The 72089-nt window shown below is 37.8% G+C and overlaps 1 pseudogene across 1 annotated transcript; it reads right to left on the bottom strand.

The window, feature by feature from the left end:
- Positions 1–19594: 19594 nt before the first annotated feature.
- On the bottom strand, positions 19595–28031 carry LOC309976288 (small nuclear ribonucleoprotein Sm D2-like; annotated as a pseudogene). Its single transcript has 2 exons — positions 27885–28031; positions 19595–20106 (listed from the first exon to the last, which is right to left on the bottom strand). The product of its transcript is annotated as a small nuclear ribonucleoprotein Sm D2-like (transcript).
- Between the last annotated feature and the right edge of the window lie 44058 nt (positions 28032–72089).

Genomic DNA, 72089 nt, shown 5'->3' with positions numbered 1-72089 from the left:
AGTATTATTCTTGATTTGCCTGTTAAGTCTGAATTGCCCAATATTTTAGGCAAGATAGATACCCAGCCTGACAGTGGTTTTCGAAAAATAATTTAATAGCTGTCTTAGATGAGGGATGCCCAAATTATGAATGTACAAAAATAATTTACAGAAAAACCTATTTATGAACTTTAGAAAAAATCTTCTCATTATTCCTAGGCCCCACAAGAATGGGCACACAGCCAGCATTTAGAAAAATTCTCATTTCTTTATAGTAGACTTGTACTTGTCTTCCCAGCCTAACCCAACCAACAAAATCAATTAATCTTCAGTCTAATCCAGAGGTTTGTGGCCTCTTTATCTTCTCCTCTTTTGCCTCTTAACATATATCCAGGGTGTTGTAAAGATAAATTTTGTTGGTATATGGAGTTATAGACAATAAGAGCTGGAAGGAACCATAAAAACTACCTATGTCACTCCAAAACTGGCAGAAATGACATATTCTGAAACCTGCTCCACTCTGGAAAATGTTAAATCAAATGTAAAATCAATTAAACTTGAGCCTTCCTGTCCCCCCTTTCCATTCCTAACCAGGTCCCAGATGCCTGTGTAAATAATCCCAATTAGAAATACATTCATCACATAAAAACTCACCAAATGAATGCCTACAGGAAATAACATGCCAATAAATCTTGCAAAATGTCTGCTATTCACCATCTTCAAAGTTATGAGCATATAGAAATGAACATAATGTTTGCAATTAAAAGACTTACTTTACTTCAGGTACAGTAAAAACATGCCTGAACCTTTAAAACGTATTCCAAAACTATGAATAAGGTTCTGTAAAAGTTGTAGTATGCTTTATGATACAGAGATTTATCATTTACTTATCAAAAATTGTATTCTTTCAGTGACTTGCTTCAATATGCTTTGTATACATTACAGAGATGAAATCTCAAATTCTTCCATGTATTTCAAAAAGAACAAGGTAATAATATTTTGTTGATGATCATGACTTTGCAGTAGCTATTATGAACTGTTAAACTTGGAATATTAATGCCTCCCACTCATGATTATTTTAATGAGGTAATCCATAAATTCTCCATCAGGCTATAATTCCCTTTACAGTACTTATTTATAAGGGTGTGTTTCTACAAAATATTTTTGGAAATTAAATCATTTTCTTCTCCATTGCTTCCAAATAGAGATTTCTTTCTTTTAAAAAGTCAGCAAGACAAAGTCAGAAAATTTAACCTCTCAGGGTCTCAGTTCATACACTTGAATTTCTTCCCTGGTGGGGTCAGCAAATTTTTTTCTTTAAAGAGCCAGATAGTAAATATTTTAGATTGTTTGGGCCATACAGTCTCTATTACAGCCATTCAACTCTGCTTTGTAGAGGTAAAGCAGGAATAAAAAAATCAGTAACTAAATGAATGAGCTGACTCCCAATAAAAATAGAGCAGGCTGCACTTGGCCCAGGGCCCTTAATTCACTGAGTTCCTTTTTTACAACATCCTATTCAAATAATTTTCCAAGACCTCCTTGGACCCTCTATTGACCCACTATGTCCTATAAAGTTTTTTTTTTTTTTTTTAGTTTCTATTGATACTTTTTTTTTTTTTTTAATACATCTTTACTGGAGTATAATTGCTTCCCAATACCATGTTAGTTTCTGTTGCACAACAAAGTGAATCAGCCACATGCATACACATGTCCCCATATCCCCTCTCTCTTGAGCCTCCCTACCATCATCCCTATCCCACCCCTCTAGGTCATCGCAAAGCACCCAGCCGATCTCCCTGTTCTATGCTGCTACTTCCCACCAGCCAGCAATTTTACATTTGGTAGTGTATATACGTCGATGCTACTCTCACTTTGCCCAGCTTCACCCTCCCACTGCATGTCATCAAGTCTATTCTCTATGTCTACCTCTTTATTCCTGCCCTGAAGCTAGGTTCATCAGTACCATTTTTTTTTTTTTTTTAGATTCCATATATATGCGTTAGCATACAGTATTTGTTTTTCTCTTTCTGACTTAGTTCACTCTGTATGACAGACTCCACATCCATACTCCTCACTACAAATAACTCAATATTGTTTCTTTTTATGGCTGAGTAATATTCCATTGTATATATGGGCCACATCTTCTTTATCCATTCATCTGTCAATGGACATTTAGGTTGGTTCCATGTCCTGGCTATTGTAAGTAGTGCTTCAGTGAATATTGTGGTGCATGTCTCTTTTTGAATTATGGTTTTCTCAGGGTATATGCCCAGTAGTGAGATTGCTGGGTCATATGGTAGTTTTAGTTTTAGATTTTTAGGGAACTTCATACTGTTTTCCATAGTGGTTGTATCAATTTACATTCCCACCAACAGTGTAGGAGGGTTCCCTTTTCACCACACCCTCTCCAGCATTTATTGTTTCTAGATTTTTTGATAATGGCCATTCTGACCAGTGTGAGGTGATACCTCATTGTAGTTCTGATTTGCATTTCTCTAATAATAGCATCTTTTCATGTGCCTCTTGACCATCTGTATGTCTTCCTTGGTGAAATATCTATTTAGATCTTCTGCCCATTTTTTAACTGCATTGTTTGTTTTTTTGATATTGAGCTCCATAAGCTGTTTGTATATTTTGGAGATTAATCTTTTGTCTCTTGTTTCATTTGCAAATATTTTCTCCCATTCTGAGGGTTGTCTTTTTGTCCTGTTTATGGTTTCTTTGCTGTGCAAAAGCTTTTAGGTTTAATTAGGTCCCATTTGTTTATTTTTGTTTTTATTTCTGTTACTGTAGGAGGTGGGTCAAAAAAGATCTTGCCATGGTTTATGTCAAAGAGAGTTTTTCCTATGTTTTCCTCTAAAAGTTTTATAGTGTCTGATCTTACATTTAAGTCTTTAATCCATTTGGAGTTTATTTTTGTGTATGGTGTTAGGTAGTGTTCTAATTTCATTCTTTTACATGTAGTTGTCCAGTTTTCCCAGCACCACTTATTGAAGAGGCTGTCTTTTCTCCATTGTATATCCTTGCCTCCGTTGTCGTAAATTAGGTGCCTATAAGTGTGTGGGTTTATGTCTGGGCTTCCTCTCCTGTTCCACTGATCTATATTTCTGTTTTTGTGCCAGTATAATACTGTCTTGATTACTGTAGCTTTGTGGTATAGTTTGAAGTCAGGGAGCCCGATTCCTCCAACTCCTTTTTTTTTTTTTTTTCTCAAGATTGCTTTGGCTATTCGGGGTCTTTTGTGTTTCCATACATATTGTAAGATTTTTTTGTTCTAATTCTGTGAAGAATGCTGTTGGTAGTTTGATAGGGATTGCATTGAATCTGTAGATTGCTTTGGGCAGTATAGTCATTTTCACAATACTGATTCTTCCAATCCAAGCACATGGTATATTTCTCCATCTTTTAATGTCATCTTTGATTTCTTTCATCAGTGTTTTATAGTTTTATGAGTACAAATCCTTAGGCAGGTTTATTCCCAGGTACTTTATTCTTTGTGTTGCAGTGCTAAATGGGAGCATTTCCTTAATTTCTCATTCTGATTTTTCGTTGTTGGTGTATAGGAATGCCAGAGATTTCTTTGCATTAATTTTGTATTGTGCAACCTTACCAAATTCATTGATGAGTTCTAGTAGTTTTCTGGTGGCATCTTTAGGATTTTCTATGTATAGTATCATGTCATCGGCAAATAGTGACAGTTTTACTTCTTTTCCAATTTCTATTCCTTTTATTTCTTTTTGTTCTCTGATTGCTGTGGTTAGGACTTCCAAAACTATGTTGAATAAGAGTTGCAAGAGTGGACATCCTTGTCTTGTTCCTGATCCTAGTGGAAATGCTTTCAGTTTTTCACCATTGAGTATGATGCTCGCTGTGAGTTTGTCATATATGGCCTTTATTATGTTGAGGTAGGTTCCCTCTATGCCCATTTTCTGCAGAGTGTTTATCATAAATAGGTGTTGAATTTTGTCAAAAGCTTTTTCTGCATCTATTGAGATGATCATATGGTTTTTATTCCTTAATTTGTTAATGTGGTATATCACATTGATTGATTTGCATATATTGAAGAATCCTTGCATCCCTGGGATAAATCCCACTTGATCATGATGTATGATCCTTTCAATGTGCTGTTGGATTCTATAAACTTCCCTCTTAGGACTACTTTTGCTGCATCCCATAGGTTTGGGTCATCATGTTTTCGCTGTCATTTGTTTCTATGTATTTTTTTATTTCTTCTTTGATTTTTTTCCATGATCTCTTGGTTATTTAGTAGTGCACTGTTTAGCCTCCATGTATCTGTATTTTTTACAGTTTTTTTCCTGTAATTGATTTCCAACCTCATAGCGTTGTGGTCAGAAAAGATGTTTGATATGATTTTAATTTTCTTAAATTATCCGAGCCTTGATTTTTGACTCAAGATGTGATCTATCCTGGAGAATGTTTCATGTGCACTTGAGAAGAAAGTATATTCTGCCACTTCTGGGTGCAATGTTCTATAAATATCAATTAGATATATCTGGTCTATTGTGTCTTTTAAAGCTTATGTTTCCTTATTTATTTTCTGTTTGGATGATCTGTCCATTGGTGTAAGTGGGGTGTTAAAGTCCCCTACTATTATTGTGTTACTGTTGATTTCTCCTTTCATGGTTGTTAGCGTTTGCCTTATATATTGAGGTGCTCCTATGTTGGGTACATAAACATTTATAATTGTTAAATCTTCTTCTTGGATTGATCCTTTGATCATTCTATAATGTCCTCATCTCTTGTAACAGTCTTTATTTTAAAGTCAATTTTATCTGATACGAGTATTGCTACTCCAGCTTTCTTTTGATTTCCATTTACGTGGAATATCTTTTTCCATCTTTCACTTTCAGTCTTTATGTGTCCCTAGGTCTGAAGTGGGTTTCTTGTAGACAGCATATATATAGGTCTTGTTTTTGTATCCATTCAGCCAGTCTGTGTCTTTTGGTTGGGGCATTTAATCCAGTTACATTCAAGGTTATTATCTATATGTATATTACCATGTTCTTAATTGTTTGGGGCTATTTTTGTGGGTCTTTTTCTTCTCTTGTGTTTCCTACTTAGAGAAGTTTCTTTAGAATTTGTTGTAAAGCTGGTTTGGTGGTGGTGAATTCTCTTAGCTTTTGTTTGTCTGAAAAGCTTTTGACTTCTCTGTCGAATCTGAATGAGATCCTTGCTGGGTAGAGTAATCTTGCTTGTAGGTTTTTCTCTTTCATCACTTTAAGTATATCCTGCCACTCCCTTCTGGCCTGCAGAGTTTCCACTGAAAAATCAGCTGATAACCTTAGGGGGATTCCTTTGTCTGTGTTTTTTTTTTTTTTCTTCCCTTGCTGCTTTTAATATTTTTTCTTTGTATTTAATTTTTGTTAGTTTGATTAATATGTGTCTTGGTGTGTTTTTCCTAGGGTTTATCCTGTATGGACTCTCTGTGCTTCCTGGATTTCGGTGACTATTTCCCTTCCCATGTTAGGGAAGTTTTCCACTATAATCTCTTCAAATATTTTCTCAGACCCTTTATTTTTCTTTTTTATTCTGGGACCCCTATAATTCGGATGTTGGTGCATTTGGTGTTGTCCCAGAAGTCTCTGAGATTGTCTTCAATTCTTTCATTCATTTTTCTTTATTCTGCTCCTCGGCACTTATTTCAACCATTTTGTCTTCCAGCTCACTTATTCATTCTTCTGCATCCGTTATTCTGTTATTGATTCCTTCTAGTGTATTTTTCGTTTCAGTTATTGTGTTGTTCATCTCTGTTTGTTTGTTCTTTAGTTCTTCTAGATATTTGTTAAGCATTTCTTGTATTTTCTCAATCCATGCTTCCATTCTATTTCCGAGATTCTGGATCATCTTTACTATCGTTACTCTGAATTCTTTTTCAGGTAAATTGCCTATTTCCTCTTCATTTATTTGCTCTTGTAGGCTTTTTACCTTGCTCCTTCATCTGTGACATATTTTTTTGCTGTCTCTTTTTTTTTTTTTTTTTTTTTTTTAATTATTGGGATTGTGTTCCTGTCTTACTGGTTGTTTGGCCTGAGGCTTCCAACACTGGAGTTTGTATGCTATTGGGTAGAGCTGGGTCTTGGTGCTGAGATGAGGAACTCTGTGAGACCTCACTCCGATGAATATTCCTTGGGGTCTGAGGTTCTCTGTTAGTCCAGTGGTTCGGATTTGGAGCTCCCACTGCAGGAGCTTCCGCCTGACCCCGGGCTCGTGAATCAAGATCTCATAAACCACGTGGGGTGGTTCACTCTGGGGTTCCTCCCGTCTCCTTGGGAGTCAGAGTTCCCCACCAGTGGAGGGCAAGCACCCTAGTTGTGGGGAGATACTAACTCTGCATCTTCCCACACCACCATCTTGACTCCTCCCTAAAGCATATTTTTAAATTTGAGGATGAATCTGATCTTTACAAAGTAATCTTAATTTATTGAACTAAATACGCATTCAAATTTTTGGAATTACTAAAATGTTAAAAGCTTCTAGTTTCAGAGGATCCTTCCTCAGGTACCTAAATCCTATGCTTATGTTCTCTTATTCCTTTCCTTCTCTGTGCTCCAGTTCCTCAATTTTTCCATAAATAGTATATGTTTAGCCCCTTTCTCCTTCCTGCCAGTTCCCTCTGAGCACCATCCACTTGTCAAAGTTCATTTAGTGTAGTACCCAGAATGAAAGCTAACATTCCAAGTGTGGGGTGGCCACTGCAGAGTAGAAACATTGTCTCCCCACTTCAAACATTATTTTTCTCTTAGCACCATTCGCAAAGCTATTGTCTGACCAACCATGAGCTGGCCATCCATTATGCTTTTAGGGAATTATTAAAAATGAGAGATTTGGCAGGTGAAAAGAGAAATGCCATGTGAAATGAATAGCACAACAGAAAGACATGTGTTTTTTGCAGTGCAGTCTTGAGAAAGAGGATTAAATTAAACCCTAATGCAAAGAGGCCAAAAAGCATCTCTTGGAGTTTCACTGTGGAGGGAGCTGAGACTAAGAGGAGCTGATGCACTCTTGTCTGTACACTAGCATGATATTTTTATGAGCAAACTAAGGCCATATCTTGTCCATTGGGGTAATAGGTTTTGTATTGCCCATGAGAAGAATGGAGCAAAATAAATAAATGAATAAGGTTCTGAAGAACCTAGGGGCAGGATAGGAATAAAGACACAGACATAGAGAATGGACTTAAGGACACGGGGAGGGGGAAGGGTAAGCTGGGACGAAGTAAGAGAGTAGCATTGACATATATACAATACCAAATGTAAAATAGATAGCTAGTGGGAAGCAGCCGCATAACACAGGGAGATCAGCTCGGTGCTTTGTGTCCACCTAGAGGGGTGGGATAGGGAGGGTGGGAGGGAGGGAGACGCAAGAGGGAAGAGATATGGGAATATATGTATTTGTATAGCTGATTCACTTTGTTATAAAGCAGAAACTAATACATCATTGTAAAGCAATTATACTCCAATAAAGATGTTAAAAAAAAAAAAAAAGAATGGAGCAATAGCTTGGATGCACATAAGATTTCTCCTCCAGCTATAGTTGGCTGAAGGTAATATTCCTCTGTCTCTAGGGCTAAGATGGGACTATTAGGTTGGAGTTAACAAATACTTGGAATCTTTTTTTTTTCCCTGAAATTGCGTGCTTCTCCATCCTGACTTGATGCTCTCCATCTTCTGCTCTCTTTGAGAACTTCACTCTCAAATGTAGATGCACTGTTCATGGCTGCTGCCTGGCTTCCTTGGCACCAGGCAAGTGGAATAGAAACTCGGTGACTTGCCCCACTGGAGTCCTGAGAATGAGATTGCAGGGTTAACTGAGGTTTTGGCACAGCAAGAAGACAAGAGCAATGAACAGAGCAGAGGCTAAATGTAGAGTCTCCTCCTACCTTCAGATAAACTCTGCAAGGTCAGAGACTATACGAAAAGATTGCATGATGTTACTTGGGAGTCTTTCTCTTTCTGACACCTTCTGTGCAGTTCAGACCACTATGCTGGCTTAGTACTACAACAGTGGTACTTAATTTCACTGCAGCCTTCCCCAGACCCCTGCCGTTTGTTCTGAACATCTGTCCTTATGCTTCTTATGAAAAACCATGAGAGGTTAGTTATTAAAATTTTACATATATCATGAGCAAGCAATGAAAGGCTTATCATTATATTTTACTTTTATTTTCAAAAGAATCCTAAGAGTACATAAAACAGTGTCAAACTTACTACTTCTTGTTTATTCTTTTATTACTTTTTTTTTTTTTTTTTTGCTAGGTCAATCACTCCTCTGTTAGAACTTTTGTCTATGACTTTGGAAAACATGAGGAACCTTGCTGAAATAGACATGTGCACGTCATCACTCACATTTTAGTGGTTCTAGGTCTTTGCTTGGATGTGCAAAGTTATGATAACACTGTCTGGTGCCCAGGTCTGCAGCACTGTAGTTGCAAGTTGTGGGAAAAGATGACACTTGAGCACATCAGACAGTCTCAGACTTCGATATCATTCCCTTCATTTGCAACAACTGGCTCTTCCTTTATCCACTTTTTTTTTTTGCAAAATATTTTTGAGCTCCTACTACATGCCAGGCACTCTTCCAGATGTTAACACTTGGGACACAACAGTGTTAAACTTACACTTACTTCCATCATATCAATATTGGGAAGGGGTCCAGCACTTATTTTTTCCCACACTAATGTCTCCAGAGTGAAAATATCTACGGAAAGGAGACTTCCAGTGTGGCAAATGCATTGTCACTTCACACATGGGGGTCATTCCTTCTTTTTCCATAACAACTCTTTCTTTAAAAAAAAAAAATGGTAGTGAAGTAATTATGCTATCCAAGTCCTTTGAACCACACAGCATTTCCTAATAAAAGGATGTAACTTCACTCTAGCCATTATTGTGTTTAACTTGGTTTTGACTAATGTGTATTTAGTACATTTAAGTATTTGAGTGTATCTGCTACATACTTCTTTATTTCTAAGTCAACTAAACTATTGTTTCAGTTGTAAAGAAACATTTTTATTTTGCACATTTGAAAAAAATACAAATAATTATCTAGCTACCAAAAAAGTCACCTCACTTCTTCAAGGAAAAGAAAGGCTGTGCTCTTTATCAATTTATTAACAAAAGAAATAGAATCAATGATAATTGAGAAAACATCCTCCCTTGAAGTTGACTATGTTCGCTGCAGTAAGCAAAGCATCCTTTGATTATGATGAATGGGTTTCGCAGCCTTTTCATGATTGTGCAACATACAATCTGTAATGAAGCAGTGAGGTACTCTTTTCTTAGGGAACCATTCTGGAATTTACCCAAGCTTAGCAGGGGCGTCATAGTGTAGATCAATCCACATGTGGCTGTGTGTTTTTATACTTCTAACAGAAGTCTTTGATAAGCTTGAACACATCATTGTCTTTTCTTTTTAAATGCAATGGTTCATAACACAAGCTGTGTTTGTCTGTGACCGCTTTCTCTTACGGACTCCGCAAACACGGATGGATGAATATAGTTAGAGCTGTCATTCACTCATTGGGTTGAATACCCACCTACAAGGGACAAATCTTGGCACTTCTGAAACCTGTTACAAGAGATACTATCTCCTTTTATTAATTCTAAAACATTTCACTTGACAGTGGAACAAAGTGAAGGGTTTTTTATTTGTTTCTGATGTAGTTACAGTACCATTTTTGCCATTTACCAGTTTAATTTTTCAACTATAATAAATCACATCTATCTATCTATCTATCTATCTATCTATCTATCTATCTATATCCAGGATGAAAACATCTATGAAAAGTTTTCATGAAACTTCAAATGTGACAATTTTTATATACATAAAACTTGGTACTAATGTAGCTTCTTATATTTGCATGAAAGGAACCCAGCTCAAACTGGAATAAAGAAAAAAGTGACTTTATCAACTGACATAATTAAGTAATCCAAATATAAGTATGATTTCAGACTTGGCTGAATCCAGGGGCTCACTCCATGTATTTTGAATAGGTTTTTCTTCATTATTCTACTCTCTCTTTTTGCTTCTATGTTATTTTCATCATAAGAAAGATTATCTTTATGTATTGTCTACCTCTCTGCCCCCCAGCAGCTGAAGACTGATCTTTAAGTTCAACAGAAAATGTTATCTTCTCTTAAAATTAAAAAAAAAAAGAAAGGTTGTCAGGTAGTATTGACTCAGATGGGCTTGGTCCAGGCCATCTCACTATCTCTGAATCAAGCTTTAAGGCTGAGAGATGTGAGACTCTGGTTAACCAAACTCAGTTACATACTCAACTCCTGGCCCTAAAAACAGAGTCAGCTTCACTATACCCAGAAAGACTAAAGATGATGTCTCCAGAACCTGAGAGATCTTACTAAAAGGAAGAGGGTTGACAGCTGAGCAGGTAGAAACATCAATATTCTATATAATATTAACCATATGCTACACTCTAAGGACTTCCCTACTGCTCAAGTCCCAGTGTCCTCAACGTTCTGCTGCCATCACATCATGATCTGGTAGATGTCAGTGTGTCAGTGTCATATGCAACTTTACTTCCACATCCCATTTCATTTCAGGTAGCATCTATAGTTTGAGATTGACATTTAAAAACAATGCGTTGCACAGGATCCATTGCAGTCATGGAGTTCTGTCCATTTTATGTCATCTAAGTATATCCACTATAAGCAAACATAGTCTTTACACTTGTATTTCTTCAATGTCTTGTGGACAAGAACCCATAGGTAGTAGCAGAAATGGCATGGGGTTTTGTTGTAGGAGTACTCTCTTTTCAACACATACAGTTCAGGTCAAACTGAATTCAGAGGAAGAATTTGCACACCAAATCATCATATTGGTGCATATCAAAAAAAGTCACAGAAAATGTGGAAGACAGGATTTGACTCTATAATTTAACTCAGGCAACTTCCTTCACTTAGCTCATTACAAACCCCTCACTAGAGTCACCACGGTACTAGAAATGCCAGCACAAATTTGTCTTGATACACCCAGTGCTGGTGAGTTGCATGTCTCATATTGCTGCCTTACCTTAATTTATATCTTTAATGATTTCACTTTTAAACAAATCACATGTGTCTCCCATTCCCAGAAAAAGCAGCTTCCACTCTTGTTCCATAGGTTGACATGCAAATATATTCATGTCTCTTGCTTGTGTGAATAGAAAGCTATGGACTGGGAAGTTAAGTATATAACAGTCTCCATCAGAAATAGCCAACACCTACCATGGCAATGCAGCAATTTAATCAGAAAGACCAAAATGCCACTTCCTGTTTCTCATGTCTTTCATCCTGCTCTCCTCCATTTCAGTCTACCCAAACCGGGCATTCCTTACCTACTTGCACATCAGTTTTCTGCTGGGCACTCACAAGCCCAAGACATGCATCCCACTCTTTCATGGAATTAAAGAATCTCTCCATTGGATGGGACCTTTAAGGATCACCTGGTTCTGTACTTAAGTTACCAATATAATATTCCCAACAAATAATTCATCTCTAAATCTCTGCTTTGTAGAAGGAGAGGTATTTAGAGTGGTTCAAATCATGGATGTTGTGGGGCTAACACCTAGGGTTCCAATCCTAGCTTTCTAACAGGCATCAGTAATCTTGGTAACTTACTTCCCCCTCTAAGATCCAATTTTATCATATAGAAGTAATGATGGAAATAATTGCACCTACTCCCTGGTGTTCTAGCAGGAAATTTATGAGGTAATGCCTATATAATGAGTGTAACACAAGGTCAGGTATGAGCTCAATAAATGATAATATCTACAATAAATAACGTCTATAAACCCATATTTATCTATATGTCTATATTGATAACTCTATATTCAATGTAGTTTCATTTAAATACATAGTTAATACATGCTCAAAAAGAAAATCTGGATAATATGGAATTAAAGAACAAAAAATAATAATATTGCACAGAATCTCTCTGATGAGAGCCAAAGTTTGTTAAATTTGTTGCTTTTCCCTCCAAGCTTTTTTCCTCTGAATATTTTTCTTTTACATAGTTGATATCATACTATGTATATACTTTGGAACATATTTTTAATATTGTAACATAAGTCATTCTCCATGTTATTAAAATGCTATACAGACATCATTTTTAATGGTTGATTAACTTTCCGTCATTCAGTCTTTCCCCAATTTACTTAACCATGCCCCTGTTTTTGAAGACTGAGGACAAATATTTTTTAAGCTGTATTTGCATTTTGACAGAGGGCTTGTTGGAAAGGAAATAGGGTAATATATGTCCAACATGACCAGAAGAAAAAGGATGTGAGAAAAGATGCCAAGAATAGTTTTTGTTCTTCTAATTCTTCATTATTCTGACATTAATATTAATACTAATACCACTAATAACATTTATTGAGTGCCCACTATGTGCCAGAAATGCTGCATTATTTAATTCAGTCATCTCAAAAGACTTGTGAGGTAGCTGTTAATATCTGGTTTTATAGAGAGGAAATGAAGCGTAAGAGATGTAAGCATCTTTCAAAATTCAAGTCACTAGTGGTTGAGTCAGGATTTTAATCTAAATCTGACTGCCTACAATGCCCTTTTTCTTTCACAAGGCCAGGTGGCCAGCCCAATCTTGGTCTATCTGAGATTTTCACCTTGGTGTCAAGTAGGATCCCTTGACAACTATAGCAGAGCTAGGATTCTTTGTTAGATTCTAAGAGAACACAATGCAGTTGCTATCAGAAAAAGGAAACCTTTCTTCAAGAAGGAAATACTGCTCTAGGAGTTGAACACAAAGTAAGCCTAGATATTCTGTTTGATTCCTTAACATCCTAAATTTGATGCAACCTGATCAATCCAATTATGGCAATTCTATTTCATTTGCCAACTATTAATTTAGGGATAGGCAGGGAAATTTCTGCTAGGAAGGAATGGAGGGAAAGGTCAAATTTATGTAAATGTTTCTTCAGGCTGAAGAAAGAGAACAAATGAATAATGATCCTTCTTGCTTTTAACTGTTTTGTCTGGGTATGACACCTGGAGCTGCCACAGTCTCCTTGTTAGTCCACTGAGGATGAAGGTAGCATGAAGGATATTAATGTGGAGACATGACACAAACTTGAGTCACTAAAGATCTGCCATATTGACCTCTTCCTGGACTTGCCATTGTGGAGGATAATGAGTGTCCTTATTGTTCAATCCTATTTTAGGTCAGGTCATCTGTTACTTGCTACTGAAAGCATTCTATCTGACTTCAAGAAGGTCTACAGGGACCTAAGACCCTCAACTCAATCGATCTATCAGTATGTTACCCTTATTAAGTATATAATGTTTTGACCACGCTTCCACACCTATCATCTAAAAAGACTCATAACTCACCTCTGATAGTTTTAGGGCAAATATCATTCCATTTAAATAATGGGAAATCAGAAACAAAAAAATTGAGTAACTTGACAAAAAGTAGTTTAAATAAGTGTCTGATTCAGAACTTGAACAAAGATACAATAGCACCAGGACCCATAATCTTCATGGCACACAATAACTCATCTTTGGATGCTTCTTTATGGCAGGCTCAACACTTTCTTGGTCATCATTCCACTTGATCTTTGACACAACCCTCCCACTTGAAAAAAGATTTTTATGTGTTCACTTTTGAGTATACTGTAGTCCAAGAGGGGATGCAAGTTCTTTTCAAGGCCATGCATCAAGGTAAGAGACGTAGGCAAGATTCACCCTTGTGGATAAAAGAGATCTGCTATATAGCAAAATAATATTGTTCACAATGCAGCCTTCCTATTTCAGTCTCTCTCATGTAAAGTTAGGGCCATGCGGCTTGTTCTGGGCAATGGGCTGTGAGCAGAACTAGCAAGTGTTATTCTTAGTACAAGGTAAATAGGAAAGGATGTGAGTCTTTTATGCTTCCTTATCTCTTTCCCTCATTTGCGCGGCTGGACGTAAAGAGCACCAAGATTTTGAGGTCACTAGAGGGAAGCAGCCAAGATCCAGCCTGGATCTTTGAGTTGATGTGGATTAGAGTTACAAACGTCAAATCCTCATAGGACTTTAACACGAGTGTGAAATTACATTTGATGGGTTAAGTCACTGAAACTTTGAAAGTGTGCCTTACTGCAGCACACACATCCTATTCTATTTCAGCTGCTATAAAATTGTCAACGGCTAACTGGCTTACCCACTACCTAAAAAGAGGGTCGGTTTAACTTTTAAGTACCTAGTAGACCATTTCCGCATATAATACCTTTCTGGTTCTGCTTTAAAGTCCTCAGATACAAAATGCTGGTGCTTTTTAAAGCTCCTTCATTCCTTTGGTTTACGTAGGTGAATAGTTGCTTTATTTATTATACAGTTGGTGGTGGTTATGGAGAATTTTTCTTCACTATGCTTGAGATTTATAGAGCTGGGCTGTCCTTTTATTAGGTAATATATTCAGTTTGGCATTCTTAGGTGCCTAGAGAATTTGGCATAGATGTACTTTTATCATAAAAAATCCTCATAATGATTATTATTAGCATACACTGTTGTTTATCAAGTCTCAGTGCAAAAAAAAAAAAATCACACGTAGTTTTGAGAAGCTAAGTATTTTGATCTTTGAGTAGAACAAAGAATGGCATAAATATTTCTGAGTCTTGGTGAACGTACTGATCAAGAAATGCACGAGCTACTAAAATTACAAACACGGCATTGCTGCCGGCATCCTTTAAGGTTTCCCCACTGTACAATGGATTTAACACACCTGAAGTTCCTCCATTGTACCTCCAGGGCACAGCTACAATTTATATGAATTTTGAAACCATCAAATCCCTGCCAACTATTCCTGGGAAGAGAAAAGCTCAGTCTCTCACCCCTAACATTGGTAAGCCTGAAGAAACATTGACAATACCTAACTGACACTGCTTGAATGACAGACAAGAAAAAGAGAGGCCGAGAAATAGGAAATGGTTTTCAAAAGGTCACAAAGCAGTTCAGGCCCAGCCAAAGGTGTTTCTGTGTTTATTGTATGTCTTCTTCCAGACCTCAGAATAAGGAACTCCTGGGCCACACCATGTGTCCTTCAACATGAGTCCTGTGGCCATAGTCATCTTGCTCTGCATCTACGACTTAATAAAACTATAGACCACTAGGCTGGGTGTCATCTCAAGGAATTAACTACTACTACCATCTGTTGAATATCCAGTAAGTGCCAGAAACTAAGCTACAGTCCTTTAATTCTCACAAAAATCCCATGAGGTAGGAATCATCATCTTAAGGAGGTTCAGAAAAGTTAAGGGATTTATCACTATACCTAATAAGGGACAAGTCAGGACCATCCCATTTAGTGCTTCTATGTAACAGTGTTCTCAGGAACAAAGCAAAGAATCCTTAGCTTCATTTCACACAAAGGTAGATGTGGCAAAGGAATATTCAACAAATTATTTAAAATATCACATTAAATCAGTGATGGAGCTGGAACCAACTATAACCAAAGTCCCAAGGATCAGAGATTGTTTTTCTCCTACCTAAACCTTCGTTTTCTGTATTGAAGTTAATGTCATATGAAGTTAAGAATGGAATGAATATAGACTGAAAAACTTTTTTTTTCTCTTTTCAAACCTTTGTTTTCCCTAGAAAGCTAAGTGTCTATGTAGCATGTGCATTTCGTGCCTTAAAATGTATCTGAAAGTGTAGTTTCAGTTTTTGGAAGGAAAGAGAATAGGTAATTTGACACATAACAGCACTCAGCTGTTGTCATGTTGTCATCATGGAAAGAGGACTATAGCCAAGAGCCAGGCAAGATCCAGACACAAGGACAGATTTAGGAAGATGCTCTGCATCCTCATGCCTCGTGACAAACCTCATGAGCAGGCAAGATCGAGACACAAGGACAGATTCATGAAGATGCTCTGCGTCCTCATGCCTTGTGATAAACCTCATGAGCATCTATGAGCATCTCCAGTTCACACAAAAACTTTCCATTTGAAATTTTATTTCAGAGCTTCATTTCTTCAGGAATGAGGGTGGCTGCCAAAGGCATGGAATTTAGACAATTAAGGGTCTTAGAAATCAGTGAGCCTGCTACCTCATTTTGCAGATGAGAAAGCTGTGGTCCAGAGAGGGGTCGTGGCTCGTCAAAGGCCATGCAGCTAGATTTGTCACAAAGTCTAAACCAAAAGGAAGGTTATTATGAATCTCACATCATAGCCAGTCAAATGCCTGGAAACCTGGATATATAATCTGTAAACAAAGTCATGATGACCTGGAGGTAAAGAAAGCTGAGAAGCAGAAAAAAGGAAGTGTTTGTGGTGGTGACTCTAAGCCAAAGGCAAAGGAGGGAAAAGAAATTGCTCTATGTGCAGTTAGCGTTTATTATTCCCTCCACCATAGAAAAGCATAATCCTGGAGCTAAGGGCAGTGAGGGGGGAAAATGATTACATTGACCCTGTCTTAAAGGGACTCATATTCTATTATGTGAGAGTAGACCTTAGTCACAAAGATTGGAAGAGATGCATTTTGAAAGAGCAGTGCAGATAAATTGGTTTTGACAGTCAGAGAAGGAACAGATTTCAGAGATGATCAATCATCTTCAGCTTACTTAACTTGAAGGAAATTTGCTCTTAATTTGGAGAATCTCACATTGTTAGAGCTCATACAATGCCTCCAGCTTAAGAATCCTTATGAAAATGTATAGAAAGGCTGGTTAAAATTAAAAAGAAGTAAAGGTGTTATGCCTTCTCTCCTCCACCTCCCTCCAGCCACATCTACTCAGACTGCCCTCGCATGCTCTCTTTCCTTTTAAGCCTGCCTTGTGTGTTCACCATGACTTAATTTCTCATTTATTGATGTTTACTGTCTGCTGACCACTGAGGATACCACTAGATGTACATTCCATCAACTACCAGCCTACATGATAAACACATCATACAATTAACTTTTTTTTTAGGTGGGAAATACAGTGCAGAGACATTAAGATTCTTTGCCAAAAAAGTCACACAGCTAGAAAGCACTGGAGCCTGGATTCTAATCCTGAAACCAAAGCTCTAACCGTAATGGAAAAAAATTAACTGGGCTATAATAAAATTAAAAATATATATTCATAAAAGACATCATTAAATCTATGTATAGATCTATCCAAACAATAAATATAGATATATCTAAAATAATCATCTATCATCTCTACATCTGTTTACCTGGATGAGATAGAGAAAGAGAGAGAGAAAGAATTTGTGTCTTAATTTATATTTTTTCCTCCCCATACTGGATACTGGTGATATAAGGACACTATTCTCACAAAGTTCTGCCATAGTAGGCAAGTCAATTACCCTTCCTTGGGCTTCAGGAAAAGCAAAAGCTGATTAAACTGAAGAGGCATGTAATGAATGAAATGAAGTATGCAGATGTCAGCTTCAGAACTTTCTGGTTGCAAATTCCAGGTTCAGTATATCACTAGTTTGTAGACCAGCTATATCATCTTTCTGTAACTTAGTTTTATCATCTGTAAAATACTTACCTGATTGTGCAGACATTAAAGGAGATTATGTATTTTAAATGCTCAATACAGTGCCTAGCACCAGACAGTCAAAATAGACAATGGTGAGGTTTTCGATGCTTTGCAAACATGAAAATTTCCAGTTATAAAGAATAAGAATATTATTAGGGCTTGCCTGGTGGCGCAGTGGTTGAGAGTCCGCCTGCCGATGCAGGGGACACGAGTTCGTGCCCCGGTCTGGGAAGATCCCACATGCCGTGGAGCGGCTGTGCCCGTGAGCCATGGCCGCTGAGCAAAAAAAAAAAAAAAAAAAAAAGAATGTTATTAGCTTCCACTTGGCTGTGAATTTAAGAAAGAAGAGAGCGTCTAAGAGTTTTATAGAAGTAAAAGCCTCAACTACCACCAGTGAAAGAAGAAAACGGGATTTAAAATGTATCAGGAATAATATCCAGTTGCATATGTGCTGGCTGTGCAAATAAACACACATAGGTGAATGAGAAAAAGAAACATAAAAAGCAACTGGTTTAAATTTTGTCTTTGATTCTGACTAGCTTGGAAACCTGAAACTAACTTCTTCTTAGAGTGGCTCTCCCTTTCAATGTTGCTTCTTCAGAGAAGGCTTCCTGAACTCCTTAAATAGATTGCAGGCAGACCTCAGAGATATTGTGGGTACAGTTCCAGACCACTGCAATTAAAGCAGATATCACAGTAAAGCAAGTCACAAGAATTTTTTTGGTTTCCCGTTGAATATAAAAGTTACGTTTACACTGTACACTATATTGTATATTATAAGTATGCAATAGTATTATGTCTAAAAAAAGCAATGTACATATCTTAATTAAAAATACTTCATTGCTAAAAAATGCTAACCATCATTTTGAGCTTTTGCTAGTGGATGTTTAGAATATAGCAAGAATCACCAAAATGTGACGCAGAGACACAAAGTTTGCAAATGCTGTTGAAAAAATGGTGCTGGTAGACTTGCTTGACGCAGGGTTGCCACAAACCTTCAATTTGTAAAAAACGCAGTATCTGAGAAGTACAATAAAGCGAGGTATGCCTGCAGTCCTCTTGTTATATGGATTTCTAAAACCCCATACTTCTCCTTCATATCATTGGTTTTTTAAGACTCCATGCTTCTGTCTCAGATCATCTGTCATCTTGGTTATCATGTGATCATTTCTATGGGCCTCATTACTTCCTGTCTCCACAGCTAAAAGATAAATCCTATGGAAGCAGGAACACATCACTCTTGTTTCCCACCTGCCCTCACTTTGCCTGCGGCAGGACCTGGCACAAGTAACAGATAAAATAATAGGAGAATAAACATGAGTGTGCAAGTGAAGGAAGTGAAAGGGGAGAGGAGACAGAAATGTGGTAGAAAGAAGTGATGCTGGGATTTGATGCACATCTTCTATAACCAAGTTCAGAGCTTTTCCCTTTATTGCACCAGACTCCTTCCTGCCCTCCTCTTTCCTTCCATCTTTTTCACTTTGTTTAGAATATAATTTTAAAGTATAATTATAAATAATTATAAAATATAATTTAAAAATATAATTCAAATCATTATGTGGTTGGATGTTGGACTTGCTTTCAGAAGGTCTAGGGGAAGCTTTTCTTATCTGTGGACTTGACACTTTCACCAACACTATTAAACACAGACAGTGGAGACGCTGACCTTGGGCACTGCAATCATCAGCTCACTTTTAGTGGAGCCCAAATTAGGCACAACTGGGGAATGAAGGTGATCAGTTTGCCAACAGCTGATGTCAGCCAGCTTGATGAGATTAGCACATCTACAACACTGCAACATGTGTGGGTACAGGTGCCTTTAACCAATAGCACTCTTTGCATCTAAATCTCCTTCAGTCATGAGTCATCTTGACCCTCCCCTAGGTTCAGGTGCCAGTCTTTTAATTTTTGGTTTCTGGACCAAGCACTCTTTATAGACTATTGAAAATAAAATTACCTTCATCAGTGAGTCTTGCTCAAGGGACATCCTTTTATACCAGCATTTTCTCTGTGTCTTGTTATTGACATGGACCAGTCTGGATGGTAGACACCATCCTGGTTCAGCCATTACCGTTGTTATCAGGGGCCCAGATTCTTCTGGAGGCTTATATTATTACCTGGGACATGGTTGGAAGGAACCTCAGAGACAAAAGTCATCATCCTTCCTCTCTACTTTTTTTTTTTTTTTAAGAAAAACACATGACTTTATTATTCCCAGCACAAAGGGCAGGTCTTTGCAAAATGAGGGGGCAAGTTCTGATGGCAGGGAGGAGGCCCCTACTTGCCGGCAATGAGCAGGCTCCACAGGACCACAGTGGCTGAGTCCCCGTGCAGGAACATTTTTGAGATGTAGTGGTCCTTGTTGACTGGCTTGGACTTCTTCTTGCCCTTGCCGCTCTTGGGTCCACATCTTCTTCACGTTCTCCAGCACCATGTTGCAATGCTTGTCGAAGGCTTTCACACGGCCCAGGAGCTTTTTGTTGTTGCGGCAGTTGATGAGCACTTGGGTGTTGTTCTTGACCGACTGGGTGAGCACGGAGAGTGGCCCTGTGTTAAACTCCTCCTCCTCCCACTTCTGCAGCTCCTGTGGTGTCACATCTCACTCTGGGGCTTGTCGAGGAGGCTCGTGGTGGTGGTGGTGGTGGCCACGCTCTCAAGTCACTACCGTCTCCTCTGCGTTGCTTTGGCCTTCCACAGAGAGCCCTCCCCACTTTTTAATAAATGATTGAACTAAGGCCCAGAGAGCAGAAATAATTTGACTAAGGCTTCACATTGTGATACATTGTGACAGTTAGATTTAGATCCAGGTATCCTTGACCTGAGTGCTAAGTACAACTCTGGGGAGATACCAACATTTTTTCTTTCTTTTTTCCTTCCGTCCTTTCTCTCTCTCTCTGTTGCTTTTATTTTTGTTTTGTTTCGTTTTAATACATTGTAGGAACTGGGACAAACCCAAGTAGCAAGGCAGTTTCCATGAAATATCCAGGCCCTCATTATGCATTCCACTGAGTCTCCTCCTACCTCTCACTCTTCCATTAAGTCAACAAGAAAGGGAAGAGGCTGCTTCTTCCCTCTTCCTATTTTTACCACCAGATTTAAGCTCGGAGTCTGTAAAATACCCATCCCACCATACCCCCACCACATAAACACATATGTCTTGATTTAGACTAAGTCTTGATATCAACTGAATAGCCCACTAAATACATGCACACACAGAATGGAGCCTGTTTAAATCTTATTACCATTCATTTTAATGTAAATTTAGTGATCACTAAAGGGCTGCCGCAAAGGCAATGACTCTGCTCCCCTGGTGCAACTCCCCTCCCCAAACATCTTGGAAAAATAAACAGAAAGAAACAAGATCCACATCTTTCATGTCTGTTAACTTTGCAACATGTGCTAACCAAGTAGGTTACTGTAATAGGAGACTGTTATAATTAAGCCCTTTTCTCCCCATACCATGCTGGAGTTGAGAGTCTACTGGGAGCAATAAGAAAGTTCTGTTCTACTGAACGTTTTGACATTGTCTTTTGAAATTTGCAGCTATAGGGTATAAAACCTTTTTTATTTGGGTTGTGGGAGACTGTAAACCATACAAACAATCACACGTGAACTGGAAATACAATATTAAATGTTAAACAAAGGGTATATTTTCTCCTAATTCCAATGAAGCTGTATTTTTCTAATGGAGTCCCATGATTCAAACATATTTAAATTGGGGAAAAAAAAAAAAAAACCTTCAATCTTCCAGTCAGTTATAAAACCATTGTGTGCACAGAAACTTTATAACAGCATGGGAGTTTATAATCCCCCAGCAAGAGGATTAGAAATTTGCAATGAGAGCAGTCCTTAATCTTGCACTTACATAACTGCACGTTTCTTAGATTTAAATTGTACAAATCAAAAAAAATGAAGATCATTTTGTTCTTTTCTAAAGGGTACTCATAGATAAATGATGACTGGTTAGAGCCTATTGAACGTTTGAACCATTTGTAGAATATAATTTATTCATACCAAATACATCGGAAAAGTAACTCTAGTGTTAAATTACAACGTGAAGAAATTAAAAGGCAGAAATGAGCCATTGAGTTTAAATGGATGCTCTGAGGTTTGTAGAAAATGTCAAAAGAGTTCAAATGTTCATAATGTGAAAGTAAATATTTGGGCATACTGTAGGAAGGCTTTATCCTGATGTAAGATAATACAGTTCTTCATGAAATATGTTATAAAGAGAAGACTGTTTAGTCTAGCTCATTTAATTTCCATGTGTTTTATTAATAAACAATTATACCAAAAAGGTACATTCTTGCTCCCCATCTTCCTCATTCAAGTCTGTCTAGTTCTCCCATAAAGTTCATTCCTGAGTGAGTCAAACCAACTATAATTTTCCTTTTTCTTACTGATTTTTCTTCATTTATCAGAAAATTTGCTGGATCAGTAAAACCTCTGTGAGGACTTGAGGGTAGGAGACTGATAATGGTACTTGGTCCATAGGATGTAGAAATAGCTAAGTCCTGTAGTCATCTGGCCATAATGCCTCCGCAACATGTGAGGGGAGATACAGATACAAAGAAGTCAAAGGCAGGTAAAATATTGCTTTACACATGGCTGGCTTTCGCCTTAAACTTGGGAGGCTGAGCTGGGTTACATGGAGAATTCTCTTGCTATGGTTTGATATTTTAAATGGTACTTTTCTTTAAACTTAACTTGCATCTTGGAACTTACCACTTTAGTAAATCTAAAATAACAATATTAAACTACAAAAAGAACCAAAAAATACTAAAACAAAATGAATGCATAGAGCCAAAGAATAGAATAAAAGACGAGTGTTTAACCCTGAAGGGAATAATGAATATGCCCATAATTCTATCCGTGTATTTACCTAATATCCACATTGCCACCTATTAAATGTCCAGGAATCTAAACAGCAGGGTCAGTACACTTCTTCCTTAACTGATGCAGAATAAAGATAAGCAGGCTATATCCAGGGCCTTGAGGGCAATGTTTTCTTAAACAGGACACCAGATGCTCTAACCATATAGGCCAAAAACAAAAGAAAACCTTGTTATCCACCTAGATGGGTGGGTGGAGGCTGAGGGAAGACAAGTATATGTAGTAAAGCATTAATATTTGAGGAATCTGGGTAGCATGTAACCAGTAAGATTTTTTTCTTCAGTAGTTTGAAATGCATATATCTAATCTAACAAATGACTTATTTACAGTATATAAAGAATGCCTACAAGTCAATAAGAAAAAAGCAAAGAATATTTTTAAATGTCAAAACATATGAACAGATACTCAAATTCACTAGTAATCAAAGAAGCAAAGTTAAAACAACAGTGAATAACACAACACACCCAAAACAATAGGAAAGAAAAAGAGAGAGGGAGAGTGGGAGAGAGGTGAAGGGAGGGAGAGAAAGAAGCAAGGAAGGAAGAAAAGGAGGAAAGAGGAAGAAAAATGAATAGATAATAGCAAGTATTGACACAGATTTGGATTAACCAGGAATGTAATATGGTACGATCACTTTGAAAAACTGCATGGCTGAACGTCTCATACCTTATTACCCTGAAGTTCTACCATAAGCAACTTGACCCTTATGTACTATAAGAATATCCACGTGTTTACCAAAATACATGTACAAAATATATATTTTCAAAAATGTTCACAGAAACACTACTTTTAATAGTAAAAAGCTGAAAATAATCTAAATGTCCATCTTCAATACAGTAGATAAATAAATTATGCTGTATCCACATAATGGTTAAAAATATGTATTTTTTAAAATACTTATTTGGCTGCACCAGGTCTTTAGTTGTGGCACGCAGAATCTTTAGTTGTGGTATGCAGGATCTTTTCTTTTTCTTTCTTTCTTTTTTTTTTAGTTGCGGCATGCAGGCTCTTAGTTGTGTCATGAGGGGTCTAGTTCCCTGACCAAGGATCGAACCCAGGCCCCCTGCATTGGGAGCATGGAGTCTTAACCACTGCACCACCAGGGAAGTCCCTGTATTACACTATATTTAACTTCAGCTACACAACACAAGATGAATGAATCTTACAAAGATTGAGCAAAAGTGGTTCAAGCACCAAAGAGTAGATACAATATGGTGCCATTCATATAAAGTTCAAAAATAAGCAAAACTAATCTATTTGATGCCCCAGTAGGGGCTAATATTGATCTTGGACAGGGAGGATATCAATTGAAAGGGGGTAAAAAAGAGGCATTTGTGGAGAGAGGATGCTGAAGATTTTGTTTCTTGATCTTGATAATGAGCCAGTGGTGCATATTTTATAAAAATTCACTGACCTTTATGATTAGTGCAATTTTCTGCATTATATACTTATATTTCATTGAAATAGACCTTAAAAATAGAATTAAAGATTGTTACAAAGGCCCTTTTCACCCAGGAGAGTATTTCTTGAATTTAGGTGTTTGGTGGATTATTTTAGAAAAGGAAAGGAAAAATATTTCCTTTAGGAAAAATATTTCTATTTAAAATAAAGATCCAAGGACTCACTCTGTCCAGAAAACCAGTGTGAATAATATTTAGTCCAAGAATATAATATTCTAAGTGTATTAAACCCACTTTCAGGAAATTCCCTTGTGGTCCAGTGGTTAGGATTTGGCACTTTTATTGCCATGGGCCTGAATTCGATCCCTGGTCGGGGAACTAAGACCCCACAAGCCACACGTCACAGCCAAAAAACAAACAACCAACCACCTGTTTTCAACTACTGTAACCACAGCAAATGAGAAATTTTATCATCCTAAATTGTAAAATGAATTCTTTAGATTACTAATTTTTTTTTTTTTCTTAATCTTATGAATCTCATGGTCCCCAGTTTGAGAAGCACTAAATGTTGCAGTCAGGACAGACTAGGATCTTTCCTTGCTTTCCTGTGGAAACTAAAAAACCTCAAGATGTTAAAATAACAAGTTTTATTTCTCATTCAGAACTCATGTTCATCACAGGTCACCTGACTCTGCTCTATATCCTATTCTAAGACCTGGGTCATTAGAGGAGCCACCAGTGCTGCTGGTTGCTTTGGCAGAAGAAAAGAGAGTGTGTGGTGGATCACATACCACTTTTTAATGTTTTCCTCTGAAGAAGTGATACCCATCAGTACTGCTTACATTTCACTCTCCAAAACAAGTCAAACAGCCATACCTACCACCAGCGAGGGGGGAACCTACAATCCTAACCTTTGCCTGGAAGAAAACTGCAGTTGTTGGGGAACCGCACTGAGTTTTCAATTAGTTCTCACATCTATAAATGTAATCTGAGTACTTTAACAGTGATGTGATCAAATGACACCAGGAACACATCCCAGACACATGTAGGTCAACTGCAATCACTTACTACTAAGGTCCCAGTGCTTGGCAGAGTGCCTGACTTATGGCTTTGCTCCCTGAATATTTGTTGAGTGAATGAAGACAACTGAGTGTATAATCAATTCTGTGCAAAGGCTATAAGTACCAGAAAAAGATACAAAAGAAAAAAAAGAGGTAACCTTTGGAAAAAAGAGGTAACCTGAGAAAGCATTCATCATAGAGGAAAACAGCAGAAAAGCAGGAAGGAGGGTCAAAGACAAGGAAGTGGAGAAGTACCTGATGGGCAGATTCAAATGTCTATAATGACCAAGTATATATTGTAAATGAGCAAAAAAGCCAGAAATAGGGCAATAGGGAGGAATAGGGACTGGGGCAAACAAGAAAATTCCTTCCTCATGTACACATTTCAGCCATTTACTTAGTTCTAACTAATTATTGCCATGCAGAAATATGAACCCACTGTTTCCAGACCTTTCCAGTTTTCTTAGAGTATTTCCAAAGTTTTAGCTTTTTCAGCAAAATATCCCAATTTGCAAACACCAAATAGGTCAAACAAAACACTTCTACTCATCAGATTTAGACTGTGGGCTGTTGATGTGTAACTATCTCACTCTTGTTACAAATGAAATTTAGGGAATGGTGATTGTGGAAAACAGTGATTACAGTGGAGCTGAAGGTTGAAATCTGGTTGTGGAGGACTTCATATGAAAAGCCTTAACTATTTTCTTCTGCAGTTTACAGAGAGGTTAATAAAATATTTACGTGGCTTGAAAACTTATGTAAAAATTGATTTTAATTATTCTAAAATTTACCCTGGTTTCAAAAGTTTCCAAGCAGTCATTGTTGCTTCTCTATTGGACAAAGAAAAAGATTGTTTTCTTGGTATTGCTGATTTTGTGGGATAATATTTCAAGGGTATAGACAATAAAAACTGGACTGTGCACAAGTGTTTTGTTGGTGGTGGTTGTTGCTGTTGTTAAAATACTCAAAACTATTTGGCTTTCATCATGATCCAACATTTATTGAGCAAATGTATAGCAAGAAGTTTCAGCCTAAGTTAAGCAGATACAGTTAGGTCAAAATGTTCCCATAACCTAAACATTTCAGAACCAACACTCCCCCCCAAAAAAAACAGAATGACTCTCATTAAGTATTTAATTTAATTATTTTCCAGTGCTTGGGGCTACTAGTGCCTGAGCACATAGTTCTTCTTAATTTCATCAGCAGGCATTTATGAGTCCCTGCTGAGGGTGGATATGGAAGAAATATAAACTTTAAGGTATTTTTCTTTCTTATTAAGATAAAATGCAAAACAATTCATTGTAATGTTCAGAGTCAAAATAGAGCAATCTTTTGTAGCTGCTTCTGGGGTGCATTTGTCACCTTCCCCCATTCAACAGAAGAAGGCATTAGTCCAAATTTCTAAAACTAAAATTCATTTAGGACACATACTTTAATTTGAACACACAGTCAAACATTTCTAGGATATTAACTCCTCGGTTCTAATGAGAGCTCAAATTGACCACTTAAGCCTAAATTCAGAATTCATTTCTGTTGGTTCCGTATTTTCCATCATCTCCACTAAGAGTCGAAGATGTTGAAAATGCTAGAAAGAAGTCAGCAAGGAGAGAAATCTAATTTTCTGTGCAGGACTCATATAGTCTGAACAGAATAGTGCATTCCTGTCCAATTGCACACATCTGGAGTTTCATTTGACTGGAAAAGCACATCCTGACTAGGAATGGAGGGTCCAACCCTAATGTCTCCTTCTCAACTTTTAAGACTCTCAACAGCCTGCAAGGCACTTAGCCAGGCAAGGGCAAATCCCTTTTCCAGCACAGAATCTGTGGAAATTACACCTGCAGAAAAATTCAGAAAAACCTTACTCTGAGAAACAAGGAGGGAGGAGGGATACTAATCACAAATGGCGTGATAGTACCCTGGAGTGATCAGCATTTACTTAATTCAACAGTCTACTCACATCCAGATGTTCCACACACATGTTCAGTGTGGTTTAATGAGCATGGATAGATGTGCCCCATGGATAAGAAGATGAGACAGAATAAACCACTGAAGGGCAGTATTTTCCTCAAAAAATCCTACCTATCCTGTCCTTGCAGAGAGTAGAAAAATCAGAAGAATGCTCCTGATATGTGCTTCATTATGTTCCCAGTTCATCTGGGTTCTGAGATCAGACTGAAGCGGATGGAAACCCAGCTTCATCATGCATTATTTTAAGTGACATTGTGTGAATCACTTAACTGTACCTTAATTTCCCCATCAGTAAAAAGGGATTGTAATAGTGCCTGCTCCGTGTGATAGTGTTTATTAAGTGCATCACATAATACTTGATACAAAATAAGAACTCAATAACTGCTGTCATTATCATTGTTTTAATAGTTGTTGGTGGTATTGTTAACATTATTTTTTTTTCTATTTCCAGAATAGGGACCGATTCACCATAACTGTGAATTAAATTAAACTTGGGGATTTCCCTAAATGTTTATACTTTCCCTCTTTTTGTTCAAATAATAGAGCCTTGTTTATTCCAACTTTCAGATATTCACACAACTAAAGGAGGCCATTCCAGGTCCTTCTGGTTTCTATAGGTTTTAGGACATTGCTTCTGTAAGGTATAAATGTTCATGCACGTGTGCACGCGCGCGCACACACACACACACACACACACACACACACACAGAGCTGTAGACCATGGCTCTTTTTGTACCCAGTCGTTCGTGCATTCATTCCACAAATGTATATTTGTATACAATAGCTCTGTACTATATCTCAAGATTGCCTTGGCCGCAATCTATAGCATCTATAAGAATTAAAATTTTTATATATCTTAGATGCAGGTTGTGTGTGGGGGGGGGGGTCAAGGGACATTAAGGGGACATAATTTTTTATAAGATTGTTTATTTTTCAGCTGGGGAACTGTGACAAAGCAAAATTAAGTGAGTGGTGTGAAGGCGTTTGAAAGTTTGCCTTCAGGGCAGAACCTCAGGCTTTTCAGCAGGAGCTTTCTGCAAACAGCCACCTTCCCCAAACATCACTCCCTCTGATCATCCCAACACCCTGGCTGTCAGTTCACTACTTTTGCTTTGTGCCAGTGGTCTGGTCCAGGTTTAGCCATGAATCGCCATGTAGCTTGATGATGGGCCACTAGTCTTTCCTCAGGCTTTACTCCTGCCACACTGATTGGCATCTGGTCTCCTTCCTGAGATTTTGACCGACAACCCATTCCTGAGTGAAGCTTCAAACGTTTCTCTCAAGCAGCATAAGAGCTCACCTCAGCCCCACTTACCTTCATGGGCTGTTTTCTCTTCACACAAGTAATTGCAAATCAGGGACCACTTTGCCGTTATGGGTCTTCAGATCTGTGTATATGAAAATCCTCTATTGGACAGCAAGAAGCTCTGATTCCTCCTACTTTGTTGCTCCTCCTCCCCTCTGTAAATCACCCTAGAACAATTTGGATCTCTAATTAAAGGAATTATATTATTCCACAGTTACTGGCCTACTGGATGCACTAGCCTCCTCTGGAGCTTACGTCCAGAATGCTGTTAGCTAATTTAGTGTCTCAACAGTTAATTGATCAAATTCCACGAATTTTCATTTTCCATAACTCACTTTTATTCAGGGGTGATGCCTTTTTTAAAATGTGATGTGATTATCATTTAACATTTGTTATTCAAACCATTTACAAAGAATTGTTTTCAGTTTTCTTTATCAAACCATGACCCTCCCATATGATCCCCTCCTATCAACTCTCTGAACCTTGATATATCAGGAAGCCTTCTTATTGACTACACTCCCCCCAACGCATGCATACAACAAGGAGGCAGGGCAGTGCAAAAAACATGGGGCATATGGGCAAACATATCTGGGTTCAAATTCTAGTTCAGCTCCTTGTATTTAATAGAAACTGAGGCAAGTCTCATAGCTTCTGGGAGTCTCACATCACTCATCTACAAATCCAGGAGATTGCCAACATTGCAGAGTTTCACTGAATATTAAATTTATATATAAATATGCACACACATACATATATATGCCATTAGATTGTAGTATGTATGTGTGGAATCTGATCCCCAGTAAATACCTGATGAAAAGAATAGCTATTGTCATTATTCTTCATTGTGGAAAAGGAAAAGGTGAAATTTCCTTGAGCCAGAGGTAATGTGACCTTAGGTGTAAGGCAGCTCTTCCAGCTGATGTTTAAAAAATTTAAAAAAAAAAGGTAGATAAGTAAGTAGATAAAATTAATTTTAAAAATTCTTGAGACTGATATATACAAGCTAAACACATGAAATGCCCACCAACTCCAAGATTTCCTGGGTCTACCATCTGGGATCTTTTGTGCCTACAAAATTGACTTAAATTCCATGCTGTCCCTTGAACCTGAGCATCCAAATCAGAAAGGAATCCGACCTAGAGCCTGGTTATCTCCCTCTTCTCCCTTCCTTCTATTTATATAGAGTCTTCTAGCTGCAGCACTTGAAATTACAGTCCCTGAGGATTTTGGTCGGATCTTGTTCGTCGCCTGTAATGCTGCTGCCAATCTCCTGACCCGGCCAGCTCTGTGGGGCTATACCATCAAGGCTCTCACTTAAGTTTACCTCCAGCCCCACCAATGCACTAATGTACTCTATCACTCACCCTCAGCCAGGGGACTAAAAATAGCCTCTGGCTTCAATTGCTTGTTTTAAAAGGAAAAACAAAATTGAGAGAGTGAGAACAGAAATGATGACAGCTTTCCATTTCATCCTGCTGTACCAAAGACCTTCTCCAAGGGAAATGCAGTTCTTTCAATTAGCTCACCTGATCTATATCACCTAGGCTCCGCTGAGAGTTTCCACATGCTGGTGGGTAACCTGGCTTCTGCCAAGCTTCTCCTCTCTCCTACTTGATGTCCTTCTATGCCCCAGAATCTTTTCCTGTCAGATGTGAGAGTCTAATTCACTGCCTTTCAGGGAAGTGGCAAGAGAAGCTTTCTGACAAGAGCTTATTAGAGGGAGCTCTGGTGAGACCATGCAGTTCAGAGAAACACAGTGAATGACGGATTGGGTTTCAAGTTACTTTCTACACATGTTCTGGGGCATCTGTATACTTCAGATTGTGTAACATTGTGTAACATTCATGGGGACTATCATGTAAAAATCTCATTCAAGGACCTAAGTAACTGCCCAAATCCACATTGTACCTTTTTGCTCCACCCCTACTTCAGCCCTCCATTCCTTGTAAAATACTGTGTTCTGGCTGTACCAAATTTTCTTGCCTACCTCCCCCAAGTGTTTTTTTAACAATTCTTGAAGTGCCCAGATGTCTTTCCTGCCTTCATTTTTCCACTTGTGTAATACATGAAAATCACTCTAAAATAGCATCTACTTCAAAAGTTTTCCCCTGAATTTTGTGCCCCACACAATACTAAAATTAAAAACACAAACAAAAACCCAAAGCCCTGAATCTGTTCATTTCTTGTGACCAACACCCAATAACATATATTAATACTGTGGTAATGATGATGATGAAGATGGTGATATTGATGATAATGATAATTTAGGTGAATGGTCTTGTTTCAATATTAAAAAGTGAAATTGTTAGAGAATGAACTGAATATATCTTAATGTTCCTGCCTCTTCAGCATGCTGAATGGCACATAATGGGAACTCAACAATTTTGGTTGAATTGGATTGAGTAATGCGTAGAGAAAACTCAAACAAAGCAATCTATGTTCTTGATTTGGTGTTTGAAACTTCAGAGTTGTTTTCATTGCAGTGACTTTTCTTTAGACCTTTTCTCCATCTTTCAAAAATAGATTATATCTTTGGAAAGTACCAGGGTAAGGGTAATTGAAGGCTTGCAAATGCAAAAGATATAGGCCTTATATTTTGAACAGTTTCTTTACATCAATTTTCTTGTACTATTTTATGGCCGGGATTTCTTATCTAAGCCAAAGCTAAGAGCATATTAAGCTGAGATTATTCATAGGTATTTTGAATCCCATTTGGCATTCAGGATTCTGATTATTTCTATTCTATCTGTCACATTATTTCTTTCTTTTAAAAAAGTAAAAATGTAGCAAGATGTACTCTTATAAGAAAAAAGAAAGACAGTGGAAGTCTACTGATAATAACTGTGGTCGTTAAGATGAGCTTTGTGCTACATCATTTGGAACTTCCTTGAATTTTGACCCCTAGAAAATTAAAGTACAAGGAAGCAAGGAAAGTGGTTTATTATTCCTCTGTACATGAGAGCATCCCATTTCCAATCGTGGGTGGGATAAAGAAGCCAGCTATGATGTCACAGGGAAATAAAGAAGGAAGAGTGGCTTTGGAAACAGTCATGATATGATCCATAAAGTGTACAGTTTCAATGATAGGAGAGATGTGCATGTGTAAGCCTGCAAAACAAAGCAGTGATTTGTTTTGTTTTGTTTTTTAATATATAGGACTTTACTAAATATACTAAGAAATGCTTTCTGGGGTCTTAGCTCTGATAACTTTTAAACTGATTATGTGTCATTTTGTATTATTGGAATAGACATTTCAGAGGTTTTGGTGGGGGGAGGTAGATGTTGTTTGCTTGTTTTGAAGCCTTTGTAAAGGAATGGTTATCCTCACCCTTATCTCTCTTCCTCCACCATACTCCTTAAGGGTACCTACTACTGCTGGGGCCCAAATGGATAAGAACCCACAGACCAGGTGCCATGTTTTGTCATCGTAAAGGAAATAAACTAATACTTAAGCACCTCAAGCAATCCACATGTGGCACACTCACTTTGGCTTTTTGAACCAAGATTGTGATACAGTCATAACAATGAAATATTATTTTGTATAATATTTGATCTAATCTACTATTTAGTAATGTGACCTGAGATCCACCATGGCACCTTCTGGGTTTCTCAGCCATTTGGAGCTGTGTCTAAAAGATTTAGACAAATAATTCTCAACCAAGATTGATTTCCCCATCAAGTGACTTTTGGCAATGCCTGGGAACATTTTTGTCACATCTTGGGGGATGCAATTAGCATCTAGTGGGTATTGCCAGGAATGCTGGTTAACATCTTACAATGCATAGGACAGTCCCTTAAAACAAAGAATTATCTGATCCAAAATGTCAGCAATGCCCAGGTGGAGAAATCTGATCTAGAGCCCTTCTACTCAAATTCTGGTCCATGGACCAGCAGCATCAGCATCACCAGGAAGCTGAATAGAAGTGTAGTATGTCGCCTTGTCCCCAAGATTGAATCAAAACCTTAACATAGACAAGACTCCAAAGGATTCATATGCTCATAGTTTAAGAAGCATTAGGCTAGAGTGGTCATTCTTCACACTTAAGGGTCACAGAGTCAACTGGGTAGCTCTTATATAAAAACAAAAATTACCCATACTTGCCACACCCTTGGAAATCATGATTCACTGGTCTGAGGTGGTACTCCTGGCAGCAGTAGCTTTTCAAAGCTTCTTAGAAAATTTTAATGTTCCCCTAGGTCTAGGTCCCTGGTCTAGTACAGCTCAGAGTGGGGAGAACATGCTTAGAATGTACAGATATCTCGGAATTCTTGGGACAATCTGGTTTGTGTCATTTGTCCTAAAATATTATAGCACCCCTTTTCACTCTCAAATGTGTCCTGAGCTTGGAGTAAGCAACAATTTCTTAAAAACAAACAAAAATGTACTAATCGTAAAGGATCAAACAAGATAAATTAGATCTTATTAAAATCAAGAACTTCTGTTTATCAAAAGATACCATTAAGATTGTGAAAAGTCTATCTACAGAGTGGGAAAAAGATATTTTCAATGTATATATCCAACAAATAATTTGCGTACACTGCATATATAAAGAACCCCAACAAATCAATAAGAAAGAGACAAGACAACACACTAGGGCAAAAGACTTGAATGTGTGCTTCATAAAGGAAGCTGTGCAAATGGATAATCGGCATAAGAAGACCTGCTCAACTTCATCCACCTTCATGGAAATGAAAATTTAGACCACGATAAGCTATCAATACAAACAAGTTACAATGACTAAAATGATAAAGACTGATGATTCCAAGCATTGCTAGGATGTGGAGCAAGAAGAACCTTCAGCCTTGCTAATGGAAGAATAAATTGATAAAACCACTTCAAAATGTGTTTTTCCAGTTACCTACCAAAGTTCAGCATATATATATATATATATATATATATATATATATATATACCCATGATGAATACTCCTACTCTTAGATATATACCCAAAAGAAATAGATACATATGCTCATCAAAATACATGTATTAAATTTCCCATAGTAATACTATTAGTAATAGTCCAATATTGGAAACTACCCAAATGCCCAGCAGTGGAATGAATAAATAAGTTGTAATATGTTCACAACAATGAAATATACAGCAACAAGCATGGATGATGTTCAACTAAACACAGTGATATGGGTGACTCTCTCAAACATAATACTGAGTGAAAGCAACTAGACAAAAGAGCACATACTCTATGAGTTCATTTATAAAAATAGGCAAAAATAATCCATCCACTTACAAGTCCAAGCAGCAGTTACCCTTATATACATTCAATGAATGGTATATTGTGTGCATTCTTGAAAGTGTATACAACAATTGAATTATTTTTTAAAGTGTCCTCTATTGGATGATAACATTCACAGCCAACTTAGTGTGATGGAATAGCCTCAGGTCAGCAACGTTGGGCCTGAAGAGCAGTCATTCAAAGTCTACCCAAGGTGGTAGCACTCCCTCTATTAGCTTCTGTAGGTGCCCAGGGAGAACTGAGATGATTTCACACCGATCCTCTTTAGAATAGCCATTCTCTACTGAAGCTGAACATAAGAATCATCTGGTGAGTTTCTAAAACTCCTGGCAATTCAATCAGTAACTTTTTTACCTCCCCTGGTAATGACAGTGTGCCCAGGGCTGGGAACCACTGTCTTAGCCTCACATCTCTGCAGTCATCCATATGGCTGCTTCAGCACAGTTATTGTGATGGTGCTGATGGGAATTAGATGGATGCCCTCAGTTCCCTTACGACATTCATTCATTTGTTCGCTATCTCAATAAGCATGCAATATTTACTAGGTCCTGTGTTAAGCGCTAGGTGCCAGGCCAGGGTCATAAAATTAGATTGTAAGCCTCTGGGAGCAGAGACCAAATATTTTTAGTTCTGAGTTACAATCTCAATGTCAAGCTCTGGTGGTACACACAATGAGCCTCAGAAGAACGCTGGAGAACTTTTAGGGAAATAAGGGTGGGGAAATTACTTTAGGTGAAAGAAGCAACATTGTGAAGGTGGGGAGCCATTTCTTGTCATCAAAGTGAAGTGACCATTTTCTAATTTCAGGGTATCAGGAACCTCAATAATTCTAGAAATGGAAACTGTAACTCTAATAATAATAATAATAATAATAACTGTGTCATAAATAACTAGATTTTACCTTTATTTTTCTCTCTCTCATCATTTTATCCTCAGTGCTCAGCACAGTGCCTGACATCCTAGAATTGGTCAGTAAATATTTGTTGAATAAATTAACAATTGAACAAGTGAAAGAAAATATTCTCTCAGGAAAGGAAGAATGAATTAACATTTATTGAATACCAAACACACTCCGTGCACATGCCAGACACCTCCTGTCCTTAGTGCCGTTTAATAGTCATGGCACATTGTAAACGGGTGGCATGATTATCCTTCTCTCAAAGCTTAAATAAAATATGAAGCCCAGAGAGTATAAGGAATGTCCCAAGATCACAGGGCTAATTGGCAGCACCCAGATTCAAATTGCAGGGTTGCAATTTGGTGCCCCTGCTCTGGGCATCACACTCCACGAGCAGCAGGACAGCAATGAGCCTGGGACATGATCCATCCAGGCCCATCTGGCCCCTGGTCTCCTCTGATGCCGAATACTTTACCTCACGTATCTACCACCACCAAGCCTGCATTCCTCTCATCGCTCATATTTATAATTCAGCATCAAATTATCTTATTAACAACATGCTGATTAAGTTATGATAGAGGTGCCACGGAATCAGAGGTATTTCCATGGAAACTAAGTGGCAACTCCCTCTCCCCAACCCTGCAGTTTTATTTGAGTCTCCTGAGGAAGGAAGGAAAAGTACAGAATTTTGAGACCAGCCAGTTCTTGTTGAAATATAAACTCCAAAGCTGCCAGGAGAAAAATGAGTAGAAAACCCTTTGGCGCTGGCTGGATCTTCCCTCCCTCTCCCCTTCCTTTCTCCCTCTTTTTTCTCCTCGCCTTTTTCTTCTTCCTTCACACTCTCTGGGCTCTCCCTTCTCTCATAAATGTTTCCCCTTTGACTGTAAATCCAGAGCATAACACTGAAACCACAGCCCTCAAAAGTCACTTCCATCTGGCCTGAGAAGTAGTGGGCTCCAGAGTCTTTATGGAAATTTTCAACTTCTAACTAGTTACAGATCTAAATAAAGTCTTTACTTAGAACTGTAGGTTCATTAAGGAACTGTCTGGATTCCTGTGTGCTATATTTTCTTCTTTGCTTAACTTTTTTATTAGTCTAGGTTCTCCAGAGGAACAAAACCAATAAGATAGATGGATAGATAGATAGATAGATAGATAGATGATAGATAGAGTTTATATATATATATATATATATAAAACAGGATATATTATTTCTATATCTGTATATCTATATGCATCTGTATCTATCTATCTAGAGAGAGATTTACTAAAAGGAATTGGCTCATGTGATAAAGCTAATAAGTTCCAAAATCTGTAGTCAGCAAGCTGGAGACCCAGGAGAGCCAATGGTGTAGTTCCAGTCCAAACCCAAGTTTGAAAGAAGGAGAAAACTGTCCTAGCTCAAAGACAGTCATGGAAAGAGAAAGAAGTCTTGCTTACTCAGCCTTGTATTCTAGTCAGGTTTTCAAGGGATCGGACGAGCCCATCCGTATTCTGGTGGGCAATCTGCTTTACTCAGGCTACTGATTCAAATGTTAATTTCACCCAGAAACACTCTCACAGACATATCCAGAAATAATGTTTAGCCACATATCTGGGCCCCCCATAATCCAATCAAGTTGACACATAAAACTAACCATCACAACTTCCATTTTAGCAATTTAACCATTGTTCCCTTCCATAATCTTATAGCCTGCCTTCTGAGAGTTTGTTCATTGACTTCAACCAGATTTTCTGTTGTTATCTCTCTCAGTCTCAGAGTCCAGAGTCCCCACAACCCACCAATTCTAGACTGTCCCTGAGACAGACCTGCAGACCACTTCCATTCCCTTCCAATCTGACTCATTACCGGCTCCAAAGTAGGGAGAGTTCTCCTCCCTTGGTATCTGTTGAACAGTAATTCCCAGAGTGTGTTCAGAGCATGATAGTCTTCCTGGCAAGTTGGTAGGAACATGATAGGTAAATAGGTGCTGAAGAGATGCATAAATGTGAAATATCTATAAAATAGTTCCAAGTGCAAAATGTTGAGAAGCACCAAGTATCATATCCTTCTCTTAGATTTTTATGATTTACTTTTTATTTTTTATAATGCATATTACAGGGTAAGGGCTCTGAAAGGCATTTATTCATTTCCTCATTGAGTATCTATTGAGTACCAACCATGTATAAGGCACTGTTGTAAGCACAGGAAAGATAGTTATGTAGGAAATAGGTCCTGCTCTCAGGAAGCTTGTGTATTGATTGAGGGGAAACAGATAGGAAATAATTAAGTACTATAAAGACAAATAAAATGGGCAAGGAGCTAAATCATTGGGAAACATGCTATTCTATAAAGGGCCATCAGAGAAGCACCTCTGAAAAACTGATATTTGAACAAAACCCTAAATGAAGAGAGGGAGTAATGTGTGGGCATATTATAAAGGAGTCATAAAGCAGTCCTGAATAGGAGTATTGTTCATAGGTTTAAAAAGTGACAAGAGCTGCGTGGCTAGAGCTTGGTGGGAAGGCAGGCTGGAGAGGAGGCTAGTAACGTAGCAAGAGGCCAGATTATTATCTGCTGTTTTACAGGCGATGTAAGGATTGTCGGGACTTATTATGTGACTCAGGAGGTGGTGGGTGGAGGGATCTGAGAAAAAGAGTGACATAATCTGGCTAGCATTTTCAGGGATCAATGAATGTGGCTTACACATTGCAGGGAGGCACGAGGTGAGTTTGGAAGTTACCATACTTGTCCAGATGTGACACAACTGGGCTTTGGGCTAAATGTGCAATAGTGGAGGTGAGGAGAAGTGGGTAGATTCTGAAAGTACTTCATTCTCCAGTGAGAAATTTGATTAATTCCATATAATCAAGGATTTCTCAAATTTACTTGACCATTGGCCTCTTCTCCAGTTGACTCTCCAATTATTTTTTGACTAAACAGTTCAAATACAAATTATAGTTAGTATATTAGCCTCTGATTAGTAAATATTATACAGTTTATTTTTATATCTAGTATATTTCTATTTCAGATTATTCTTTTGTTTTCCTGTGTGTATACAAGTATCCCTAAGGCTGGTAACATAAGTCTACCGCTAATAGATTTAAGTGGATTTGTTTTTCTCTTTCTGTATGTGAAAATCTATGAGTGTGGTTCCCCCTAATATGGACTAGAGGCTTCCTTGTGAGTGGCTACATTGTTACTTCTGCCCAAAGTAAGGGTCTGTCTGTGTTCCACCTTCAAATTCCTATTCATCCTTCATAGTTCCTTCCTCTGTGAAGCCCTTCATGAACATACATGAACAGGCAGGTGCTCCCTGCTGGGTAACTTCAGGGTGGCCTGAGCCTATGTCCATTTTAGCATTGCTTCCTGACATCAGTGTGCTCTGAATATGTGGACAGACTGCCCCACTGCACTGTGAGCTTTTTTTTTTAAATTAATTTATTTATTTTTGGCTGTGTTGGGTCTTTGTTGTGTGGGCTTTCTTTAGTTGAGGCGAGCGGGGGCTACTCTTTGTTTTCAGTGGGCTGGTTTCTCATTGCAGTGGCTTCTCTTGTTGAGGAGCACAGGCTCTGGGCACGTGGGCTTCAGTAGTTGTGGCACGTGGGCTCAGTAGTTGTGGCTTACGGGCTCTAGAGCACAGGCTCAGTACCTGTGGCACATGGGCTTAGTTGCTCTGTGGCATGTGGGATCTTCCCGGACCAGGGCTCGAACCTGTGTCCCCTGCATTGACAGGCAGATTCTTAACCACTGCACCACCAGGAAGTCTCAGCACTGTGAACTTCTTGAGGCAGGGATTGTGTGTATCCCTCCCTGTATCTTCAGACCCTCCCACCACGCATGGCACAGAGCAGTTAGGAACAAATGCCTGATGAGTGACTAAAAAGGTTTTATTATTTATTTGTTTAAGAAATAAGAATTTGTTGGTTTAAGAAATATTTATTTAGTGCTTTCTAGACTCAAGGGTTGGTTTAAGAAATATTTATTTAGTGCTTTCTAGACTCTGATGCTACATGTACACACACATATACATACACTCTTACATTATATATATATACATATATATTTGTATACATATGTATATATTCATCTATTGAAAGAGATGATCAAGTCAGTAGAGTTTTTCAAGGCATGATGCATACTATAAAAATTACAAGGTGTTGATTGAGCATAGAAAAACTTTAGGCAATGGTAATTCTTTCAATGGAAATTCTCCCAAAAGTAAGCAGGAGGAAAATCTAGAAAGCAGGGAATGTCATATGTTTTCAGAAGATAATTAGTTCAGAATGATTGGAAGTCCTACAGGGGGCATGGTAATAAATAAAAGCAGAGGGGTAGATTAGAGCTTGGACACTATCCAGTGGATACAATGGGTGCAGATTGTTGTAGCTTGAAAAAAAATGTTACTTTGTGAAATGGTTGAATTCAGTTTATTTGGGCTTTCTCCCCAGTTTTTCCTACAGTTGTTATTGAGTCTGAAGTCAACATTTTCTTCAACCAGCACATGGAAAAGTTTCAGAAGATAAATATATTGAACAAAAGGCTCAGGGCACTTAATCAGAGAACATGGAACCTGGGAACATGATATCTATCTCATAAAGATAATAAAAACAAAGGGACTAATGAATTGGTGTGGTGATGTCATTCAGTGGTAGATGGGATTGGACTGATTTAATGCTGGGAAATGTTATTTATGTTCCCAGATTTCTCTCAGTTGGTTTACCTGAAGTTCTTGTGTTATTGTGAGGAAAAAAATTGATACTGGATACAAGTGGCAAAAAAGGCAGCTACAATTTGCATGAGGATAAATCATAATTATCTTTATCATAATTATCATCAGTATTTCTTTGCTCAGCCAATTAAATATATTTCACATTTTCTTTTTCTCTTTAGACCTAAAATTTGATACAACAATAGCAGTGAGCCTGTGCTTTTAGGGGATATATTAAATATAATAAAAATGATTTATATTCAAGTTAGTATCTAATAGCAGTAGTAAGCTTCTTTTGTCTTATAAGAAATGCCTTTTGTGAATGGTATTTTCAGGTTATATTTCCCTCTTTTTAAGCAGTCCTATAAAAAAAAAAATTCTGCTTTATATAGCCAATAATTTTTGAGGACAGAGTATGTTCTCTCGTTAATGTCTTCTTGAAACATTCATTAAATAATTGAACATCAGAAAAAAGGTTTATCTCCATATGAACTTATATGTGCTAATAATGTTATTGAAAAATAAAGAAGAAAGTATGTTTCTTAAAAAGACATTTTTTTAAAAGACTGACCATATTTTCTGTTGTTCAGAGTGAACGTAGCCTTGTCAAGGAAAGACGAATGCTTGTGATGGTTTTAAAAATGCCCGAGACTAGGCATTTTGTCTGAATGAAAGCACACAGCATGAATCTGGGATAAATCTCACAGTCTTCCCTGTTAAGTCTTTCTCTTTCTTTTGTATTCTCATCCTCTCTCTCTCCCCCTCTCTCCCTCCCTCCCTCCCATCTCCTCTTCCTCCTTTCCTCCTTCTCCCCCACCCCTGTGCCCCAATTTATATTTCAAACCTCTTTCAGTTTTACAACTGCATGGGCCTTGAAATACTTAATACCTTCTGTTTTATAGATGAGAAAAATAAGATCTATGGGAAAAGGAAACATCACAGCCACTACAAACAAGTAATTGATAGATTATAGTTGTCTACCAAGTGCCTACTGACCACTTATATATGTATTAAGATAGGAATGTGTATGTATTTGTGTGTGTGTGTAAACACGCACGCGCACACACACACACACACACACACACACACACACACACACACACACACATAGGGTTGGCCAAAAATTTCATTCTGGTTTTTCATATTATGGAAAAACCAGGTCGAACTTTTTGGCCAACCCTATCTATCTATCTATCTATCTATCTATCTATCTATCTATATTTCACTGATTGAAACACATGGCAGTTTTCCAGTATCTGGGAATTTGGAGAGGGTGTATTACCCATCCCCATCCTTTCCTCAATTTCAATAAAGTTAAAGGGTAAGAATTCCCATAAAGCAGTTAGTCAAAGGAAGATGCCTGCATCAAATTAATCAACATCATTCCACAGACCAAGGGCTTTGAAAGCAGAAAAACATGACATCCAGGTCCAATTCCTTCACTTATCTACCCCTGGATACTCAGTTTTCTGAGCACTAAAATAGTGACATCCAACATGTGGAGTTATTGAGCTGTTTAACGAAATGGACTGTATATTAAAGACCAGTTAATGCACTTATCCTGAGATTCTTAACCTAGAAACAAAAACCCTCCAGGGAGGGGCTTTGGGAGTCCTTAGATGAACTTCAGGCATGCCTAACCCTTTGATAGTCTGAGCATTTTTCTGCATATAAGCATTCTTTTCTTTGGGAAAAAAATCCCTCACTATTATTAGATTTTCAAAGATGTGTTCCCAATTATTTTAAGAAAACTGACATAAATAGAAGCTGTAATTGCTGGTGTTAATAATAATTATTATAACCACAATGACATTACTAATATTTCACTACAAACAAATAATATTATTATGATTATTAAGACTCAGTTCCTTGCATATGAGCCAAAACTGGTGGATGAATCACATTTAAATCATTGGGTGCTTTGCTTTTACCAGGTAGAATGTTCCAATTTCTTCTTATTACATGAGCCCTTGAGGTCTTGTTTCACTCTAATCCACAGAGGAACTCATTTCCCCAGAAAGGCAGGCTAATGAGGTCTGCTTAATTTGTAGCTGAGTACATTTACGTGCTCTCTTCATTAACGGGGATGCCTGTTTAATTCAATAGAATCCTGCATGTGGTACACGTAGAAGACACCAGGACCCTGTCCACTCCACATCCATTTATTACCCTGATGCCTCCAACATACACAAACAAACCATGTTTTACAAACTGCTTAGAGATTTAAGTTGCATTGTACATTCTGTTGTAGCAAAAGGGGTGATTTAAAATCATTACGCCTAAAATTTAGGCCTTGGTATGCTTTGAAGTCAAGAGGAACAATTTGTCAGCTGGTTGGTCTTTTGCTTCTAAAGCTAGTTAACTGATCAGTCTAATGTCAGAGGAGCAGAGACAAATGGGAGACATTTTACCATGTGGGAAACTGTACATGAAGATAAATCCAACATCCTGCTTCATTTCATCTGCAGTTATCTTTGCAGTAATTGCTTTGGAACGCTCATGGTACTCTTTGCATAAAGGATGTATTGGAATCTTTAAGTTCTTTAAATTCTTGCATTGAATCTTGCTTTGTTCCATTTTGGGGTAGGGAAGGCCATAATCTCTCACTTTATTTTTTATTTATTTATGTTTGGTTGCATTGGGTCTTCGTTGCTGCGTGCAGGATTTCTCCAGTTGCTGTGAGTGGGGGCTACTCTTCCTTGCAGTGCGTGGCCTTCTCATTGTGGTGTCTCTTGTTGTGGAGCACGGGCTCTAGGCACGCAGGCTTCAGTAGTTGTGGCACGCAGGCTCAGTAGTTGTGGCTCTCGGGCTCTAGAGTGCAGGCTCAGTAGTTGTGGCACACAGGCTTACTTGCTCCGCAGCATGTGGGATCTTCCTGGACCAGGGCTCGAACCCATGTGTCCTGCACTGGCAGGCAGATTCTTAACCACTGCACCACCAGGGAAGCCCCCATAATCTCTCACTTTAAATGCACACTTGGCAACGAACAAAGTTGGGATTCTTGATTGGTTGTTTACTGTGTAATTAATTCACACATTTCTGAAATTTCCTGACATGTTTGCAAAGTAAATCTTTAGTGAATTTGTTGTATTCCTTGATGAATTTGTTTGATTTTTTTTAATAGATCTTTATTGGAGTATAATTGCTTCACAATACTGTGTTAGTTTCTGTTGTACACCAAAGTGAATCAGCCATATGCATACACATGTCCCCATATCCCCTCCCTCTTTAGCCTCCCTCCCATCCTCCCTATCCCACCCCTCTAGGTATGCAAAGCACTAAGCTGATCTCCCTGTGCTATGCTGCTGCTTCCCACTAGCTAACTAAATTGATACAACCACTATGGAAAACAGTATGAAGGTTCCTTCAAAAACTAAAAATAGAACTACCATATGACCAGCAATCCCTCTACTGGGCATATACCCTGAGAAAACCACAATTCAAAAAGAGACATGTACCACAATGTTCATTGCAGCACTATTTACAATAGCCAGGACATGGAATTTATTTGGTTTTTGCTATGAACATAATGATGAAACTGGATCTAGAGTAACAGCTTCCCCATGAATAGATTTAGTTACACCAGCTGTTCTAGTTACCTACTGCTGCATAAAAAACTACTCTCAAACTAGTCGGCTTAAAAAAACAGCCATGTGATTATACTCATAACTTTGTGGATCAGGAATTGAAACTGGGTAGGAACAGCCAAGGTCACTTCCTGGTATTCAGCTAGCAAATGGACCTTAGGGTCCAATACACCTTCACTCGAGTGGCTGGTGCCCTGGGTGGGATGGGGGAGGGGTTGGGACAGGAAGGCTGGGCTCCTCTGGGACTGTCAACCAGAGCACCTATATGTGGCCTCTCCAGCAGGCAGTATTAGGTGATCAGACTTCTTATTTGGCTGCTCAGGGCTCTTAGGGAGGAGCAGAAAGGTGTCTCCAGCCATCTTTAATCTACCACACCAGCACATATCAATTCTTTACAAGCTTCATTAACAAATTGTTTTACCTCCATCACCTCAAGCTTCTATGATATATGCTAGAATTTTCAGCAAGATGGGTGGTGGGGAGAGAGGAACGGTGATTAATTAGATAGCTATTATTCCGATAGCAATGGCAGGCTGCATTTGCTTAACTCTTAGCAATAATGCTGCTTTAGGAAAACCAATAAGTAAATTTCTTGCCTAAAAAAAAGAGATTAGAAACTTTTATAGGGGAAATTGATTGTAGTTTTCTTCCCCTTCTTTGGCATCCTCTCCTCCATTTTTAGATTGAGAGATTGCTTTGGAAAATAACTATTTTTTTTCCATGACTCTATAAACAGAAAATTGTTTGGGTGATTTTTACTGATTTTGAAGGCAATCTTTTTTTTCACAGTGTTAGTCTCACATTGATTTTTTTAATTTAATTTTTTATTTTATGTTGGATTATAGTTGATTTACAATGTTGTGTTAGTTTCAGGTATACCGCAAAGTGATTCAGATTTACATATACATGTATCCATTCTTTTTCAGATTATTTTCCCATATAGGTTATTACAGAATATTGAGTAGAGTTCCCTGTGCTATACAGTAGGTCCTTGTTGATTATCTATTTTATATGTAGTAGTGTGTATATGTTAATCCCAAACTCCTAATTTATCCCTCCCCCCCGACCTTTCCCTTTTGGTAACCATAAATTTGCTTTCAAAGTCTGTGAGTCTGTTTCTGTTTTGTAAATAAGTTCATTTATATCATTTTTTTTAAGTTTCCACATATAAGTGGTATCATATGATATTTGTCTTTCTCTGTCTCACATTCATTTTAGATTTCAAGCCATCTGTTTGTCCATCATCCTAGGAGATTGGGATATATTTTACAGAGTGCTAGACACAGAACAGCCTCTCCACAAATAAACTCTTAATCCATGAACACTTTATTAAGCATCTGTCAGGCACTCTATGCAAATGAGAAAAGCAAACGAGAACAAATGAAACACAATCTCAAGAATCTTGTTGTTCGTTTTAGTTTACTGATGAATATACAATATATATAATATATAAAAATATATTGCAAAGCAAAGAAAAAAAGAATTTAGTTTTGTTTTTAGAGGAACTTGAATGATTTAAGTTAGAATTGCATTTTCCCAGTTGACTAGCAGGACGGTTTTGGACAGTTCTTATAGCTTCTATTTTCCTGTCTCTGAAGTGAGAGCAACAACCGGTAGAATTGTAGTCTTAAATGATAGTGATGCAAAGCTTTGATTCTCAACCAGTCTTTCATGTGCTTAAAAATCACCTAAAATCTGGTACAAAGGCACTGTGGTCCAAAGAAGGAGGGCCTGTGACTCCGCATTTCTAACAAGCTCCCAGGTGAGGCAGATGCCACAGGCCCACGGACCACAGCTTGAATACCGAGGCTGCAGAGAATCTAATATTGATAAATATGAATACGCACTCAGAAATGTTGTTTCCTGGTCTCCACTTCCTTCGTCTCCCTTTAGAAATTTCTACAAGACAGGAATGGATTTTTGTATTTGTCCCCCATCTCCAATTTGTTGAGTACTCAGTTGTATTCCTTATTTAAAATATTATGGCTCCTGCACTTAGTTTAACTCTGCTTGACATTCAGTGATTTGTGATTCTCCTCTTTCCTGAGCATGCTTATAAGAGGACGGCCTTGGGATTGAAAACTCTTGCTGTCTAGACACAGGGACAGACTTTCTGTGGAAGAACTGTGAATGGACATTTTATACTCAGTTTTTTTTCTTTCCTTCTTTTTTCCCTTTTTTTCTTTGTCTTCATATGCTAATAGAATCAACATCCTCGTTTGCCATTTTAATGTTTCTTAGGAAGCTTTATCTCAGAGTTTCCTATAGTTTTTATGATCATTAGCATTAGTCTTCTGGGTGAATCAGAGATTTCCTGTTACAATACCACGAGGTTTCTCAATAGACCCTCCTGGCTCCTCGGTGAGTTTTTTGAACGACTTTATTATAACAAAGTTGATTTGGAGCCAGAGAGGTAGAACTCCAGTGCGGGGCTTTCTTTTGAGTTTTATGGGTTTTTCTCAGAAGTCTAATGCCAGTTTAATGAAGTTTTATAGCTATTAATACTCCACCACTCTTGCTGCAGTAAGAAATATGTAACTAAACAATAACTTGGAATAGGTAAATTCATGATTAAGTTACACTAAAAGATAATGTTTCTGGGTCATAGTTCATAATTTCCAAATGTACATCATTTAGAATGATTGGTAACTTCAGCCTTGTAACTCTTTCAAGGAGAAAGGCTATGAGTTTAAATCACTACAGTAAGCTGACAGTGAGACTCATATTTTCTGAGCTAAAGATATATTTTTATGGCCACACAGTGGACTCTGTTTATCACTCATCATAAACCATAGGAAACCATTTTTGTTTTAACTTAGGTACTCAGGCTTTTGTCATGTAATCTGTATCTTTATTTCCCCTTTCCACTTTTGCTGGTCCATTTTCAACAGCTCCCAATTGTCTTCCATTTCCTGAAAATGGCTCGTATTTTATATCTCAGCTTCTTTAAAGGTATTTCATCCTAGTTGAGGTCACCTTAATTTACACCTTAAATTATGATTCCAAAGCCAACTTCAATGCTACTGATGCTGAGTAATCCTGCTAAAGAGTCCAATTTTAAAATAATGAACAGTCTTATCCTGAAATGCCAGGCATAAGAAACCCATGAATTTTGCATATCTCTTTAGTACTTTTACTTATTGAATTACATGTCTTCCCTTCCTTTGAGCCACTTACTCAATTATGCTTCATTTTACTGCCTACTCTGGTTCTGGAGTCTGTCCCTTCTTAAAGATCATAAGTAAGTCACTTTTTCCCAGACTACCAACAGCCCCAAATTATTTGAAAGTTAAATGACTGTGGAATTTGGGGCTTAATGGTTTTAAAGCCATCTCAATTATGCTTATTAAAATGGAAGATCTTGTCAAAATAAATTTCTTCCTTCCTTCCTTTCTCTCTCTTTCTCTCTCCCTCTCCCCCCTCCCCCTTCTCCCCATCAGTCAATCTTCCTGCTCACCGAGACCCATATTTTTGTTGCCTGATTTTACACAGTCTGTTCAGGGATACACACTGGGGAGTGAGAGGCCACAGCCCCATAGACAGGGGAGGGAAGGTAATGGGCACAGAAGTCTCCTTGATGAAAAACACTGCACCTTTAATTCATATGCATTTATTAAAATGCACTTTGTAATCTATAAATAGCAAAAAAAAAAGCAAATAGACATAGGGTGTTACATCATAATGAAAATGTTTTTTTTTCTCATAATTTCTAGGGCAATAAAAGAAAGCTTTGGTTCAGTCTTCTTATATAAATAAAAAAAGAAAGTGGGCCTATTCTTAAGTATCATAGGAGATAAAAATCTGCATATTTTTCTTCTGAGTGCTCTTGAAAGGTCGGTTTGATTCCTTTTACCTTTGTTTTCTCATTCAGCTCTATCCACCTTTCTATTGCTCTTATCTGTTTACAGGCTTGTCTTATCTTTCTAAACCTGAACAGTTTAATACCATAGCTATTAGCGACACATTACAGTGGAGCATTAGAGCTACAGCTAGTCCAAATTGAGATGTGGACACTGGATTTCAAAGACTTAGTACAAAAAGAACAGGATGCAGAATACATTAATGACACATTAATTACATGTTGAAATGATACTATTTTGGATATATTGGGTTAACTAAAATATATTAGAATTCACATCATCTCTTTCTTTTTACCTTTCTAGAAATTTTAAAAATTACATATGTGGCTCTCATTTTAAGCTTGCATTTTACTTCTCTTGGACAGGGCTATTCTAAACCATAAGCGCTTCTAAAGCAGGAATTAGATCTTATTCTTTACCAAATAACCAGTGAGTAGATCAGAAGGCACTTAGGGTTATTAAATGACTCAATGGTTATATTGATTAAATTATTATTTATTCCAATTTATACCTCACTCCTAAATATAGCTATATTCTTCAGGTTATATACATGTGTGAAAATCATGTTTTATGTCTTAGCTCAGTTTCTGGCCTCTGGTATTCTTGAGTGGGTTGCAATTAGGCCAAAAGATTGATTCTGTCAGCACTAGGGCGTGCCATAAGGGCTGTCTTGGCCCTCAAGTCTATTGCTTTCCATTGCAAGCAACCTCATCAATTTAATCCAGAATATTGTGCAAACATGATTACATCCTCTGTTTATCATAGTACAAAAATGACTGGGAAATACAGTCTGTATTTTATATGATGGAATTGAACTTCTTTATATTTAGAAGAAAGGACTCAAAAATTAATTTAACCATGAACTCTACTATAATCTTTTCTTTCCTTTTTAAAACCATTAGAATTGGTGGACATCAGTCTGAGGGTTAATCTCACTTTAGAATGTTATAGACTGAGTATTTCAAATTGGTATTGTTTCCTTTCAAACCTCTCTGAATGTGGTAGGTATAAATAGCATTATTTCTCTGGAGTATATTATCTTTCTGGTTTGATTAAGCACATCCTAGGCCGTGAAGATCCAATTTATTGGGTACTCTGAGACAGTGCAATGTTAGAACTTTGGGCATAATCCTTATGCCAACCTGCAGTAATGACTATGATTAGACTTATTTTGCAGTAGAGGAAACCAGTTCATATAGCTGTTCTGTTATGTTTTGGGACATTGAATCTGAGCCTGTATGTATCCAGTGCCTTTGCCATATTTCATAACTGTGCTTCTTAGGGGAAAACAAGCAAACTAAAAGAATATTAATTGCTGTTATAATTTATTGAGGTATAAATTTGAGTCTGTCTTCCCTGTAGTTTTTCTTCCCTTTTAATTTTCTTGCCTTGGAAATTTTGTAAGACAGAAAACGGTTGCTTGAGTCCAAAGTTTAGTCGTAAGTACTGAAAAGAAAATGCTGTGTGTTTTACAGGGAAAGCAGGGAGGAAAGAGAGCAGAGATTACCCAAATCAGAAGGAGGCAGGACTGTTCCCCAACACACAGGGTCCTTGGCTTTCATGGGAGGCTCTTGCCTCATATTCAATAAGGAGGCAGCAGAATGCTGGACCTAAAAGGAAGTACGCTGTTCTTTCAGGCAGGGGAAAGAACATAGATACCATGGCCCGTGGGATTGTCACCAGTGCTGAGTGTGATATGTGATTTATAACAGGAAATATATATTTGGTCTTTGTTCCCTTTTCTGTCACAGAGTTCCCAAAACCCTTGGAATTTCCTAAGTGATGAGAGCAACAAAGGTGTCTTTTGTTGTATGAGAAAGGTGGCTTTTGGATCCCACCTAAGAATGAGGATTGGTTGCCAGGAGAACCAACCAAATGATTAGAATGTTGGAAATTTCAATCCCACTCCCCTGACCTCTGGGGAAGGGAGAAGGAGGTTGAATCACTCCCTAATGGCTAATGATTTAATCAATCATGCCAGTGTAACGAAGCCTCCTTAGAACCTAAAAGGATTAGGTTCGGAGAGCTTCCAGGTTGGTGAACACTTGGAGATGTGGGGAGTGGCATTCCCGGAGAGAACATGGCGGCTCCTCGACCCATACCTTGTTCTATACATCCTTCCATCTAGCTGTTCCTGAGTTATATCCTTCTATAGTAAACCAATAATCTAGTAAGTAAAATGTTTCTCTGAGTCCCATGATCTATTCTAGCCAATTAATCAAACCCAAGGAGGAGGTTATTAGAACCTCCAATCTATAGCCGGTCTGTCAGAAGCACAGGTGACAATTTGGACTTTGGATTGGTATCTAAAGTCGGGGCCGGGGAGGACAGCCTTGCAGGACTGAACCCTTAACGTGTGAGATCTGGCACTATGTCCAAGGAGACAGTGTCAGAATTGTTTTGAATTGTAGGGCACCCAGCTGATGTTGGAGAATCGCTTGTTGGTGGGGGAAAACCCTCACACACTGGAATTAGTGTCAGAATTATACTGGGATATGGCAGGGCACTAGTAGGATAGAGGTGAGACAGCACTGGCAAAAACACTTCCCTTATCCCATAAAAGCTTTTGTGCATCCCCTGTCTCCTTTTGCACAAACTTCAAACCCATCTAGGACGAGTCTCAGGGAATGCAATGGGGATCACAGTGGGAGCCACATGACGCAAGTGGCTGCTCTTCCACCAAGCAGGCTCCATAGCTTCGTTAACTGTCCCTACCATTGACATTCTAGCAAAACTCTGCAAGTGCTTGCTCTCTCTCTGAAAGAACAGTATTTCTCAGAGGGAGGAAACACAGTCCTTTTCAAGTCAGCTACATCTCTCTTTGTGCCCTCTGATCTACCCCCAGTGCTTAGCACTGTTTATCAACCTTAATCAACATGAATGACAGAAAACCTGATAATAGACCAGGGCTGGTACTGCTGGTGGGGGTGACCTCTTTTGAAACATCAGCCCTGAATAAGCTGTATTTACATTTCTTTGGGCTCCAACTTTTCAAAGATTGCCATCTTCCACATAGGAGGGATGAAAGTAAAAGTTATTTTGGTATGCATCCAAAATTACATCTGAGGACAGCATTGCAAACCTTCCCTGTGCCTCCTCCAAGCTGAGGACTCCTGTGTCAGGATAAGGAGACACCAGTGAAGCAGCTGCTGTAAGCATCACACACCTTCAGTCTTGGAAATATTAAAATCCATTAAAAAACAAACAAGGACACAAGGTACATTTTAATTAGTTCAAAGATGCCACCTTTACTATGCTGTAATATAAACCACAGGTAGCATTCTAGGTCAGAAGAACTGGGTCAGACCCCTGTTCTGTTACTTTTGTCGGTTTCCTTGGGGAAGCCCCCTGATGTCTCTGAGGATATTTCATGGTGGATATAAAAGAGAAAATGATACTTTGGTTCAGTGAGAATTGAGTGATGTAATGGACAAACATATGTCAGCCACAGTACAATTGTAGGAGTTCAGAGCAAGCCTCACCAAAGTGTACCACTTTTGCATGAGGATTATTTTGATCTAAAACCAATTGAGACTGTGCTTTCAAGAGAAACTACTGCCCTTCCCTTAACTATCTAGAAGAATTCAAATTGGGGATTTTTCCCAGAAGAGAGTTATTAGCGTACATAAATTTTACCTAAGTTGTCTCATCTATATGGCAGGGAAAACATCTAGTTTCCAAACGTCTGCTCCTCTTCTTTTTATCCTGTGAATGACTCGTCTGTTCTTTGGCCGCCCCTGTCCCATTCCTTAGCTCAAGATGGCATACAGACCTCATTTTACCTGTCTCTGATCCTCTCATGTACGTGAGAGTCCCATATGTATGAAATTAAATTTGATTTTCTCCTGTTAACCTGTCTCACATCTGTTTAATGCTTAGACCAGCCAGAAGAGCCTCAAAGGACAGAGGAAAGTTTTCTTCCTCACCAACACAACACTCGGCACGTATTAAGTACTTCAGAAACCTTAACTTCCTCCCATTTCTTTATTTTCTCCTTACCTTAATTAGGACTCTCTCACCAGAAGAAAGAAAAATTATCCTGGAAAAAAGCTAGCACACTTCAGCATGTTCAGGCCAACGTATGATTAAGTAATGTGCTCTGGCTGGCTACTGTGATTTAATACTTAGCTTCTCAAAGTGTGGTGCATGGTCCAGCAGCATCAGAGCTTCTTAGATATACAGAATCTCAGGCCTCACTCTAGACCTGCTTAACCAGAATCAGCATTTAAGCAAGACCCCCATGTGATTCCTATGCATATTAGTGTTTACAAAGCGCTGTTTAATGGAAAGAGTCGGGAGATTGGCCTTTTAGTTTACTTTTCTTACAAACAAGTAAGGACTCTAAATTCTGTGGTTTTGTTTCCTCTCCTTTAAAGGGGGTATGTTTTCATGTGCTGCTGCTGGAAAGGTCAGCTGTGATCTGGAAGAACAAAAGCAAACCCTTGCCTTAAATATGTATTACACATAATGTGTATATAATGTTTTTTGGAGGTATACGCATTTAGATGAAACTGCAAAAACGAAACCAAACACACACACTGGTAGTTGTCAGCAGCTGTGTCATCCAAGTGAGATGAGAAAGCAGTAAACCGCTGTCCCTTGGGCACTTCCTGTAACATTCATCACTTTGCAGATGTGTTGCTCCTATTTTCCTGCCCAAGAGAAAAGTATTTGCAATTCTGTGGAGCAGCCCTTTATCCAGTGCTGCAAGGACAGGGATGTAGGAGAAAGGGTGTCAAGTTTAGTTGCTGCATACCACACTAGGTCGAATCTGTAATCAAGTCATGTAATTGGGACCTATTTGCAAACACTGCTGCTGTTCAGGGATGGGTGTTATTGTAGAGGACACTTTTGAAAACGGATCCCCGGAGGCCAGACTTTTATCATCTTAGGATTTGAGATGCTATTTTGCTTCTCATCTTTCCTTATGCAATTCACTTTCACTCTTCATACTTTCAGGGGTTTACATTATATATTTCCCTCTGTGGTCAAAATAGCCTCACTGCTCCTAATTTAAAGATGTTTCATCATTAAAAATTATATTAAACAGTCAACCATCCTCAGGGAAGACTTAATTTCCACTTTCTGCTGCAGTCAGCATGGTTGAGGTTCACTCTTTCCATAAACTTGGAATCTATTTAAAGCTATTTCCATAAACCTGGAGTCATTTGATACCTTTTCATACTCTTGCTAACCAACTACCTACCTATTTTTAAGAGCCAATAAAATTGACCTGATTTCGGCTAAAAAAGAGAAACGCATTTTAAATTCTGCGGAACCGAGAAATTATAGAAACTGAGTTTATTGGGTGAAAGCAATAAAATTGCAAATGCAAATATTTAGGAGTGTTAGACTATTCATGTTAGATTTTGAAAGGAACTTGGGGGTTGGATGAGTGTAGCTACTCTGCTCTCCCTCCAAAGCCGTCTTCACAGTTGTTTTTAAGCCAAACCCACTTGTGACTAGCATCAGCATTTTTTTCTGAAGGAAAACATATTATTATTACTAATGTTATTTTGCTGTTTATTAAAGTAACATATACTCAATAGAGAAAACTGAGAAAACACCTAAAATCTATGAAGAAGGAAAAAAAGAATCCCTCTTTGATTAGAAGCAGCACTCATGTCTCTGACACGTTTCTCTTAGATATCTAAAAGGTGTCACATTAATATCGTCCTTCCTGGGTTACCTAAAGGTCTCTTAGGCAGTATAAGCAGTTGGCCTGACCTCCACTCTCAGGAAGGAAGAGTTCTGTTGTTTCTTCTACCCGTTGACTCTACTGCTGTGGTTGGTCCTCGTTACAGAATGGTGTCGGGCCTGTGACAAAGAGGATTCTGTGACAGAGAGAAATGAGGATGGACTCTAGATGAGGTGGTTGGAGAAGTTTACCTTACAGATAGCAAATATTAACTGAGACCTGAAAGATGATATAGCTCCTGAAACTCACTTTTAACAACCATGCCAAGAACATGCCTCTTTAGCACTTGCATGGTGAAGCTAAGCAAATGCAGACCTGCACATCCCTCCATTTCCCCTTGAGAAGTGTGCACAGATAGTGGTGGCTCAGAATCAGATCCTTCCCTGCAGGAGAGTGGATCTCAACTCTGACTGCCAGGGAGCTGTAAAAGATTGGCAGCTGCTTCTACTCCCTAGTCAATTGTATCACAAAACATAGGGGTGGGGAGGGACTGGGCATCAGTATTTTTCAAAGCTCTCCAGACAAAGCTAATATGCAAGCAAGGTTGAGAAGCACTTCTGCAATGGTCCACCAGCCAGCAGACTTAAAACAGTAAACAAATCAGTGAGTAAAGAGTCATGTATGGAGTAATTAGATATGTTGGTGGGATTTGTGAGGAGAAAAAGAAAAACAATTTTTAGTCCAACTTTCTGTATTTCATAGAAGATGAAAATAAGGTCATGGTAGAGTAAATGAATTTGGCTAAGGTCCTCCAAAATTAGGATCACCTGTGTTACTTTATTTGTACTCTTTTCTCTTGAAAATCATCATCATCATCATCATCATCATCATCATCATCATCATCATCATCATCATCATCTCAAGGCAAAGCCTAAGACAGGCATTTCCTCTTCTAATAGCCAGGAAACAGATCTAAGTTTGTATTTTGGTGAAATTCAAATTGGTGAATTCCTCATCTCATGAGGGTTATGCCCCCAAATGGTTCAATTATACAAATAACATTAGGACAACACTAAAAGAAATAGGAGAAAAAATCCACAATATTACCCACCTAATTCCCCCACTTTGGCATGTGAAGTTTCTATCTTTCCATATTTCATTTGAGCCCTTCACTATATCCATGCACATTTTGCATAGGTGAATTCATAATGTGGGTATAATTTTGTTTTTTATGCCAAAAATACATTATAAATATTTTCAGCCTTGCCACATAGTTTGTCACAACAGTCCTAAGAAACTACTATACTTGTTAAAGGATTTGCATTTTCTCTTGAGTTGCAACAAGCAATCATTTACATGCTTAAAATAAAACAGAACATAGTCATATTGTGAAGATAGCTCTGGGTGGAAAGCCAGTGTGGAAATGGAAAGATGAGAGTACTGAGTGCAGAGAGATTTCATTCATTTGTTCATTTATATATTCATTCATTCATCCAGTCTCCAAATTGTTATCATGTACTGATGAACTATGTACATGGCTCTGTGCATGGTTCTAAGGATAGAGAACGAAATAGACTCTGCACTCGTGAAACTTGGAATTTAGTGAAGAGATTGACAAGAACAGCGAGCAAATGAATAATCACTATTTGCGTGCACTGTATTTTTTTTTATTATTTAGTTAAATGTATAAGTATTCGAAAATTATATGTTTTCATCTATTTCATAATTTTTATATTAAAGATTCCAGATTTTAAACTCAGTGGGGACCCACCTGGATTTCTCCCATTGAATCCTCAGCACTCAGTATAGAATATGGCATCTATTAAGGGCTCAAAAATATTTTATGAATGGATAAATGAATCACTACGTTTTAGACAGCCACATCTACATCTCAAATTAACCTGGAAAAGCAATTTTTATATTGTTCCATTTTCTCATGCAGAAACATAGATTTTTTCTCTTTTATACGAGGCTCCTTTTATATATTATATTCCAAATAGATCACAAATATTTTGTGTTATATTTACTGTGAAAGTATTTTGTTTTCAGTATTGAAAATGGGATTTAACTTTTTGTTTTTATCATCTAACAGATTACTGCTCTTTACAGAAAAACAATTGATTTTATTTATATTGCAGTCAGCCAATATAATAAGCATTTACTGACTTGAGTGACATTTTACTAAAACCTAAGATAGCTTACATTGTAAAATACACCACTGATTTAATAACAACTTAAAATATAACCACATTAAATAGACAGATGATAGTAAGACTCATTTCAATTTCAGATTTTTTAAAAATTGAGACCTAATATTAATGTCATTCAGTAGGTTCTATTTAATTATTTGGACTGTGTGCAAATAATCTATAAGACATGACATCTGTAACGCATGACATTTTCCTTCTTTGTACTATATTTATGCATCGTATTTGTGATACTGACCAAAATTTCAAAAAGTGTGTTAATTAATACATTGTTTTTCTTATTAAGAATGACAGAAATGCTACTTTTTTACTTAGCAAGTATTCACGGTGTCCCCACCATGGAGACACAGCAGGCAAAACATGCTGATGGGCACTGAAAACAACGCAGGGACGAGGGACATATTAAGCCCCAGCAGTGAGAGCAGAGCTGTCCAGGCTGTTACTTCCGGGTGAATTTAATGGGGGCAGTCCCTGTGCCAAACTCCATTAAGGTTGAGAAGAGGTTTTTCACCCTAGCTGCACACATGAGTCACCTGGGTTCCTCTCTCACAGATTCTAGTTTCTTTGTTCTGAGAGGGGCCCAGGCACAGCTATGTTCCTCGGGCTTTCCAGGTGTTCAGAAATCAAGTCAGAGCTGAGTTCCACATTGCAGGTGGATGCGCTGTGCTGGTGGAGACGTGTAAGGAATACTTGCATCCCAGGGATTCTCAGCGCCTTTAGTGGGCTAGATTACATTTTAAAAGCCAAAGAGAGATAACAGAATTACTAGACCACATCTGCTTGTATCTTTTCATAGCCTCACAGTTACAATTTAATATTTATTATTAATTTATTGCAATTTAACATTTTTTGTGCAAGAATGGTAGACTAATTTTGTCTTCCCTACAAGATTCTAAGCACCATACGAGGGAGGGTCCCGTCTGATTTTATTCTACGTCACACCCTAGTAGCTACAGTTTCCCAAATGGAATGGACCGTGGCTTTTCTTTTTTTTTTAATATCTCACATGACTCTTATTCCACATGTTCAGAAAATGCTGCTGTAAAGGGAATTATTTCGAGGGTTGCCACCCTTTATATTTCCCAAGGTCCTTCATTTGATGGAGATGTGCAGCTCCTCAAAGATTCAAATAAACAGAAAGAAGAGAAACCACACTAGTCTTAGAAATTGAGATTTCTCAAGGAGATGATGAATGCAGAATTGGCAGGAGACAATTTCCAACTCCTAAAATGACTACTTCTTCACTTAAACAACGAAAAAGCATCAATGATATGCCAGGCACTGTGCTTGGTGCTTGGTATCAAATAAAAATAAACATTTATTGAGGGCTTGTCCGATGTAAGAAATTGTGCTAGGTTCTAGAAAAGCATTGATAAATGAACAATGCATGGGTTGGTCCTGACCTTCTGGAGTTTGTACACCTTCAAGGAGTTCACATTCTTATGAAAAAGGTGCAATACAGTGTTGGATGCCATTAACCATCCCCGATTCCTTCGATCTCTTCTCCTATCTTTCTTTTTCTTCTTTTAATTCTCTGGCCACTTTTTTGTATTTTTCCAAGCAAGATACTACCCCCTTAAGATGGTATCCCCCAGGGCCCTATTTTCTATTTTTTGTTTCACTTTCTTTCCTTATCCCTTCCTTTATTTTCTCTCCCTAGATAATTGTATTCATTCTTCTGACTTAGCACATATATGCTAATGACACTAAAATCCTTTTATTATATGTTTAATGAATCTTTATAGTTCATAAACTCATGTCAAGCATTTATTGAGTCATCCAGTTGCTTATCAGTTGGCCTGACACATAGAAGATTCTAAATATTTTGTAAGAAATGAGTTTACTAAATGCTCACTTACTGAAATGTGCATAATGTCAGAATTGTGCTCTAGATAGATGAAGAATGAATCTTTGCCCCAGAAGAGTTCACATTCTGAAGAGGGGTGAGGGGATTCAACACAAAATTGGAATAGCTAACGCAGCTTTAAAGCATAGGTTGTATAGGGAAATAGAGATGAGACTAAAATGCAATGTTGAGAATAGATTATAAAAAGCATTGGAAACTCACCCACTTTAATACTATCTACATCCAGGAACAAGTTAAGAAAATCATTGTTCTTTCCCTATAGTAATTCGGTTTCATTTGGCTAATTGCTTCTGGAGGTGGGTGGGGAGAGTAAAGTACCTGGAATACCAAGACCCTCATTTTCCCTGCCTAGGGTCCCACCAGGTAGAACTTTTTCTCGAATCAGAGTGGAGGAGGGGGCTGTCTGCCTGGAAGTGATAAAGCCGGAATCAGGGCCAGCAGACACCTTTTATTTCCAGAGCCTATTTCCCATTGACAGGTCTTGATGGCAGCTCCTTGCTTCAGGATAAATATATGCTCTTGTTCATTAATATCACTTGCAATGACAACAAATAGTAAATGAATCTTCTCCACAGACAGTACCCCAAACTCCCAAGCATGCAGTCCCCACTAACTCATTGATGCACAGCGTGGACTTTTCCCCTCAAGACTGCACACATCGTACATTGCTGCCCAGTTACCTCCAAAACTCCTCCTTCAACAACACCCTCTTAAATGGAGCAAGCCCGGCCAAGAATGGCTTCCATTCTGCTATAGTTTCCATCACAGACACATGGTGTTTTTTATCATTATGTCATTAGCATAATAGAGGAGGGTGGCTGTTGTCTGGGAAACCAGGAGGGGTGCAGCTCTGCTTGGTTTTTGTTGAGAATTCAGCGCCACATGAATAGACTCCAACTATGTTTTTATCTCAGCTCTTGCTCATGATGGCAAGAATGCAAGTACTAGTAAGTTCTCTTTGCTTTTTCTTCTTCTCCTCTCCCCCTTCCCTATCCCTCCTCCTCTTCCTCCCCCTCTAAATTCTTCTTATTATTTTGTTATTACTTCCAAAGCTCTCTCTGAACTCTAAACTTAATAACAACTCTTTTATATCTAACCAACATTGATTTCTTTGCCTCCTTAAACACGATAGATTACACTTTAGGCCAACGCAATTTGGATTACCCACCCGATAGTTTCAATAATTTTATCTCAATCAACTCTTACTCTTACTTTGATGGCTTTATTGTTCTAAACAATAATTTTTATAAAATTTCAGGTTTTGTGCTTCTTTATATTGTTTTAATATACATTTAATAAATATACTAAAATTAAAACCTGCTAGTCTAATTCATCTGGTATATACTTTCCTAAATTCATCTTGTAAAAATACCTCTTCTCACGCTATCTCTTCTTTCACACACTGATGAAGTTGGGAAAATGTCCTTCATTTATTTAGGGAGTAGAAATTTTAGACTTGTGCAATTCACCCCACTCACACTGAACCACCTATGGGTCTCTAAATACAAAAGACTATTTCATTGTATAAGTTTCTTATTTATTCTGTTCCTTCTTCCTGTAATACCTGTCCTAACTTTGTACTTTGTAATCTTTCAAACTGGATCTCAGTTAATATCAGAAAGCCATCCAGAGCCTCTAGTTTGATTTAGGGACCCAGTCTGTGTTCTCAGAACACCTTGACACCTGTCTATGACAATAATTATTGAATTAACAAATAAATTATTAAATTATTATATGTAAATACAACTTCGTATGAATCAAAGAGTACCTTAGGAGTCCAGAACTTCCCTAAATTGCCCCTGTGCCCCCAGAGCCTATTGTAGCATCTGGCACAGAGAAGCCACCCAGGAAATGCAAACTGAATTCAGTTGTATTTTCTTTCCTATCCTTACAGTGTTTTCCCAGATGTAAACTGCAGGTATTCCCCTTAACAATTCCTAGACTATTTCCAAGTACAACCATCACATCCCCAATAGCATAACTTTTACTGTCTTGCCTTACAATTTTCTTGAGTCTTCAATATTGAACTATTTGGACTGGGATACTTGGAGGATGAATGTATTGAGGAAAGAGATAAAAACCCAAAGTATCCTTTCTTTGGTTGTTGTTTTCCAAACAGATGGCAAATCGGGAAGATTCACTTTCAGTATACTAAGAAATATTTTCTCCTCAGTGAGGACATATGTTTTGTGATAGTCACTGTATATTAGTACTTTCAAGAAGAACGAAACAGAGTCTCTGTTTCTTCAAAAATTTGCTGGCGGTGAAAGCAAGTGAGAGGCCATGAGGACTAGGGTGATACAGCTATAGGACCCCACAGAGGACCCTCTGGCATGATTTCCTGACATCAGCTGTTTGAGACAGCAGAGGTCTACACTGGCTCCCATCTTTTTAATTATGTGCCCAAAAGTCCAGCCTAAACATATCTCCTCCGCTCTTGCTTGCAACGACGTCCATATCACATAGCTCAGCAAGTGATGCCTTTGCCTTATGCCAAAGGCCTTTAACATGCTACCATTTCTCAGATACATGCTAGCAATGCAGGCACTAGTGCCTGAAGTACCCTTCCCTGCCCCTGCTCACTTTCCTTGTTGGTCCCAAACTCCTTGCTCAACCCAAGAGCAGGAGTCTAACTGTGTGATTATATGCAGGGACTGCAGAGTGAGACAGCCTGAATTCAAACCCCAACTTCGCCACTTTTAGCTATAATTTAACTTCTCTGTCCCTCAGTTTCCATATATGTCAAATAGAGTGATAATGCCAAATTCAGAATACTTATTTGAAAATGAAGTTATGTTCATTTATGGACGATGCTCAGTTATTTTTTTTTATCTTTCTATATGTTGGTTACAAAAAAGGATAGAGAAAAAAAACACCCAGCATTTATTTTGTCAGCTACTTTCAGATTTATTGAAGCCTCATTATACTGCAATGAGGTAAGTTTATTATTCTCAGTTCTACAGATGAAGAAAATGAGGCTCAGAGAAGTTAAGATTTTGCCAAAGTCCACATTGTTGGTAAAAGTCACAAGTCATGATTAAAACCCAGGTGTTTCTGAATCCAAAGCTGGGTTAGTTTTATTTATGCATATCTCTCTTCCAGCTCCTTTATATGGCCCAGAAGTTATCCATCTGTCTGTTTCTGTAGCAAAATCTTGAGTGTGTGAAGGGCAGGGATCCCCAAATCACCTTCATCTGCTGGGCCTCCCACAGTGCCTGTTACAAGAGAGCAACCCTGAATAATCATTCATAAGTCAGTCAGTGGACAGACTCCTCCCCTTCTCACCCCTCCTCACAAAGCACTGTGGCACTTTCCGTCTTCAGGACCATTCCCCCAGACTCCTTCCTGAGACTTCACTTGCAGGAATGCTATTTTCCAGTGAGAAATTGGGAAACAAACAGAACAAAAATTAAGCAAGAATTAAATGTGCTGACCTTTGCTTTAGCTTCCTGTGACCTGCCCCCTTCGAAAGGGAAGAACAGAGATGCCTAACACACAGCTGCATTAGAACTCTGCCTTTGCCGCTCAGAGCCTGTGTCGTCTTGGAAACCACAGTTTCCTCATCTGTAAAATGGACCATTAATCCCCATTCCAGATTTGTTATGAGCATATGAGAGATTCCAGCCCACATCAGGCACTCCATGAATATCTATTCCCTTAATGATGCCTTCTCTACCACTTTATCTCCAACCGCACAAAGAGGTTCAAGCGCGGCCAATCCTCAACCAAATAAGTGCTCCAAGATTGGAACTGTTCCTCTATATAACAGCCCCTGGGATCCACCCCCCATTTCCCCAGGGTGAAGTTCTCTGTCACATGCCTTCTACAATGCTAAATCCCCTTTTACACCATCCTTTGGTGGGGTCCAGTGATCGTAGCCTAAAAAGACAGACTCAGGGTTACACAACACACCAGTATCTTGCTTTAAAAAAAAGTGTCTTGCTGATAAAATTTAACTCATTGTATGCCTGGCCCTCCATTAACCCTCTTCAGGTACATGAACTCATTTAATGCTCAGAATGACCAGAGTAGTTGGGATATAATTATCTCCATTTTATAAATGAGACCATAAAGATTCAGAGAAGTTCAGATTTACACATTAATCGTACACCTATTTACTGAAGACCTCCCATACAGCCAGGAGTCATGTGACATAAAGGCAACTCAAAGATGGGGTGGGAATAAAGCACCTTACCTGAGTTCACATCCTAGTCATGTGACCCTGAGCAAGTCCTTAACCTCTCTGTGCCTCTGTTTTCTCATCTCTAAAGTAGGGATAGAGTTTTTATGAGATGTGAAAGCATGAGATACAGAATGAAAAACTTCTGGCAAGTTCTGCCATATAGTAAGTGCTCAGAATGTGTTTGCTATTACTAATAAATGATAAGAAACAGCCCTGCAGTGGGAGGGTAGGAAACAAACAAATGGTTCATTTCAGTTTCACAATGTAGGAATTAACAAGGGTCAGCCCATGCATAAAGAAAGTGACAATCAATCGCCCCAGGAAGGGGAAGCTCCAGATCCAAGTGACTCCTCAAATAGCAGGCACGCAGATTAGCTGGACTCCTCTCTCAGTGATCAGGGATACACGCAACCTTCAAGAGAGGCATAACTTCCAGCACAGCTCAATCAATGACCCCCAATCACTCTTTGCGGAATCAAATGAATATACAGTCTGTGTCCACAATTGTCTCCAGTGAAAGTGTAAAAATGTATTAAATAAATCTGCAGTGTTTTCATAAAAGTTCAGAAAACCACTTTCTGAAGAAAAAAATTTAAATGTGTGTGAAAGTTAGTGCACTATAGATAATCACGGAGAGCTATCTCCTACTCAAAAGTCCAGGAATGCCTAGCCTGTCTGAAAATCTCACCCAACATTATATAAACAGAGGGAAGACAAGTCTAATCATCAGAAATATCAACTCAGAACTCTGAATTCATCCTTCAGTTGTTTTTCCTCCCAAATAATGTTCTTTGGGGAGTATTTGTAAGAATCATTCCTCCTGAGAAAATATCACTGACTGATATTTCAAAATAATACAGTTTCCAGTTATAAACCATCCTTTGCATTACCTCCATTTTAACAAGAGAGAGACAGAGGAGGTAGGGAAGGGAGTGATAAGTTGTCTTCAGTTACAAGGAGAAGAGAAGACAAAAAGTTTACTCTTGAAAAATAAAATAAGCCTACTCAGCTACTATTGATAAGAAATATCAAGTGTGGGAATTTTGCAACATATCAGCTCTATGCTGAGTGCCCTATGTGTTTTGTTTTGTTTTTTCATTAACTTCTTACCTTGCATGAGATAGGTACAATTTTCCCTATTTTTCAGATGTGAAAGCTAGAGCTCATATGTGGGAAGTAACTTGCCCAAGATCACTTAGAGAGTAAGAGGCAAAGTCATAAATCAAATTCAAGTCCCTGGATTCTGCAAGTCACATTTTAAATCATTATGGTGTTCCCAACTGACTCAGATTCTCCTGCAATGTATCAGGCTTCAGGGCTGATAAGAACCTACTTGGAAATCCCAGTATGGAAAGTGTGAAGATCCACAGGCTCCTCCTATGATGTAAACCTTGGTTCTATTTAGTGTTTGCTGGAGTTGCAAGTTCTAGTTTGTCTTCCTCACACGTAATGGAAAAGAGGGGAAAGGAGGAGGTAACTTTCAATTTGGTTTGGATAGAATTTTTCTTCTGTCACTGTTGGACAGACAATTGTCAGTGTCCTGGCATGCAAAGTGCTATTCTCTTATTGTCAGAACGTCTTAAGTGTGATTAAACTCTCTTGTCTGTCAAATCATCTTCAGGGAGGTAGCGGGGCATGGTCATCACTGTAGTAAACTTCCAGTCAGAGGACTTGACAGAGAAATATAATAAATAAAAGGGATGATAATTATATCCCAGGGCAGTTGGAGGAACAATGCAATCATGTTCTCAAAGACCTTGGTAGAGTGCCTGGCACATAGTAGGAGTTTTATAAATATTCTCTCCTTTTTATCTGTTAAAGCAGGATAATGTTTATTATAGGCTTTATTGGAGAAGAGAAATGAAATAGACTGTGCTGCTGAACATTATATTTAATTAAAAAAAAAAAGAAACTCTGTTTAGGAAATGAATGGAAAATGTTTCTGCATTTGCAGTAGAGCAGAAAACAAGGCAATTAAGGATATCAAGAATTGACTGTAATCACCAGTCAGAGATGAAGAATTACAACTCCAGCTCCTAAAAGGAAGCGTGAGGGAAAAGTTTGGATTGGAGTTCATACATTTGAGGAGAAGAGAGAAAGAATATGAAAACTGTTCTGTGGTTACTTCAATAGGATAATTGAATATGGGAAAGAGGAAAGAGAAGTTACATAAACTTTCCTGAAACAGACTGTGGAAAAGTTAATGATAATTTCAGGGACTATTTTATCATCAACACTGCTGTCATTGTTGTCAACATCAGGATAAACCATCTATTGATTTTTTCCCTCAAATATATAAAACTACTCAGATAACAATTAGCATGTACTTAATGTGTGTTAGACACTGCTAATGTACCATTCTATTTAATCTTCATAGGACCCATTTAAGGTAAATATTATCCACATGCTATAGATAAATAAGATGAGTGTCAGAAATGAGTGCCCATCTTCAAGTACTTATTTAAACACGAAAGGTATAGAGATTACTTGATCTATACTGAGAAACTAATAAGTGCTGGTTATTTCATATGCATCGTCTCATGTGATCATCAAAACAACCCGTGACTTAACTGTCATCATGTTTATTTTGCACATTAGGAAATTGAATTTCACAGAGTTTGAGAAACTTGCCACAATTCACTGTTATAAATGGCAGAGGAATCCAATGCCGGTTTGTCTGATTCTGCCAAGGCACTGCATGGGGGAAACCAAGAAAACACCCCATAATCATGTAAAGATATGTTTAGTTTAAGACTGTCAGTCTCAGGGGAAAATCAGTGATTAAAGTTGTAGATAGTCATGGTCAACCTGCCAGGTAAACAGCTAATCATTTTGGATGTGTTACAAGCAAATAAACTTGCCTGTCTGCAAAATGGCAAATGAGACCTGAACAACAAGAGAAACAATTGTTCCAGGGTTGCAAACTCCCAGGAGTCTAATAAACAATGGCTTACTGATGAGCAATTGCAAAACAAAGAGATTACATTAGTGTGGTTGCTTTAGAAACAGAGAACAATCTATTGGCTTTAATGCTTTTGCAATAAAGAACTTTGGTAGGTGTGGGTTGGGCAGCTGAGAAAGCAAGCACACTGGGAATGTTCATGCCTTCGGCACAACTGTCCAGGACACTCCAGCACTCCCTAGGCCTCCTTCACATACCACCTCCAGGACTGCTTGAATCCCAGAACTTCCACTGAACTACTGGCCCAGCCAGTGGTGATACCTCCTGTGCCAAGACAAAGGCTTTCTTTGGGAACACATAAAACACTAAAACACACCTGTACTTTGTGAATGACTGGGACACTCAGGCCATGTATGTCCCTGTTAAAGCAGGAGGCAGTGTGCCTAATGGCCAAAAAAGATGAACTTGGGACTCACTTAGACCTGGATTTGAATCCAGCCTCTTCCATTTATTAGCTCTATCCTTTTGTACAGTGGCTTAACTCTTGCAGCTAAGGTATTTTGTCTATAAAATGGGGAGCAATAATTTCTCACTTTCTCTCAGGATCCTTGCAAGTGTGAACTAAAAATAATGGCAAAGCATCAAGCTGGAACACCAAACTGATGACTGCCTATGAGTGTGTGTGTGTGTCTGACTCTGACATTCAGAAAAGACAAATCAAGTTGAGTAGCTTTGAGTGGGATCTCTCAGCAAGACATGCCCTATTCAGGACCTTGTTTTTGGGCTTTGTAATTTACCTGAAATTTTTACAAGATGAGGAGCTGGGGAAGCAGGATCAACCAAAGAGCAGAGTAAATACAGTTAAACAGCTTTGAACAGATTCAGCTTATGCTCTTGTAAGTAGCTTATTCACTCCAGTTTTAGGAAAACAGGAAGTAATAAGATTAACGATCCAAAGCTCAAATGAAAACATAATGTCAAACCTAGTCCAAGTAGGATTTGGGTTCAGGAAAGAGACTGAAATACTCCATAAAATTAAAGGAAGGTGAATAGGCTTACAATAAGCCTGATGCACATACTCCCTCTGTATTTTGTAAATTCCTAATGGAACACTACATGGAAAATAATAAATTGAGAGCATCTATTAAGGAAGTCTGGTGCTAAGCAGGAAATATGGGCCAGGCACTTTCAGGATATGTACGCTGAAGAGTCATATGCAGCATTTACCACTAGGAACTTAGCAAAGAGTGGAGAAGTAGCCTGCAAACTTTTTGACCACAGTGCATGCAGTAGGGCAAAAAAACTCTACCCCTACTTACCCACCTCACCCCTATTTGAAAGACCTTGGTTACAACAAACAGTTGGAGAGAAATACCCCTACATTGCCTATAATTTCTAGAGAAATACCCCTACATTGCCTATAATTTCTATCATAAGATATATATATATAGTTGTCTATATTAAGATTTTAAACCATAAGTTAAAGTGATTGAACCTTCAAAATAACCAGTTTGCTTTATCAACCATATGACAAATTATTTAAATAGTAAAAGTTCAGATGTAGTCCATTAGCAATCAAAAATCACTGTATAAGAATATTTGAGGTAACTATATGTATCTGTTTTAGAAATGGGTATAGATAATAATATATTTAAACTGCTGTTCTTACAGATTTGAAAGTCCAGTTAAAAGAATGTTATAAGAATGTTTTACAAATATGCATTACACTCCAAGGACAATTGAACACAATAAACTTAATTGCTAATGAGGAAATTAAACTTACAGTAATTTGCAGTGAAAAGCAAAAACAGCATATATACCATCACTGATTCAAGGCAAAACTGATGTTGCATCAGTGATAAAGCTTTTTTGATCAGGTTGTGAAATTCCCAAAATCTATTTCTGTGTGCACAATGGGAGCTTTTGAACTTGCAAAGAACTGCATGTAAATCAAACTTCTTCAAAAATTACTGAATAGTCCTCAGGAAATTCTAACTTTTATGAGGCATTCCTACTTTTATCAACCATTAATAATACATTGAGTGGGTTACTAGCAAGTAACATTCAATTGTATTTAAATTTTTTTTAAATAAAATAAAGATCAGTGATTAGCACGCTAGGTGAATGCACTCATAGACTCAAGACTATAATAATAATAAAAAAAAGATAAATGGCTTCTTCTTATTTAGCATTGATTGTCTGCCAGGGGCCATTCTAAGTACTTTCATTAACTATCACTTAATCCTTCAAATTTCTCAACAGTATCAATGGAATAGATACTAATATCAACTCATTTAAAGATAAGGAAACTTAGAGGTTATGTAGCTTTAACCTGGTTGGAAAAGTTCCTGGTTTCAAATCCTGTCTCTTCCACCTATTTTCTGCCCTTCACCAGTCAAACAATTTCTCTGGCCTCTGTTTCCACCTCTGTAAAGTGTCTAGGTTTTAAACAAATAATACATGTACAATTGATTATTTAGAGCCAAGTACATAGCAGGTATCGAGTAAATGTTAATCTGAATCTGAAATTGAATTTGGCAAGAAAGAAAAAGAGATATTCAGACTCTTTAGTCTGTGGCGTTTATATCTAACTAAATCTAAATACATTTTTCTCATGGGTGTTCCTTGAGACATTTTACATTATGCTTTGCAATATCTTTATTTCACTAGCAAGCACTTAATATACACATAGACATGTATCTTCTAAAGTATATACTTTAAATGTAGGGGAAGGATTTTTTCTTTTTGGAGACATAAGGAAACTGGATAGAATTCTGTATTGATTCACTTAAAGAAGAAAGTATTTTTGAAAGAATTGAGTATTTAATTTTACATTCACCATGGGATATCCAAGGGAGATATTTATAGATGTCTGCATATGATTTGAATAGTATTAACTGTCACTCTGAAATGTGGATACTGTTCATGATGTTGCCTTGAAAGGAAGGGGCAACATAAAAACCATCTGGAACAGGTTGGCCACTAAGACAGGACCCCAGGTAGGGATATTGGTGAAGTCAACGTAAGTCTAATGTCATTTTCTCATTCAGAAGTTGGCAAAACCCTGTCTTAGCAGTGCACTTAAATATAATCAGACTCAGGGGGAATGTTTCTCATTAACTAAGCACCAACAACGCTGACAGATAAAAATATTTCATTGTATTAACTAAAAGGGAGAATTATAACTGCCAAGGAGCCTTAAATGCAAGCATTTGGGTCAGTAAATTCTCTGATTATGGTATTTTTCCAAATAATAGGTGTATTAATTAATATACTTATTCATTCATTCAAGGCACTGACCTATGTACTTGGCATACAATTTTAGCAAAAATAGATATCATCCTTGGTTCTTGTCTTCCTGAGTAGTGGAAGAGATAAATTTCCCTAAAAAAATACACAAATAATTGCAAAATTGCATCTGTGCAGATGGACAAACAGTAGTACCTGACATAATACTGTGTGAGCCACACGCTTACACTCAAGCAGGGTAAGTTGACTTACCTGTAAGTTAAGTAAGTTGACTTAGCCGTTAGTTGACTTTTCTTCAACTGTGAAAGGCTTGTGAACTCATGCCTCCATTTTCATAGAGATAAAAGAAAGTACTCTAGTCAGGCCTCCTCCTACCTGGAAGAGGAACAATACTCCCAATTCTAAAAATATTAAGCCCATATTTCTCTGTTTTCTGCACTGACCATCCCTCTTCTCTTGTCACGCTGCTAATTCAGGTATGAATAAAATCAATTAGGCTAGAGTTGAGAGTCACTCTCTTGCTGCTCCTGCCAGATCAGTGTGTCTTTTTAAGGAGTTTTCTACAGATAAGTGAACTCATCCATCAGGTGGTGGTTTTACCAGTGTTGGAGATGTCATGCTCTTTTGACTGTTTCACCACCTGTGTACATCTGTATATGATGGCGAATATGACATCGGGGTAGAGAACCATGACTGATAGCCCTTCAGTTTCCTTTAATTGTGCAGGAAGCATGCTGGTCACAAGGTTTTCCAGGGATTATTTAACAGAAACTTAGAAGCAGGTGTTCACAGTCTGATTCCAAGAACTGTTTGCTGGTATGGAGCACAATACCTGAACAGTCAAGGACAGGAGAACGAACAACACAGGAGAGCCCTCTGGATAAAGACAGGTAGCTAAAATTCAGTAGAATTTTCAGAAGATAGAACCTGACTTCCTTTTCTAAACTTTTGCCACTGTGGTCTGGTCTGAAAAGTAGGTGAAGTAGAATCAAGAATGACAGAGGTTGATGTCCATGAATTTGTTCTTCCGCCAGTTGAAATGTTTACAAAAGCTAACCATAGCTTTGAAGAGGTTGGGGGAGGGTACATGACTTGTTACCTAGACCACACTCCTAAAGCTATCATTACGGAGCCAGCTGGCACACTTCTTATTTCCATTGTTTTAAAACTATTTCAGACCTCAAAATTAAAGAAACTAAGCAGTTGCCGGCTTTGGGGAAATCAGTTCATAATTTGGAGTCTAGTTGACCATGTGGCATATACAACAGAGAAAAAAAAAAAAGTTATTTCTTCTTTTTCAAGGATCTAGATACTTGAAAACTATCCCTTGCTGAAATTCATCATGGAAACAGCCATAATTAAGTTTAGTCTTAATAACTTAATTAAGTCTTAATTAAGTTTAGTCATAATTAACTTAAGTCTAATTAAGTTTACAATGTCTATTGTTAAAAAGAATAGTTCTTACTGTGTGGAAGAAATTATACCCAGCAATTCTAGCTTATAATAGTCTGCAAAAATAACTCCTTAGTTGACTTTTGAAAGTAATGATAACATGATTTAAAACATAACGTTGGCACCAGAAAATTTAGTGCAGAAGACCAATCTGAGTGTTGAGCTGTCGTGTCAGTAAAGCAGCGCATTGAATTTTTTTAAGCTAATTTAAATGAAAATGCTAAGGTTAAAAGTGGTAGCAGTGCCAATGACATAGGGATTTCTGCAAAATTAGATTACAGTCTTCTAGTGGCCATAAAAACTATATTATCCTTGACACTACTAAATCAGTCACTGCAAGAAAATTATCTTCACAAATTCAACTAGTACTTCTTGTTTGAACCTGAAGAGTTTGGTCTGTTTTCCTTCTATTAAAGAAACAGAAGAGGTGCTTTTTAACACATTTCTTGTCTGAAGAGGGATGAATTCTTCACAACCAGCTTTGTGACAGAGAATTCATACCATTTGCTTGTAGTATCACCAAAGATATTTAATTTAAAAGGAAAAAAAAAGTTTGCAGAGTATTGAATTGTGAGATGCAGTAACTTTTACAACTTGTCATTTAGCCACTTATTAACATCCAGTCATGACTTATTTAAACATAAGTATATTTTTGTGTTTGTGCAACACAGGTAACCATTTCCTGATACTTCTCTTCATTTTTCAGCAATTTCAGACATTTTTGATGAATACTTTTCATTTAGGATACTGTTTCTCCTATTCAGTGAGAGTTTATTTATTGAGAACTGGTGTTACTGGTCTGATTCTTCAGTAGAACAGCAGAGGACAATAGAAAACTCTTGCATTGATACAAAAAGAAAATCAAATTCAACAAAACAAATTTAAGGCCATGACACCCTGAACATTGTCTCCCCTGGAGCAAATGTATATGATAAGAGCACAGATTTAGAATTTAGAGGGACCTTAGGTTGAATTCCAGCTACATTATACGGTAATTACATGAGCTTGGGAAAGCCATGTAACCTCTCTGCCCTGAGTTCCTTATTGATAAAAATGATGTAATAGTTTTTGTAGGGATGGTATGAGAATTAAACTAAGTACAGACTATGATGCTTGACCCATAGAAAGCACTTGATGTATTGCATTATTATTATCATTAACATCTTCACCAGTAGTATTTGTACATCCAAATTATATCCATGGAAGTAATAATTATTAAAATATACTGTCTTATTTTCAGTCTTGACTCTTAGAGCATTCTGTTTTCTCTGTCTGAAAGACCTTAAGATATTTATTAACTTTGAAGATTTATTTTAAATACTTAAGAAGTGGTAGATGAGTGAAAATGATTAACAAATAATCTTCACTTATCCTGGCAGACTGATTGATGCCACTGATTGCTGTCACTGCTAGCAACCTTATAAGAACATAGAGTACTGGACTTTGACTTGGTGTGGTAACCATTGGTTGGCTTTTTTTTTTTTTTTAACCTAACAGAGTTTGAATTCCTTGAGGATAAAGATATAGTCTAATTCATCTTTGTCTACTAGTCTCATGTAACTATAGAGTCTGGCATATAGTAGGTGTTCAATGTTTGCTAAAGAAGGGACAGTTTCTATGACATTTTATTATTTTTTTAAATAAACAATTTTTTAGAACAATTGTGGGTTCACAGCAAAATTGAGTGGAAAGTACAGAGAGTTTCCATATAGTCACTTCCCCCACTATCAACATCCAGCATCAGAATGGTATTGCTGTGACTGAGGTACCTACACTGACCCATGATGATCCCCCTAAATCCATAAATTGCATTAGGGATAACTCTTGGTGTAGTACATTCTGTGGGTTTTGACAGATGTGTAATGACATGCATCCGCCATTATAATATCATACAGAATAGTTTCACTGTCCCAAATCCTCAGTGCTCCACCTATTTTTTACTCCTTCCCCCCTAACCCCTGACATCCACTGATCTTTTTACTGTCTCCATAGGTTTTCCTTTTCCAGACTATAGTTGGAATCATACAACCTATAACCTTTTCAGATTGGTATAATTCACTTAGTAATATGCACTTAAGATTCCTGGATGTCTTTTCATGGCTTGATAGCCCATTTCTATAAGCACTGAGTAATATTCCATTGTCTAGGTGTGACACAGTTATTTGTCCATTCACTTGGTGAAGAACATCTTGATTACTTCTCAGTTTTGGCAATTAGGAATTAAGCTGCTACATCTGTGTGTACATTTTTGTGTGGATATAAGTTTTGAACTCATTTTGGTAAGTAAATACCAAGGAGGACAACTGCTGGATCATAATGTAAGAGTATGTTTAGGTTTGTAGGAAGTCACCAAACTATCTTCTAAAGTGGCTGTACCATTTTGCAATCCCACCAGCAATGGATGAGAGTTCCCGTTGCTCCACAGCCTGTCAGCATTTTGTATTGTCAGTGTTTTGTACTTTTAGCCATTCTAATAGGTGTGTAATGGCATCTAATTGGTGTTTTAATTTGAAACTCTCTAGTGACATGTAATATTGAGAATATTTTCATATGCTATTCGCTATATATATATATATATATATATATATATATATATATATCTTCTTTGGCGAGGTGTCCCTTCAGTTCCTTTGCCCATTTTCTTACTGTTGCTAATTTTCTTACTGTTAAGTTTTAAGATTTGTTTATTTTGAGTATCAGTTCTTTTTCAGATATATCTTTTGCAAGTATTTTTCTAAGTCTGTGGCTTGTCTCATTCTCTTCTCTTGACATTGTTTTTGTACAGCAGTGGGTTTTTTTTAATTTTAATGTAGTCCAGCTTATCAGTTATTCCTTTTATAAACATACCTTGGGTGTTATATCTAAAAAGTCATTTTCATACCCAAAGTCATCTAAATTTTCTCCTGTTATCTTCTAGAAGTTTTATAGTTTTACATTAAATTTAGGTCGATGATCCATTTTGAGTTAATTTTTGTAAAGAGTGTGTTATGGAGTGAATTGTGTCTTTCCCAAATTTATAGGTTGAAACCCTAACCCTCAAGAAGGCTGTATTTAGATAGAGGGTCTTCAAGGACAAAATTAAGGTTAAATGAAGTCATAAGGATGGGGCCCTAATCCAACAGAAATGGTACCGTTATAAGAAAAGATGTGCACTAACAGATAAAAGGCCATGTGAAGACACAACAAGAAGGTAGTGCTCAGCAAGCCCAGGAGAGAGGCCTTCAGAGAACTTAAATCTGCCAACACTTTGATCTTGGACTAGCAGCCACCCAGTCTGTGAAATTCAGTTATGACAGCCCAGATGACAAATATAGATTTTAAAGTCTGTGTCTAGATTCATTTTTTTGCATGTGTTCCAGTACCATTTGTTGAAAAGTTCATCTTCTTCATTGTATTGCCTTTGATTCTTTGTCAAAGATCAGATGATTATATTCATGGTCTCTATTTATGGGCTATCTATTCTGTTCCATTGATCTATATATGTGTGTATTCTTTTGCCAATTCCACATTGTCTTGATTACTGTAACTTTATGGTAAGTCTTGAAGTCAAGTAGTGTCAGTCCTCCTTCAATATTGTCTATTCTTTTACCTCCCATATAAGAGGTATTTTACTTCTTCATATAAACTTTAGAATCAATTCATCAATATCTGCAAAATACCTTGCTAGGACTTTGGTTGAGACTGCATTGAATCTATTGATTAAATTGAGAAGAATTGACATCTTGACGATATTGACTCTTCTTGATGATTATGGAATATCTCATTTATTCAGTTCTCCTTTAATTTCTTTCATCAGAGTTTTGTAGTTTTCCTCACATGGATATTGAGCATATTTTGTTAGATTTATTCATAAGCATGTCATTTTTTGGGAGGTGCTAATATAAATGGTGTTGTGTTTTTATTTCAGATTTCACTTGTTCATTGCTGGTATATAGGAAAGCAATTGACTTTTGTATGTTAACCTTGTATCCTACTACCTTGCTATTCTTGCTTGCTAGTTACAGTTTTTTTGTTTTGTTTTGTTTTGTTGTGGATTCTTTTGGATTGTCTATGTAGACAATTATGTCTTTTGCAAAGACAGTTTTATTTCTTTTTTCCCAATCTGTATACCTTTTATTTCTTTTTCTGATCTTATCACATTAGCTAGGACTTCCAGCAAGGTGGTGAAAAGGTGTGCTAAGTGGAGACATCCTTACCTTTTTCCTGACCTTAGCAAGA

Source organism: Leucopleurus acutus (assembly GCF_964270905.1).
Source record: "Leucopleurus acutus genome assembly, chromosome: 20".
NCBI classification, from domain to species: domain Eukaryota; kingdom Metazoa; phylum Chordata; class Mammalia; order Artiodactyla; family Delphinidae; genus Leucopleurus; species Leucopleurus acutus.
Note: the sequence above shows the minus strand (reverse complement) of the source record. Positions and strands in the feature narration are given on the sequence as shown.